The sequence below is a fragment of the Solanum dulcamara genome, chromosome 11 (genome assembly GCF_947179165.1).
Source record: "Solanum dulcamara chromosome 11, daSolDulc1.2, whole genome shotgun sequence".
Lineage (NCBI taxonomy): Eukaryota > Viridiplantae > Streptophyta > Magnoliopsida > Solanales > Solanaceae > Solanum > Solanum dulcamara.
The window spans coordinates 56673495-56745583 of record NC_077247.1 but is presented as its reverse complement, the minus strand read 5'-3'; the positions used below and the strand labels follow the sequence as shown (position 1 = coordinate 56745583).

At 32.7% G+C, this 72089-nt stretch overlaps 4 protein-coding genes and 2 long non-coding RNA genes across 8 annotated transcripts in view; 3 read left to right on the top strand and 3 right to left on the bottom strand.

Moving 5' to 3' along the window:
* Nucleotides 1-3747, top strand: part of LOC129872868 (BTB/POZ domain-containing protein SR1IP1-like) — a 3969-nt gene extending 222 nt beyond the window's left edge. Inside the window, exons 1-5 of the mRNA XM_055947811.1 lie at nucleotides 1-81; nucleotides 158-227; nucleotides 601-1215; nucleotides 1297-1830; nucleotides 2996-3747. The exon at nucleotides 1-81 is cut by the window's left edge and continues 222 nt beyond it. Coding sequence (XP_055803786.1) covers nucleotides 26-81; nucleotides 158-227; nucleotides 601-1215; nucleotides 1297-1830; nucleotides 2996-3523 — 1803 coding nt within the window. The 5' untranslated portion in view covers nucleotides 1-25 and the 3' untranslated portion in view covers nucleotides 3524-3747. The remainder of the gene's footprint in view (nucleotides 82-157; nucleotides 228-600; nucleotides 1216-1296; nucleotides 1831-2995) is intronic.
* Nucleotides 3748-22994: 19247 nt separating this feature from the next.
* On the bottom strand, nucleotides 22995-24265 carry LOC129873125 (LOB domain-containing protein 37-like). Its single transcript, XM_055948148.1, has 2 exons — nucleotides 23843-24265; nucleotides 22995-23737 (listed from the first exon to the last, which is right to left on the bottom strand). Exons 1-2 carry the CDS (start codon nucleotides 24024-24026, stop codon nucleotides 23256-23258), a joined length of 666 nt encoding a protein of 221 aa, XP_055804123.1. The 5' UTR covers nucleotides 24027-24265; the 3' UTR covers nucleotides 22995-23255.
* A 6834-nt stretch (nucleotides 24266-31099) lies between these two features.
* LOC129875096 (uncharacterized) lies at nucleotides 31100-36848 on the top strand. 2 transcript variants are annotated; one of them, XM_055950530.1, is made up of 7 exons: nucleotides 31100-31321; nucleotides 32250-32487; nucleotides 32571-32761; nucleotides 32992-33227; nucleotides 34239-34482; nucleotides 34626-34733; nucleotides 36505-36848. In XM_055950530.1, the coding sequence occupies exons 1-7, from the start codon at nucleotides 31103-31105 to the stop codon at nucleotides 36658-36660; spliced, it is 1392 nt and encodes a 463-aa protein (XP_055806505.1). In that variant the 5' UTR covers nucleotides 31100-31102; the 3' UTR covers nucleotides 36661-36848. The 2 variants fall into 2 exon arrangements, with proteins under 2 accessions (XP_055806505.1, XP_055806504.1); XM_055950529.1 differs by lacking the exon at nucleotides 31100-31321 and adding an exon at nucleotides 31808-32143.
* Nucleotides 31917-32996, bottom strand: LOC129875098 (uncharacterized). The gene is made up of 2 exons (XR_008763072.1): nucleotides 32939-32996; nucleotides 31917-32810 (listed from the first exon to the last, which is right to left on the bottom strand). It is a non-coding gene; the product is annotated as an uncharacterized LOC129875098 (long non-coding RNA).
* Nucleotides 36849-37050: 202 nt separating the features above from the next.
* On the bottom strand, nucleotides 37051-41694 carry LOC129875097 (uncharacterized). Of its 2 annotated transcripts, XM_055950531.1 has the most exons (8): nucleotides 41506-41694; nucleotides 41184-41327; nucleotides 40168-40266; nucleotides 39260-39336; nucleotides 38966-39074; nucleotides 38534-38862; nucleotides 37668-37748; nucleotides 37051-37321 (listed from the first exon to the last, which is right to left on the bottom strand). In XM_055950531.1, the coding sequence occupies exons 1-8, from the start codon at nucleotides 41573-41575 to the stop codon at nucleotides 37229-37231; spliced, it is 1002 nt and encodes a 333-aa protein (XP_055806506.1). In that variant the 5' UTR covers nucleotides 41576-41694; the 3' UTR covers nucleotides 37051-37228. The 2 variants fall into 2 exon arrangements, with proteins under 2 accessions (XP_055806506.1, XP_055806507.1); XM_055950532.1 differs by lacking the exon at nucleotides 37668-37748 and having other exon boundaries at nucleotides 41506-41685.
* A 12628-nt stretch (nucleotides 41695-54322) lies between these two features.
* Nucleotides 54323-57734, top strand: LOC129873815 (uncharacterized). Its single transcript, XR_008762780.1, has 3 exons — nucleotides 54323-54733; nucleotides 55753-55796; nucleotides 56789-57734. It is a non-coding gene; the product is annotated as an uncharacterized LOC129873815 (long non-coding RNA).
* Nucleotides 57735-72089: the final 14355 nt, after the last annotated feature.

The following is a 72089-nucleotide window of genomic DNA, read 5'->3' as shown; positions in this document are numbered from 1 at the left end:
ATAACCCAATACTGTTAACAATAATATGTCCACTAAAAAGGATGACCTTCTTTCCTCTGCTATGAAGAGGACCTCTGAATGGTATGCTCTATTTTGTGCTTTCTAAAAGTAGCCTCTTTCCTTGTAATATTATTGAACTATTATTCTATTATAATAGGATTTTCTCCCAAGAGATCCCAAGTGATGTTACTGTAAATGCAGGAGGAACCTCCTTTACACTGCACAAGGTGAGTTCTTCTCTCTGCTTTTGTCATAACAAGTTAGTATAACTAAACTCTGCGCACAATCAAAATTGTTGTTGCTTTTTAGTTTAAAATTCCTAATTGTATTGAAATTATCGGCCTTGTTCACATCTTACAACAATAACAAATTCTGTAATCGGGTAAGATGTATGTGGCCTTATTTTAACTTTTATGGGGTAGAGAGAATGTTTTTAATTGACCCCCCCCGACGACAACCCTCCTCCTTATCCGATCTTGGGACCAATAAAGTGAACAAGGTCACATGGGCGTAGTAGTTAAGGCCTTGGTCACACCTTTGATGATCTTTTTTGATGATTGATCAGTAGGTTCAATAATGTATTAATGGTGTTCCATGCAGTTCCCATTAGTTTCGAAGAGTGGATACATAAGAAAGTTGGTCTCAGAATCCAATGATGCTGATGTTTCTACGATCGAAATCCCTGATATACCCGGTGGAGGAGAGGCATTTGAACTTGCAGCAAAGTTTTGTTATGGAATAAATTTTGAGATAAGCACAGAAAACATAGCCGTGCTGAGGTGCGCTGCGGAATATCTTGAGATGACAGAAGACTATGCAGTTGGAAATTTGGTGGAAAGAACTGAGGCCTATTTTAATGTAGTAGCTAGTAAGAGCCTTGCTGGTGCAGTTACGATTTTGCATTCATCAGAAAACCTTCTTCCTATTGCAGAGAAAGTAAAATTGGTGAGCCGATGCATAGACACAATTGCATATATAGCCTGCAAGGATAACCAATTCTCCACATCAGGTAGAGCAGAAGCTGGTATCCACGGATTGACCTCCTCCACATTTTCAAACCCGAAGCCTATAGTTGACTGTTGGTCTGAAGATTTAACCGCCCTTAGAATTGATTTTTTCCAAAGGGTTCTGATTGCAATGATGGGAAGGGGATTCAAGCAGTATGCACTTGGACCAATATTAATGCTCTATGCACAGAAGTCTCTTCGAGGTTTGGTGAGGCCTTGTACTATAAAATCTTGATGAATTGGTTAAAATGAAATCTTTATGCATATAGTAAATTTTTTTTTGTTACAGGAAATATTTGGAAAGGGAAAGAAAAAGATTGAACCAAAACAAGAACATGAAAAGAGGGTTGTTTTAGAAACCATCGTTAGTCTTCTGCCAAGGGAGAAAAATGCATTGTCGGTTAGCTTTCTGTCAATGCTGCTCCGAGCTGCAATATATCTGGAAACCACAATTGCTTGCAGGCTTGACTTGGAGAAGAGGATGGCATTGCAGCTTGGACAGGCTGTATTGGATGATCTGTTAATTCCTTCATGTTCCTTCACAGGGGACACCTTATATGATGTTGAAACCTTGCAGCGTATCATGATGAATTTTCTTGACAATGAAATGGAGGGAAATCGATTGGGAGATGAAGAGTATCACGTCTCTCCTTCATTAAGTGACATGGAGCGGGTTGGGAAACTTATGGAAAATTACCTTGCTGAAATATCCTCTGACCGTAATCTATCTGTCACAAACTTCATTAATCTTGCTGAAGTCATCCCAGAGCAAGCAAGGGTCACTGAAGATGGGATGTACAGGGCCATTGACATTTATTTGAAGGTATTCACAATGAACTTACCTGATTAATTCTAAGTTTATTTGTGCATATTTACGCATACAAGCAGCATTTCATGTTTAGTAATGGAAAAAAACTTTTGGTCCTGATTGCTACATGGTAATTCCATACTAAATTTAATAAACTTGATTTAGATAATTTCCTTAACAATGTACCTTTTGGTGCTAGCACGGAAATGCACCTGGACCTCTGAAGCAAGGGATATTTATACCCTTCTGTGTTCTCTGATCACTGGAGTTATATATGGGCCTAATTCAGACTGATAAGCTTTTTGTGAATAAACAAAATCAGACAATATGTCACCAATGAAAAACCGATCATCTTTACAATCATAACTCTCCAAAGATACATTTTGCAAGCATTGCTCGACCAGCCTCACAATTTTGACCCAATCACCCATGTCTTGTACCCCTTTATCCTACAACAATCTTTAACTCCCCTAAGATCATGGGCCATCTCTTCTGCCTGCAGAGGATCATCTCTACAATATGGCAGCTTTGTTTTGTCCTATATATTGCAGCCTTAGTGTGCACGTGTTCATACTTGAGGTCTTTCTCTATCATTTCATACCTGAGTGTTAACCAGGGAAAAATAACTTCCTATATAATTTGGCTTGCCTATACATACTTTACACTCAATACCATGTGTATAAGCATGGTATATAAGAATTTGGCATGCCTATACACATGGTATTGAGTTGTTAAAACTATGCACTAACGGATATTATGAAGAATCTTGTGTATGTGCTCATAGATGTGCAACCTGCACCTCCCCTGTTATTCTTTCTAAAGATGAGGGTGGAATCAATAGGCTTTCAGCCGAGTTACGTAATAACTAGATATCAACCATGTACTCTGTTTGACGGTCTTCACATATCATGTCGTCAGTACAACAACTATAGTCGTGAGCAATGAATTGAACTTAATCAGAAAGTTTAAGCTTTTCAAAACGCAGAATAAAAAGTTTGGAACCCTTGATCCAGGCTTAACATGATCTTCTTTTTGTTGAATTGTGTGACTATCTTATCGATAAGCTTGAACTAGTAGAGAGCACATGAGCACACTTTTATTTGCTTAATTATGTCTTTTACCAAATATCAATCAAACTATGTAGGCGTGTTTAATACGTTATTGTTGTTGCAATTTGAAGGCACATCCAGCCCTAAGCGACATAGAAAGAAAAAAGGTTTGCGGTGTTATGGACTGTCAAAAACTATCTCGAGAAGCTTGTGCTCATGCTGCTCAAAATGATAGGCTCCCTGTTCAAACAGTTGTACAAGTACTTTACTACGAGCAGCAACGTCTTCACGATGGGAGCCAGCTTGTAGCAACTGAACCTCCTGCTCTTGTTCCTTCCAAAATGAATCATCAATTCTCTACTACCCCTGTTTCAGACGAGGTCTCGATTCTAAAACGAGAAAATCAGGAGCTGAAATTTGAGCTGCTGAAAATGAAGGCGAGGTTGACAGAAATTGAAAAACCGAGTTCAAACAGATCAGCTACAAGCAGCCCTTTGGTCATCACTCATCCATCTGCTGCTAAACCTCCTTTGCCAAGAAAATCTAACTTCATGAGCTCAGTATCGAAAAAGCTCGGAAGATTTATTAGAGCTGATGGACTAACGCAAGGCAAAGCCCGAAATAAACCAAGTAAAGATAGACGTCATTCCATATCGTGATTTGAGCTAGCTATATTTGTATTATTGTCTAAATATGGTACATATTGGATTCAAAATGTATTTTTAAAATTTAATCATGCAAGTTTGTACGGTAAAGTATATATTTTGTCGTGCTTTAATCCAGAAATGTTACTCATGAAAGATTTGTAATCTTTGATTTCTCTTATGTGCCAAAGAAAGATTTGCAGTCTTGAGATGTACAAGCAATAAAATACCGAGGTTGTAATTTTTGTACCTCTTGAGGTTAGTCATCCAAATTACAGGATTCTTATGTGCTGAATGTTGAGAATGTTTTCCATGGAAAATGTTCTCGAAAACAAATTGGTTTCTTACTTATTTTCTAGTGTTTGGTAAATAAGCATTTTTTTTTATCTCAAGAGCATTTATATGTAATATAGCAAAATACTATAGAGGTGAGAGGGGTGTTGGGTTTAATTGATAGGTTGAATGGGAAATTGAGGGAAAAAGAAGTGGAGAGGAAATGATATGTTCTCTCTTATTTTATTAAATAAGCTTTGGTCCCACATAGGTGGTGGAAATGAAAAGTCTCCTATTTAAAAATAGAAGCACTCCTTCATGTTGCTAAAGGATCAAGAAGAGGGTCTCCCCTCGCGCCGTCGTCGTCGCTCGCTCGGCTCGGATTCGGATTCGGATTCGGATTCGGATTCGGTCAATTGATATGATTGATAATCTTTTTGGACCAAATTTTCTTTAAATTTTTAATTAATTAATATTATTTATTTAATTAATTAATTAAGTGGAAAAAATCCTGACCCGCGACCCGTTTCTTCCCGGATTAATTTAAAATTTCCCTCCGTTTTTTCCAATCGATTTTTGAATGGTTGCAACCTTGTCCGAAAAGTTGCAAACCTTCTCAACAGGCAAACCTTTTCCCAACAGGTGCCTTTTCTGAAAAGGTATAAACAGTCTATATATATCTGTAAATCTTCAGAATGTTCCATACGAAATTCTGAATATACAATCTTCTTCTTCTTTCTGCACTTCCTAAACTCGTGCGAAATACAGCCATCAAGTGGTTCGAAGTCATCAAAGATTTGTAGTACCTCTACTTTGGTGAGTAAAATCGTTCTATCCTGGGAGGAAAAATTCCAAAACCTCGGGTACTTTGAGGGGAATAATTTCCTTAAGGACACACTGTGCATTCAGTGGGCTCGATTCTGTTTCTGCATTAACTTTTCCAGATTCTGTATTTTATTATCTTTACTTGTTGTTACTGGTTTTAATATTTACAATACAGTTTAGTAACAATCTTAAGGAAATTATATTATTATTGTTTTCTAACCAAACTGTATTCTGTCTTTGGAGAGTAAAACCTGTGTGGTTTTCTACTCCGTATGAAATAAATATTCTGATTTGAAGAGTATAAAAACTTCATTGGAATATTAAAGTTCATACTTGTACAACGATTTGAAGAGTATAAAAACTTCGTCGTTGTTTTTGTAAAAGGTCTGATATTCTGAAATATTAAGACAATTTGTCTATTTTGACAGTGAAAGAAATGACAAGTGATACTGCTACTACTTCTGCGACTGTTGCTGCAACAAGCCGCACTTGTGTGCCACCGACAGAAAAACCAGGAAAATTTTCTGGAGCCAACTTCAAAGGATGGCAGCAAAGGGTGTTCTTTTAGCTTACCACTCTTGGTATGCAGAAGTTCACTAACGAAGATCCTCCTGTGCCCGCTGTTGATATGCCGGCCAATGAAAAATTTATGATTACTGAGGCATGGACACAGGCAGATTTTCTATGCAAGGGCTACATCCTAAGTGCTTTGGATGATGATTTGTACAATGTCTATATTGCTGTGAAAACTTCTAAAGAATTATGGGATGCACTTGAGAAGAAGTACAAGACTGAAGACGCATGCTTGAAAAAATTTGTGGTTGCTAAGTTCCTAGACTATAAAATGATAGATAGCAGAACTGTTGGAACCCAAGTTCAAGAACTACAACTTATTTTTCATGACCTTATTGCTGAAGGCATGGTAGTTAATGAAGCATTTCAAGTGGCTGCGATGATAGAAAAATTGCCTCCTTCGTGGAGAGATTTCAAAATTTATCTAAAGCACAAGCGTAAGGAAATGAAGTTGGAAGATCTTGTGATTCGTCTCAAGATTGAGGAAAATAACAAAACAGCAGAAAAGAAGCTGCGTGGAAATTCAGCAATTATGGGAGTGAACATCGTTGAAGATGCTGCTCCAAAGAATAAGAAAAGGAAGCAACCTTTTGAAAAGAATCAGGAGCAGAACAAGAAAAAGTTCAAGGGCAATTGTTATAATTGTGGGAAAGTTGGACACAAAGCTCCAGATTGTCGTCTTCCAAAAAAGGACAAGAGAAAGGGACAAGCCAATATGGTGGAAAATAAAGAAGCTATTGATGATCTGTGTGCAATGCTATCAGAATGCAACCTAGTAGGTAATCCCAAAGAATGGTGGCTCGATTCAGGAGCTACTTCGCATGTGTGTGCAGTCCGAGAAGCATTCTCTACTTATTCCCCTGCAGCACCTGATGCGACGATCTATATGGGAAATTCTGCAACTGCAAAGATTGAAGGATATGGGAGAGTTTTTCTGAAAATGACATCCGGCAAGGTGGTGACGCTGAACAAAGTGTATCATGTTCCAGAAATGCGAAAGAATTTGGTGTCTGCCGGCCTTCTTATCAAGAATGGATTCAAGTGTGTTCTAGTTTCAGACAAAGTAGTTGTCAGTAAGAATGAAATGTATCTAGGAAAAGGCTACCTCACTGAGGGTCTTTTCAAACTAAATATAATGGTTGTTGATGATAATAAAGTTCAAGCTTCTTCTTACTTACTTGAGTCAAATAATTTATGGCATTCACGTTTAGGACATGTCAATCATAAAACCTTGCGAAAACTGATTAATTTAAATATATTGCCTAACTTTGATTGCAATAAATCAAAATGTCAAGTATGTGTTGAATCTAAGTATGCTAAGCATCCTTATAAATCTATTGAACGGAATTCTAGTCCCTTAGAATTGATTCACACAGACATTTGTGATATGAAGTCTACACCAACTCGTGGTGGAAAGAAGTATTTTATAACTTTTATTGACGATTGCACTCGATATTGTTATGTATATTTGCTTAATAGTAAGGATGAAGCAATTGATGCATTTAAGCAATACAAGAACGAAGTAGAAAATCAATTGAATAAAAAGATAAAAATGATTAGAAGTGATAGGGGTAGAGAATACGAATCTCCTTTTGAAAAGATATGTTTAGAATATGGAATTATTCATCAAACTACTGCCCCCTACACACCTCAATCAAATGGAGTTGCGGAAAGGAAAAACCGAACATTAAAAGAAATGATGAATGCTTTATTAATAAGTTCCGGTTTACCGCAGAACTTGTGGGGGGAAGCTATCCTTACAGCTAATCGAATACTCAACAGAGTACCCCACAGCAAAACACAAACTATTCCATATGAACTATGGAAAGGAAGAAAACCCAACTTGAAATACTTCAAAGTGTGGGGGTGTTTAGCAAAGGTCCACGTTCCTTTGCCCAAAAGGGTAAAAATCGGACCAAAGACCGTGGATTGTGTTTTTATTGGCTATGCTACAAATAGCAAAGCTTGTCGATTTTTGGTTCACAAATCGGACAATCCTGAAATTAATGTTAATACGGTAATTGAATCAGACAATGCTGAATTTTTTGAAAATATTTATCCGTATAAAACTAAAAGTGAATCCTCAAGTGAAAGATCTAAACGACCAAGAGAAGTTCAAAAGGAAAGTAAACCATCCGAAGAGGATCCAAGGCGTAGCAAACGTCAAAAGATATCTACTTCTTTTGGACCAGATTTTGTGATATTCTTGCTTGAAAATGAGCCTCAAACATTGAAAGCTGCAGTGTCTTCTTCTGATTCAGCATTTTGGAAAGAGGCAATCAATAGTGAGATTCAATCAATTTTGAATAACCATACATGGGAATTGGTTGATCTTCCTCCTGGAAATAAACCTTTAGGATCAAAATGGATATTTAAAAGGAAAATGAAAGCTGATGGCACTATTGATAAATATAAGGCAAGACTTGTGGTCAAAGGTTATAGACAAAAAGAAGGTCTTGATTACTTTGACACATACTCGCCGGTAACAAGAATAACATCTATTCGGGTGTTAGTGGCACTTGCAGCTGTATATGGTCTTGAAATTCATCAAATGGATGTTAAAACGCCTTTCTTAAATGGAGAATTGGAGGAAGAAATTTACATGGAACAACCTGAGGGTTTCATAGTTCCAGGTAAAGAAAGGAAAGTGTGCAAACTTGTTAAGTCACTTTATGGACTTAAACAAGCACCTAAACAATGGCATGTAAAATTTGACCAAACAATGTTGGCAAATGGATTTAAGATTAATGAGTGTGACAAATGTGTTTACATTAAAAATACTCCAAATCATGAAGTCATTGTTTATTTATATGTTGATGACATATTGATAATGAGTAAAGACATTGCCAATATAAATGCTACGAAGCGTATGCTTGCTAGCAAATTTGACATGAAAGACTTAGGGGTTGCTGACTTAATCTTAGGAATTAGGATCCATAAAACTCCACAAGGTCTAGCATTATCACAATCACATTATATAGAAAATATACTTGATAAGTTTAAATATTTAAATTTCAATGTTGCAAAAACTCCAATTGATGTAAGTTTTGCACTTCAAAAGAATGAAGGTAAAAGTGACTCACAATTGGACTATGCACGAGTTTTGGGAAGTTTGATGTATATTATGAATTGTACACGACCAGATATAGCATGTGCTATTAGCAAGTTGAGTCGATTCACGAATAATCCTAATCAAACTCATTGGATGGCAATGAAACGAGTCTTGGGGTATTTGAAACACACCCAAAACTATGCTTTGCATTATAATAAATATCCCGCAGTAATTGAGGGATATAGTGATGCAAACTGGATCACCGGATCATCTGAAGTTAAATCCACAAGTGGATATGTTTTCACCGTTGGTGGAGGAGCAGTGTCTTGGAAATCATCAAAACAGACATGCATCGCCCGCTCTACAATGGAGTCTGAATTTATAGCTTTAGACAAGGCTGGTGAAGAAGCTGAATGGCTTCGAAATTTTTTGGAAGATATTCCATTTTGGCCCAAACCTTTGGCACCCATATGTATACATTGTGATAGCCAAGCGGCAATAGGGAGGGCAGGAAATGTTATGTATAATGGAAAATCGCGTCATATTCGACGGCGACACAATACTGTTAGACAACTACTCTCTAGTGGTGTTATCACTATTGACTACGTAAAGTCAAGAGATAATATATCGGATCCACTAACAAAAGGCTTATCTAGAGAGGCTGTTGAAAGATCATCGAGGGGAATGGGGTTAAGGCCAAGGACAAGTCAACATGGCGGTAACTCTACCTAGTAGACTGGAGATCCCAAGAACTAGGTTCAAAGAGATCAAACAAAGTTATGATTGACGGTTCAACATTGTCAAATAACTCAACCCATTCTCGTGATGATGACAATGTTCAGAAACAAAGGATAAAACCTTAAGGCTTTTAATGAGTTAATAAAGCTTTAAAGGTTTTTTAATGATTATCTAAATCTGACGGAAAATAACTAGATAGTGTGTCTATAGGACTACACGTTTAGAAATCACCTATGTGAATGTGAAGTATAAGCCGCTTCAAGGGGAATGACAGTAAAGGCCAATTCTCTATGCATTCACGAAACCAGGCGGTGTTCATGGCTGAAACGAACACAACCGTGAGAACCATAGATGGTTGATGATTGATTGTGTGACTTATGTTGTCTAGTTATACAACAAAGTTCGACGGTTCAAAGATATCGCATCTACCGATTGATCGAGTATATCCTATATAAGTTCACTATGGAAAGTTCAAAGGGAAACCTACTTATCCAGATGCAATTAATTTTCGCTTGTATATCACACACTTATTCGTGCATTCCTTTATCTTGTAGACATTCCCCATTCATGTGGGGGATTGTTGGGTTTAATTGATAGGTTGAATGGGAAATTGAGGGAAAAAGAAGTGGAGAGGAAATGATATGTTCTCTCTTATTTTATTAAATAAGCTTTGGTCCCACATAGGTGGTGGAAATGAAAAGTCTCCTATTTAAAAATAGAAGCACTCCTTCATGTTGCTAAAGAGTCAAGAAGAGGGTCTCCCCTCGCGCCGTCGTCGTCGCTCGCTCGGCTCGGATTCGGATTCGGATTCGGATTCGGATTCGGATTCGGATTTGGTCAATTGATATGATTGATAATCTTTTTGGACCAAATTTTCTTTAAATTTTTAATTAATTAATATTATTTATTTAATTAATTAATTAAGTGGAAAAAATCCTGACCCGCGACCCATTTCTTCCCGGATTAATTTAAAATTTCCCTCCGTTTTTTCCAATCGATTTTTGAATGGTTGCAATCTTGTCCGAAAAGTTGCAAACCTTCTCAACAGGCAAACCTTTTCCCAACAGGTGCCTTTTCTGAAAAGGTATAAACAGTCTATATATATCTGTAAATCTTCAGAATGTTCCATACGAAATTCTGAATATACAATCTTCTTCTTCTTTCTGCACTTCCTAAACTCGTGCGAAATACAGCCATCAAGTGGTTCGAAGTCATCAAAGATTTGCAGTACCTCTACTTTGGTGAGTAAATCGTTCTATCCTGGGAGGAAAAATTCCAAAACCTCGGGTACTTTGAGGGGAATAATTTCCTTAAGGACACACTGTGCATTCAGTGGGCTCGATTCTGTTTCTGCATTAACTTTTCCAGATTCTGTATTTTATTACCTTTACTTGTTGTTACTGGTTTTAATATTTACAATACAGTTTAGTAACAAGGGGGTGGGAAGTGGGGCGTCGGGGGTGACGGGAATGGGATGGTCAAGGTGTAGGTTTCTCATTTTTAAGGAACTTATTTTAAGAGAAAATATTTTTCAAAAATTTGTTCAACCAAATGAGAAAATAAGAATTCCTCACCAAAGACACTTGTAATATTTGGAAATTACTATAGCTATATACAATACTATATGTTTGCCATATAAGCTTATAGATTAAAACAAATATTCATTATATTTTCACATCAATATTCTTTGCCACTTGACCATAGTAATCTAATTTGATCGAGTGAAAATTTATTTTGCCGTGTTACTTTCATTTTCCTTTTTCGATTTCCTACTTTGGACTAAATAATTGTTGCAACTTGCCAGTATTGTTCAGTATAAGTGATGTAAAAGACACTAAAAAAAAGGAAAACAAATGACTCTGAAGAACAAGGATGAACAAATCCATGTTGCGAGCAATGTTGTATTGGTATATATTTAAATTATACATTAAGGTGAAAATATATACTTCTTCGGTCTCAATTTATGTGATATCTTTTTGATTTCATGATTCAAATCAGTCTTTCTTTGTTTGTATTTTATTTAATATATCTTTTGAATATTTTGAATTGTCATTTATTATGACTTATAGTACTTTTAATTGGTTTTACTTCAAAATACTTAAAGATCAGGATGTCCCAATTCACAGTTAAAATTAATTAGATTTGACTTTCGAAATTTGAATTGTACCATATAAATTGACATGGAGAGTATTAATAAATACGTGAAAGACACATGCATATTGTATGGGTCCTAAATTGGAGCATAGTTGCCATCTAAGGGACATGATGGTACTTATTCTCCTGAAACAAAGGGTTCCTTGCAGGCTCCTGTAACACATAGTCAAATTAATCTCTATTCACTTTGCATGTTCCCTCCTAGTTGTGGATGACATAAGCTCAAAGAAAGGAATCCAACACATCAACTTTAAATCCAAAAGAAAAAGAAAAGGGAAGTGTACTACTAAAGTATACAATATGGGGATAGATAATTGAAGAGAGAGATGAGGAACTAAATGAAGAAATATAAATAACAATATGACCTTAAAATCACTTGAAGAGGCAGGTCATGTCTATATTAATTATAGCAAGAGCCAACAGTATTAGTACTCAAATAGTTTCCAAGGGTCCTTTGTAATTTCAATAATCTGTAACCATTCATTAGTTTGAAAAGTGAAATTGGACAGATGTGGTGTTTTTGTTAGATAATAATTTGGATTTAGCAACATTCGGAATATCAAAAGCCACTAGAATTTAAGATTGGGCGCACCCCATTTTCCAGGGATGTGGGACTTAAAATCATAATTTTGTGAGGGCAACAACGTCAAATCAAATGAACCAATCTTCCACTTATTAATTAGAGCTGGCCTAGACCAGTAGCTACTTGACAACTTGCTTAGCCAACTTGTACATAAAAATTTAATCAAACAAAATTGAAAACAGACTAGTTGGAACGGCCCTACTTCTTTTTCCCATCTTATCCCTGCCACGGTCTCGGAGAACAAATATTGCACGTTGAAAATAATAGAATGGGTGGTTATTTTGGTCCATGATTTAAGATAATTAATCTCCATATAAAATTTATCATAAGTTAATAAAATGTTTAATTGATTCAGCGTTTGATTAAGTGATATTAATTAAATAATGCATTCCTTATTTGTCATTGTATGCATGATGAAATGTGAAATAAAAATGGTGTACTATTATCTACTTCGAGTTCATATCTACACGTTTTTCACCTAAAAGATTCATATCATTAATATATCTTATACTTTATATGTAATTACTTGATTTTTTTCAACTATGAAACTTACATCATTAATATATCTTATACTTTATATGTAATTACTTGATTTTTTCAACTATGAAACGTTATTCGCATGCCAAATACAATCAAATTAAAATAGGAGGGCGGCCATCCTCCTAGAGGAAAAGAAAAAAAAGTAAAGGTTCTTAATGTACATATGTACAAGCTACAGTATCAGAATAAGAAACTCAATTAATGTGGTTACCTATATTGGGTCTAGTTTTATGACGATGTAAAGAATGATAATTGCTTAGGTGACAACGTCGTAGAGAATGATCAAATCAAATTATAAAAATCTTCATTTCCTGTTTATTTATCTTTCTGGTAATAAGTGCAAGAAACATCCCAAACATACAAGAAAAATGACCTTATACTATTTTATATCCCCTGTCTCTATTTATTTGACATATTCTCTTTTTGAATTTATCATAAACAGAATATTATTTTTCTTATATTTTAAAAAAATCATAAAATATTAATTTTACCCTTATGATTTATAATCAGTATAATGTCTAAAAATTATTTTAAGTGACAAGTTTTTTAAGAAAAATTTCATATCTAGTCATGAAACTGTTGGATTTTTGTCTTGATTTTCCTAGTATAATTGATTTTCCATTTCCTAAAAGGAAAACACAAATTCTCAATATTTGGCTAGTTCTTTTTCTTATAGGAAAGAGTTTATAACTATATAAATAGAAACTCATTCCTTCTAACATAGTAGTATTCACAATGTAGTCATAGGAGACTTTGAGAGTTCTATGTAGGGGGAGAAAAGGTGACACACAAGTGTTACACTAACACTTGTGTGAACCTCTTTGTATTTCGAGTGAATTATGTTAAGTTATTTCTCTCGATATTTTGTACTCTCATATTTATATAGTGGATTGCTCATCTCCTCTTGTGGATGTGGGTCGATTGACCGAACCACGTTAAGTATTTATATCTCTTTTGGTATATTTTTTATTTATCTTTTTACTTATGATCTTTCAAGATTTGCTTTACTAGCTTTCACATGACATCTAGTTATTTTCCTCTCTAACAGAAACAGCGGGGTAAGTTTCATACGGTCGAGTCGATGACATATTTAAATATTTGGACAAACATGAGTACTAAGTATTTAATGTATGTTTAGTTAAATAATATTTAGAAGTAAAAAAATAATACTAGTCCGTAGTATCTTTCTTTTATGATATCTGCGTATCAGCGTATGCACCAAGAAGCTTGGAATTTGTCGTGGTTGGCCATAAATATATAATAGAAATATGTCTCTCTCTAGACTATATTCAATGAAATGAGAAGAAAGTGTGGTGATATCCTCGTCACAAATATTTCTCTTGCCTCTTTATTTGGATAGTATGTATTGACTTTATCATATAATTAATAACTACAAAGTAGTATTTAATTCCTGCCCCCACCCCCCACCTAATTTTTCATCCCATATTCCCAGCTCTTTCAAGCCCATGTGGTTTTGTTTGTTGCCCTTGGAACACAAATCCGTACCACCCATAACAATATCTTTGCATTTCTGTTTAATTATCCAAATTCCAAACAATGTTTATTTTCGCAGTCTTCATTTAAGGTTATTTGGATTTTTATAGCTAATTTCTAAGTTTTGCATAATTAATAGGCTGCAAGTTCGGAGAGTAGTAACACTCTACGTAATTTGTTTAACCGACTACTATAACAATTGTTTTAGATTATGGAGGTGCTTATGGAGAGATAAATGATAAACTTATGATTAAGGTTATTACTATTATTGTTAAGTAATATACAAAAAATCTTAATATAAAGTGGAGGTAATAATTGATGGGTGATTGATCGATTCAGAATTTGCTGTTACATAATTTTTTATTCTCTTTCCAAGAGGAAGGGAGCCAAAACTAAAAATGAAAGGATTATCGAGTTCACACTTGGTTGGTGGAAACGGTCATCATGAGAGAGAAGAGCTTGAATTGGAAGCAGCGTGAGAAAGCTCCAAACTTATATATATAAATTTAATGTACTATGCTAAAATGATAAACACAAAACAAATTGAGTTAAGGGACATGATTTTTTTTTGATTTTTTTTTGATTTTTTTTTGATTTTTCACTTTGATAACCCCATTGAAGTCTGATTAAGGTGGATTCGTGCCGTCTAGAATTTCATTAGAAAAAAGCACTCCTTATTAAGGATTTTTTTTGTACGCAATGTTCAAATCCGAAACTTCTAATTAAGGAAAAATCAATTGCATCCATTACACCACATCCTTCCGTGATTCTAGGCACATGACTTGGTCAACAAATTTGATCATCATTCAATCTTTTTCATTTTTCTTTAATCATTAAGGTATATTTTTTTGTAACCAAAAAAATTGCTCAATATTATCTAATTATACAAAAAAAAAAAGAAACTACACTTTACTATGTGCAAGTTGAATAATCATTCGCGAAGAAAACTCCCCGCTAAGTAGGAAGATTCCTCACGCATTAATTAATCATGAGAAATGGTGGGTAGCATGCATAAATGTCTATTATGAATTAATTTATTAAAGAGATTAGATTCCTTTTATACCTTTGTTACTTTATTTTTATTATTTAAGTTTTTTTTTACTTAATTCACATTAACTTAACATTCTCTTTAAACAAGTACAGTGTTTATTAAGGATTCATTTTATTAAATTAATTTTTATTTTGAAATTATAAGTTTAACTACTAGTATCTTATGCAAATATTGAATAACAAGGACTATTAATACATAAATAAGTATATATAAGATTAAAAATATAATTACCTTTAATAAATAAAATCAAATAGTAAATAAAAATTAATTTTAATAATATTATCATTATTATAATTTATTTTATATTATTCTTAATGATGTGATATTATGCTTTGCTTGGAGCAGCATGAATTGTAACATAGCCCAAAAATAAGGCTCGGTGGGGCCATTGCAACTGCGGCGAGGCGCAGGCAGCTTTTTAACATTACTAATTAGTCTTCAGATTCATGAACCTCCTCTTCCACATTTTCAATATTATTATATATGTCGTAAAATAAGTCAAAAAAGTAGATATTTATGTGATCCATTTTTATTGCAGTGAATAGAATTTTTATCATAGATGAATGATTTATTTTATAACACATTATCTGCATCAACTTTCAGCATTTTGAGCTATTTTAAAAAGGTAATAAAAGGGTAATAATTTTATTTTCTTAAAATATCGAATACCTCTAAACTTGAATTTGTTGCTCTTGATATATCTGGAAAAGGCTACTCATCACTAGATGCCGAAATACAGGTAGAATCGATGGTCTGGCAGACACCATCAAAGATGACAATATGACATCTAGTCAAGACTGTGCCAAAGCCATGATATTTCTCCGTCACCATCTTGACGAGGGGTTAAAATTACAGTACCTCACATTAAAAGACCCCCTTAAACTGTGGAAGAATCTAAAAGAAAGATATGACCACCTGAAGTTGGTCATCATTCCACAGGCACGTCATGATTGACTCAATTTGAGATTAATGAATTTTAAAAATATAAATGAATATAATGTTGCCTTGTTTAGAATTATAGCACAATTAAATGTATGCGGAGAAGCTATCACTGAGCAAGACAAACTTGAAAAAACGTACTCCACATTTTCACCCGCGAATATGCTCCTACAGCAGTAATATCGCGAAAAAGGTTTTAAAAAATATTTTGAATTACTTTCTCACCTTCTTATTGCTAAACGTCATAACAAACTGTTGATGAAAAATCATGATAGACGGCCCGTTGATTATTTGACACTCCCTGGAGTGAATCAGGCAAACTATAACCAACGAGAAAAAGGTTATAGCCCCAGTCGTGATCGCGGTTGAAGAAGAAGTTATAATCATAATGCTCGGCTGACACTGAGAAATGATCAGCAATATAAAAAAAAGAGTGAGAAGCAAAAAGGTATACCAAAGAAAAATTCAGAAATTATATGTCATAGGTGTGGAGGTATTAGGTTCTAGTCACGTATCTGCCGGTCATCAAAACGTCTGTTTCAGCTATGTCACACATCCTTGAAGAGAGCAGAAAATAATTCAGAGACAAACTTTATCTCTGAAGATAATATTGAGCCTATGTATCTCGATGTAGCTGATTTTTTTAATTTTTCAGAAGTAAAATATAAATACTGATAAGCCTGATAATAATTAAATAATTTTCTTTTCATTTGTTTGTACTAAATAATATGTTTATATTTTTCTAATTCATGTAAATAAATAAAATTTGTATAATGAGCCATGTTTTAATTATAACGTTTACCTTATTTTTTTTGAAGAAAAATATATGAATAAACCTCAAATTTTGTTTGGATCAATAATCAATCAGGTGGATATTTGTATAATTGATAATGGAATGACTCATGCCATTTTTAAAGACGAGAAATATTTTTTCTAATGTTACTACAATTTTTGATAATTCGAAAATGATTGAAGGATCTGAATGAACTACTATATTTCTGCCTAAGGAGACAAAGATTGTTTTAAATTCTCTTCTAAATCCCCAAGAAACATGTTAAGTTTTAAAGATATCCGCAGAAATGGATATCGTGTTGAAACACTAAATGAAATGAATATTGACTACCTTGGTATAACCTAGAGTGTCTCAAGCCAGAAATATATTTTGAAAAAATTATCAACTTTATCGTCTGACCTATATTTTGCAGAAATTAGTACAATTGAAGCTCATTTGATCGTAAACCAGAAGTACTGATATAAATACATTTGTGTTATGGCATGATCGAATAGGTCATCCTAGATTAATAATGATGAGACGAATTCTTGAAAATTCAACTGGACATTCATTAAATAACTTGAAGATTCTTACGAATAATGAATTTTCATATGCTGCTTATTATCAAGGCAAATTAATTTCCAGACCATCAACTGTGAAGGTTGATATCGAATCTCCTGGCTTTTTATAGCGTTAATATGAGGATATATGTGGACCTATTCATCCACCTAGTAGATTGCTTATATATTTTTATAGTCTTAATAGATGCATCATCAAGATGGTCTAATGTGTGTCTCTTATTATCTCGCAACCTAGCGTTTGCGAAGTTATTAGCACAAATAATAAGATTAAGGGCATAATTCTCAAATTATCCAATTAAAGGTATTCACATTGATAATGCTGGAAAATTTACATCTCAAGCTTTTGATGATTATTGCTTATCAATAGAGATAAAAATTAAATATTTTGTTGCTCACGTTCATACTCAAAATGGCCTTGCAGAGTAATTTATTAAGTGCCTCAATTGATAGAAAAACCTTTACTTATGAAAACAAAATTGTCGATTACTATTTTGGGTCATGCTATCTTAAGTGCAACAGTACTTGTACGTCTAAGACCGATAAATTATAATAAATAATCTCCATCATAATTATTATTTGGTCATGAGTCAACTATAGCCCATCTATAAATTTTTGATTGTGCGGTATACATACCTGTAGCATCACCATAATGTACAAATATGGGCCCTCAACAAAGATTGGGCATATATGTAAGGTTTGACTCACCCTCCATATTTCGCTACCTGAAACTGTTGACTTACTGCTCGATTTGCAGATTGACGATTTGATGAAATAACTTTTTCGCAATCAGGGAAAGAAAAAAAAACTCGAAAGAGAAATTGGATGAAAAGTTTCATCACTATCTCATTTTGATCAACGTACCCGTACATGTGAGCAGGAGGTCCAGAAGATTATCCACTTATAGAAAATAGCAAATAAAATGCCAGATACATTTACTGATTTGAAACGGATAACTAAGTCACATATCTCTACAATGAATGTGCATATCCGGATTGATGTCCTAAGAGGACCATCTAGTAGTATCATAGCTTTTGAATCTAAAACACGCCTAAAACGTGGTAGACCATTGGGTTCAAAAGATAAAAATCCTAGAAAGAGAAGCGTGAAAAATAATAAAGACGATACTACAAAAAAAACTCCTTAAGAAAGCCAAAATTTGAGTAATCCTAAAGAAATCAGTGAAATCAAAACTCAAGTGAACAAAGAACTTTTAATAAATTCTATCGGTGATGAGATAAATTTAGATCGATCAAAAAAAATGATGGATAATATTTTTGTATATAATGTTGCACTTAACCTCATGCAAAATAGTGAAAGTCTTGAGTCTAAATCCGTCGAAGAATGTCGACGTAGATGTAATTGGTCAGAATGGCAAAAGGCATTTCAATGAGAATTAGACTCACTTGCTAAACATGAGGTTTTTAGACCTGTAGTCCAAAACCCTGAAGGTGTAAAACCTGTTGTCTATAAATGGATTTTTGTGCTAAACCGAAATGAGAGAAATAAATTTGTAAGATACAAGACACGTCTTGTACAAGGATTCTCTCAAAGACCTGGGGTTAACTATGAAGAAACATATTCACCTCTTATGGGTGAAATAAATTTTCGATATCTCATTAGTTTAGCTGTACATAAAAATCTTGAAATATATCTAATGGATGTAGTTACAACTTACCTTTATGATTCACTTGATAATGAAATTTACATGAAAATTCAGAAGAATTAAAATTGCCTGAAGAATGTACTAAGTCTCGGGAAATGCACTCCATCAAATTACCAAGATCATTATATAGTCTGAAATAATTAGGGCGTATGTGGTATAATCGTCTTAGTGAGTGCTTTATAAATAAAAGTTATATAAATGATGTCATTTGTCCATGTATTTTTATTAAAAAACAGAATCAGAGTTTGTTATACTCGTTATTTATGTTGATGACATAAAATCTCATTGGAACCCTTGAAGAGGTCCAAAAGGCGATTGAATATCTAAAGAAAGAATTTGAGATGAAAGATCTTGAAAAGATAAAACTTTGTCTAGGTCTGCAAATTGAACATTTAGCAGACGGGGTCTTTGTCCACCAATCTGCCTACACTGAAAAAATCTTAAAATGATTTTATATGGACAAAACACATTCATTAAGTACTCCAATGGTTGTTCGATCACTTGAAGTGGACAAAGATCCATTTCGACCTCCAGAAGAGAAAGAAGAACATTTTGGTCATGAAGTACCATATCTCAATGCTATTGGTGCATTTATGTATCTTGCTAACACAATCAGACCTGATATAACATTTTATGTTAATTTGATAGCAAGGTATAATTTATCTCCAACGTGAAGACATTGAAATAGTATCAAACATATTTTGCGATACCTACAAGGTACCATTGATATGAGTTTGTTTTATACTAACAAAGGTTGTGCAGACCTTATTGGTCATGCAGATACAAGTTATTTATCAGACCCACATAAAGATCGATCTCAAACAGGCTATCTATTTACATACAGAGGAACTGTTATATTATGGTGATCTACAAACATTCTATTGTTGCTACTTCTTCAAATCACGTTGAAATAATTACAATTTATGAAGCAAGTAGAGAATGTGTGGAGTTGATATGGATGATACAATTCATCAAAGAAAGATGCCGCCTGAAAAATGATGTCAAAGTGCTCACAGTTATATTCGAAGACAATGCCGCGTGCATAGCTCAATTGAAAGGTGGCTTCATAGAAGGAGACAGAATGAAACATATTTCACCAAAATTATTCTTATACATGATCTACAGAAGAATGGTGATATTGATGTACAACAAGTTCGTTTGACTGATAATCTTGCAGATTTATTCACAAAGGCATTACCAACATCAACTTTTGAGAAGCTAAGATTTAAGATTGTAATGCGTCGTCTCCAAAATATCAAATGAAGTTTTCATCAGAGGGAGTAAAATACGCGATATACTCTTTTTCCCTTAACCAAGATTTTTTCCTACTGGGTTTTTCTGATAAAGTTATTAATGAGGCAGCACTCAAGGCGTATTATGATATATGTGTAGTCTTTTTCCTTCATTAGGCTTTTTCCCACTGGATTTTTCCTAATAAGGATTTAATGAAGCACATTATCTCAACTCTCTCTTTTTCTCTTACTATCCCTTCTTCTTATTAATTTGTTAAGTTAGTTTGTTTTATAACAATATACATAATAATCTTCTTTTTCAATGAACAGCTGCGTAAAGATTTCTCCAACGTTTTTTTTTTTTGTTTTGTTTTTTTTATAATACGTAGTACAATAGAGAATAAGCCTATATAAATTATATATTACTTAAATCTTCTTTCTTTAGATACACAGATATGCAATTTCTCTTTTCCAAACAACATAGTTAGTAATCTATGATGTGTTTGCGTACTGAATATAATTAATTATTAGTAAAAGTTAAATATTTATGTGTATCAGAAGTTATATGCGTCTTTTTCTGAACTCCTTATATCTTAAATTTTAAATCAATGGATCAAAACATACTAGACCTAAAGTTTTTTGGCATCAAATATATGAAATTTATAAGTTCCCTGGCTCCTATCTCACATACGGCTGGTTTAATTTACACCATCCAATTTTCTAAAAAAAAAATTGTTTTACAATATAAAGATATTTTATAAGAAGTCGCAAGCACAATATGGTTTCATGGACACAACCGTCGTAGACCCCTCAAAACTGGAACGGACGGATGGAGAATGAGAAATGAAAAATTGGCGGACCTCATTTTCATCAAGTTACTAAATTAATGTTATTATAGAAATTTATTTAAAATATTTTAATACTCCCTCTATTTCATTTTACTACCAATCTAAGCTAAAAATAAATGTTTTATTTTATTTATTTATTTTAGTAAATCAAAAGAGTTTTTTTTTTCATACTACCTTAGAATTTAATAACTATATAAAATAATATTAGTCAAATTTAGTATTTTAAAATAACATTAATAAGCTTAATTTAGTAAAATATTTCTCTAATTAAAAAAATTTTAAAAATATATTAGGTTAAACAGAGTCTAAGTAATATAATAGGAGGGAGTAATTTTTGACAAAAAGGAGCTTCTTACACTATAAAAAACCTACCTTAAAACGGATCATTCCCTTAAATTAATAAGAAAGAAAGACAAATGAAAAAGAGAAAGGACAATGCCAACACGAAGCTGACACGGACCGTACTCCTTCATTTCAATTGGCTGATAAAGACAGGAAGAAACTGCAAATTTCTTGCTTCCTTTCTTCCCGGGCCATGTCCCACTCTTTTAGGGTTCTAAATTTTAAAATAAAATAAAGAGAAATAGTTTATATATGTTGAATAATTTTCTTAAAATATAAATTAGAGTTTGGATCATACTATTGAATTTGAAAGATTTGATTTTGTAGATCATTACAAAGTTTTTATTTTTTAATTAAAAAACATTCTCATTTTTATCTATAAATAATTTTTAATTTTTAATTCAATTTGTATGTTTCATTTGAATTGTACATTTGACTCCAGGCTTCGGTGGTAACAATAACAACAATATATCTAGTAGAGTTTGAAAAGAGTAAAGTATACGTAGAATTTATCACCATCTCGTGAAGATAAAGAGATTGTTTTCGAAATATTTTCGGCTTAAGTATAGCACGTAGGAGTAATAAAGCAGTGAGGGAAAAAAATATAGCACGTGCAAAGCTTGCAAGAAAGGAACAAGAACAACAAAATCGAGCGACAATCAAAACACACTATACAACCAACTATAATATTACAATTAGTACAACAACAATTATCTAAACTTTCGAAAAGCAAGACAACACTCAACTGCCTATTAACCTTCTATCCTAATATCCATCATTCACACTCTCATATCTGAAGTCTGTTTCTCTTGTTATTAATCCTTAAGGAGAAACATGCACACACTATATATTTAAAGTCTTGTTCTCTTGTATATTTGATTCTTCTTTTTCAATCTCATGTAAGTAGTTGTATACGTCCTTCGTTTTCTTTTAATTGATATATTTTTAAAAATGTATAAATTTTGATTAATATTTTGTCATCATAATAATATAAAAATGATTTATAAATTATTATAATTTTATTTATCTTTGAAATTAGTAAAAAAAAAAAAGTATTAGTACTATGGCTCTTAACGCACTCCAAAAGCCGCTTCTGTCTCTCTCTTGGATTCGCAAAATCCAACCCCCTTTTGTCCATTTGCAGGTTTTCACGGCCCACAATAACATACCCACTTGCTTGTCCCTTTCGCTTTACAATAATAATAGCAACTCCATTTCTATGTTTTGCTTACCTCAACTTTGGATAACTACGGATTACTCCAATCAAAAATACAAATGTTCCGATGGACAACCTACTTTTTTTCTTGGACATATGTATCTCTCTACTATAAAATAAATTTACGTGGGCAAGTCAATTATGTTGACTCCTTCCCTTCCCCCCTAGCTACTTGGAACTCCCCCTCCCACAAAGTGTTACCTCTTTTTATTCTCTCTAAAAATTCTTATCCTAATTAGCATTACCAATGATCACAACCTTTTACCTTGTCAGCTAAGGCCTAATAAAACATATTTTTAGGATTATCTTGAACATGACCTGAGAATATGATGGTGACTAAATGTTATTTTAGTCCAAAATCTTATCTAATCGAGGACTTTGGCAACCTCTTATAAACCATAAAAGATGATCAAGCATCTTCACCTTCATAGCACACCGTCCATTTTTCTTTCATAATAATTAACTGCATAAGACGAATTTGTATGAAATAACACAGGCCATGACAAATTAAGATTCATAGAGCCGATCTCTAAGTGTAATTATAAGTTATTATGACGTACCAATAATGATAGATCTAAAAGTGAAACTAGTGAATTCTGATCTAAAAATGTAGTAAAGGAAGATTAACAATAAGTTTATTCAATGTCCAACATTCATAAAGACTCGTTATGGAACACGAAAACAAAAAAAAAACAATAAGAAAAAAAGGAAGGAATCACCAGCAAACTTTCACTTTCCCCTCCTTTCTACTGTTCGTATTAAAGAAGCCTGAAAGAAAGGAAATCCAGTGCCAATGATTTACAAAAACTCGCCGGAATTTACTTCCGGGTAAAACCCTTCCCCATAGTAAAAAAGAAAATATTAGTACAAACTAATTGAACAAGCTGAGTAATTTGGGTTCTTTTCCTTGATGATCTCCAATAACACCAGTACTCTCAAAACAAGTAGTAGTTCCAGATTCTTCTGAATTCATCGACGGAGTTCCTGGTCGCCGATGATTCTCCGGCAAAGTGTGGCTATTATACACCTTCTGATTAAACCTTGGTGTTAAACTGAGATCGAGATCCGCTAACATTGAATTTTCCTCAGGGAAACGACGCCGTTTTTGCATCTTCGGCCGCATGTTTAGACTAGGATCCTGAAGCTTAAACACATCGGTGCAATCAGACACTTCATCAATCTCTACCGACGCGCCGAGAAATTCGGAGATCGGCCGTAACGCGCCGCCGCGGAGGACGGTTTCCACCGCCGCTTGACAGACGTGCCAATTGCCTGTCCATAATAAGCCTACGGCGCCGTTCACTGGGTTCACTGTTCTCCCAGCAGCTTCGTATAATAAGGACTGGAACAAAGCTGCAAGCAAATAGACAAAAAAAAATATCAGTTTATAAACGAAAAAAAAATAATTAAAAATCTATCAAATTAATGAACAAGAGAGGTGTAGATAACTATATATACCAGGTCGTTGATTTTCTGGAACGGCGGAAATGAAGGACATGAGTCCAGCACGGCCAAAAAACTTAGCTACAAATACAGTAGCGTGTCCTTGGGCTTCAGGGGTTTCGATCCATTGCAAACAAGGTCTCAGAATACAGTTATCACTGCATCCTTTTCGAAGGACTCGACAGCCATTGCAACTCATTTTTTCTTTGATATTTATGTGTATGTATATATATATATATATAATGGTTATCGGGGCATGAAGAAAAACAATACAAGGAGGAGACCATATACTTTTGCAACAAGAAACAGAAACTTGGGTAGAAAGAGGGAGAGAAAATATAGAAGTAAGGAGTATATAGGCAAGACGAAAGAGAATGAAATATGTCTATATATAAACAATGAGGTGAGAGAGAGAGAGAGTCGGCTTCAAGTTTTTTCTTTCATTCTCCCTTTCAAAATTCTTAATTACCGAGAGTTATATAAGTGACTTTTTAGGGTATGTTTGGAAAGCCGCTAATTGATTTTGGTGTAATTATTATGGTATTAATTATATAGTATAATTATGATAATTTATTTATTTTCCACAGTATAATTTCATTTGATTATATAAGTGTAATTATAAAATTATATTAAATTTTAAAAATAAAAGTTAATCTTTTAAATTTAAAATTTATATTAGACAAATAAAAATATTTATAAATGATATTAAATTAAATATTAATTAATAAACATACGTTCTTAACTAAAATTATAAAAAATAATTTATTTCTATTTTTTAAATTAGTATATTTTAAATAATTTAATCAAATAAACTAAAAGTATAAGATTTTTATAAACATCATGAAATGTATGCTTGAAAAAAATGTTAATATTATAAATATAATGTCATAAAATTATTAAAATATTTGACAAAAAAATAACCCTTCAAGTTTAATTAAAAAATAAATATTTTGCAATGTGAAATATCAAGTCAATAGTACTAAAACAAATGAAATTAAAAATATGACATAAATCTTAAATTCAAAACAAAAAATTTAACATAATGCTCTTATGTCAAATTTTAACACAACGTACATAAATATGATTTTAAAAATTAGAATACTAAAAAAGTTATTTTAAAAAAGAAATAGAATAATAAATAAATAATATAAAAAATTACATGGTATGAAAAAGTAAAGGTTGAGAATGAAATGAAACACAAATAAATAAAATAAAATATATATATTTAGAAAATATTAGAATAATAAAAATATTTTTAAAAAAAATAATAGAAATAAAAAATAAATTTAAATGAAAAAATATAAATATAAATAAAAGAAGAATTTTAAAAAGTTTCATGTAATTAAATGATGTAATTACATCAATTCTTTACCCACCCTTGAAAATTGAAGAGTGTAATTACTTTCCTTCAATTACATTTAATTCATCTCTTACCAAGTAATTACTTGATCTACGAAATATGACAAAGAGTGTAATTACACTCACTTACACTAAATCTCAATTACATTGTAACTTTCCAAACATGCTCTTAATATAATTTAACCTAATATTTCTTATTTATTAGTATCATTTTTATCAAATTACTAATTTATGCAAATATTTTTTGAGTTTAACTTATCACCCTGTTAATGAAAAAAAATTATACTGTGAAATCACTTTTATATGATGTAACAAGTAATATTTGTCCTTTTCTTTAGATTAAAAATCCTACTACATATAAAAAAAAAATGAATGATTTGATAACATAAAATATATTTTTTTTAGATTTGTTTTGCAATATTAGTGGCTAACTTTAAACACATAAATAATTGAAGTTTAAGTTATATATACTAATAAAAAAAATTAAGCTGGCCATTCAAATGGTATAGAGAGAGAGAGAGAGAGGGGGGGGGGGGTAAGCATCGTTAAAATTAACCCATAACTTGAATCTTTTCTTTTTCTTTTAAATTTAAATGAGCTTTTTTAATTTGTTGGAGACGAGAGTTAAATAGAGTCAAGTTGGGTTGTGTGGTTGTGTTAGATTCCAAAAGTATTGGGGGCGAAAGCGGCTCCGGGTCTCCGCGGATGGCTGTCTATCAACCGTTGGATTGTTTTGTTTTGTTTTTTTCCCCTTATCTCTCTGTTTTTGGGGATGTTGATATGATAGCCTATCGCTTTCATAATTTTAATTTTTCCATAAGAGCACTCAAATATACTATTGCTATGTAACCAATTTCTATATATTTTTAGCAAATGAACATGTCGATGGATCATAGGTTCAAGGGACAAGTCCTCTTCAATCACGAAAAGAAAAAAAACTAAATAGATAAGCAAGTGGTCAAAGGTGATGAGAATTCATTTGACCCATCGAGGGACACACACCATGGGCATGGTGGGGACAATCAAAAGACTATTTTTGTAATAGTGTATCGAAGACTAAAGTGTACATGATAAAATATATAGAATTTGACATAATTTTTTAAAAAATATATAGTCTAAAATAATTTTTAATCATTTGAATGGCTGAAAAATTATTTCATTACGCATAAAGAAGGAAAATTTTAAATTAAAATGTTTTCAATTATAAAAATATAATATTTTATATGGTATAAACTAAATAAAAAAAATGTATTATATAAATTGAGATAGATGAAATAACGCAGACGAATGGATAAGGTTAATTTAGTCTGCTGGTGAAATGATTTCACTAGGCTCCCCTTAATTAATCGTAAGAAGAAAAAAAAGTTTCTAGCCAAATTGGTGATATCATCTTTTCGATGATTAGGTTGGAGATAAATATGGTTTTTGTCTACCTTTCAAGGAGAAAAAAGAAGGGTGTTTAGAGCATGTCCAATCCACTCTTTATTTTACTCTCTAAATATAGATAATAGAGAATATTTAGAGACAATCAATTTAAATTCAATTCTCTATTTTACTTTTTAAAAAGAAATTATTTTTTCTCTATATTATATTATTATTTCTATTTTATTTTTATTTTCTTATTTCATAATATAAATTATTATTTTTTCAAATAATCACCATATTTAATTTTCATGTAATATAAAATTTATTTTTTATTTTAAATTTCTAAATAACATAAATTGCAAGTAAATATTAAATAATATACATATTTGGACAATTTAAATAAAAGTGATATCATTAATGAAATATAATTACGTAAATATTACATAAATACTCAACTTTCAAAATTATTATGTTACTCCCATAAATGCTCTATTAATTCATTACGGAGTTCAAAATGAGCATTTTTATCCTTAATTTTTTATGTCTAGCTAAAAATTGTTCAAACCAGAATTAAAAATAATATATTTGAAATATTTGACGAAAATTAAAGTGAAAAAAAATTAAAAATATTATTAATCCGGAATGATAGTAGTATATATTAAATAATATATTTTTTTAAATGTTGTGTTACATTAAAAAAGAATTACGAATATTAGAGATTTAATTAATGACATTTTATGATTTATAATATGCTAATTACAAATATTGTATAATAGAAAGTAGAAAGGTAATATAATAATAAAAAAATATTCAAAAAATGAAATAGAGAGTATGAATAGTAGTTCTCCAAAAATAGAGAGTGTGAATAGTAGTTCTCCAAATTTAGAGATATTTAGAGTGTAGAAAATAAAATAAAAAAATAATTAAAATGTCCATTTTCGATTTTACTCTCCATAAAATGGAGGTGGGTTGAAGATGGCGTAGGATATCTATGGGCAAGCTTTCTTGAAAGATAGGATATGAAATTTTTAAAATAAGATATGTCGGTTCGCTTTATCATATAAATATATTTAGACTTGGAACTTGTACGCTGGCGCAATTTGATAGGTGGAGTAATTCTAATTGCGTCACAACTAGTAATGATTGCCTGAAAATTACGAAAAATAATACACGTAGTTGGGATTTTTTGTTATGCTACACTAACTTTTTAAAGTTGATTCAGGTTAATTAATTCGATCCAATTACTCGAGCAAGTCCACTTCGACTTTAAAACTATATATTCATAAATCAGTATATTAAAAACAGGATTATGTACAATGTCTGTAAGCACATGCAATTATTAGAATGCTCGATTGACATGTTCGCTGGTTCATTATTCTTGAAAATATATACTTTAAATTTTATGAGAAAAACAAAAGATTTAAGAATCAATGAGAAAAGGTTGTGGTATGAAAATAGCACCTAACAATCTAATCAAATATAAACTATGGATCTTTCTATTTTTTAAAAATCTTTACCGGAATAACCGGCAGATTACTAATATTTTTTTTTAGCAGGTATACATAAATTATACATTTATTATATACGATAATACACATATTCTACTTGAATTATATACATATATAATATATCTATCAATTATTTTTAGTTTAATCAGTTCGACGGACGACTATTCAAGTTAATTCACCTATTTTCTTAAAAAAGAAATCAGGACGGACCTTGCTGAAATTTCTATGTACACAAATACAAATATACAGATATGCTTGACTGTTACAAAATTTAACGAAACATTATCACATGGTTCACATATGCTGCAGCCTCGGCCCATCCCTTTTTCATCACCTATATCGTTGGGTTTCTGAGATCATCCCTTTTATGGACAGTTTTTTTTTTTAGAGACCAGGTTAATTTTAAGATATATATATAGCAAATTAATTAAATGTCTTATTGTTTCTATGTTAGAAATTAAGGAAGTCTGTGTAACCTAAAATCTTATTTCCTTGTAATTGGGTTCTTTACAAAAATAGCTGGCAGGATTCATGTCTTACATTTTCAAATCCACATACATAAAATATAGACGGATTATACAAATATTTTATATCCACCAACTATTCTTAGTTTAAGCGGTTGGGTAAGTCGTTATACAAGTAAATTCTACTGTAATATTTTTTCTCCTTGGAGGGAAAGGATGGTGCAAATTGACACCAAGCATATCATAAAATCGAATTCTCAATCGCAAATCTATCAGCTGATTAGAAAGAAGGAATCACCTATTTTTTGGAATGATTCCCAACAGGTGGACATGCGTAGTAGTTGATGAACACTGTTGCAACTTCTTGAAAATTTCTCAAGTGGATATAACCTTAATCTACACAAAGAGGAATCACTACTCAACTAATTGTGTGGAAGCAATATATGAAAATATTTCTCCCGACTTTTCCATCTAGTGGTATGACTAATTCTTAAATACTAAGTCTTTCCTGAATCTATAGACTTGTTAAATTTGAACATTAATATTATGTGGAAATTTTGGAAAGATAGAAATATTTGGTTGTTTAATCAGGAAAGGTTAGAACCAAGAGATAGTGTTTCTAAAACTCTGTTTGAGTACAAAGAACATAAAGATTTATTCACTAAAAGTCTTTGGAAGATCAAAGTGATGTACGAAGACATTTGGAAGCTCTCAACCGTATTGAATCATATTGATTTTATGTATATTTCTAGATGTTTGAACAAAATAGTTCATAGTTTAGCTTGATTTTCTATTTCTTTGTTGAAAGGGATCTCTCGGGAGAAGTTTTTTCCAAGTTGGATCATAGATGATACTAAGGGTACCTTTGAACTATTTAGTTCGTTGATGCAATAATAAACAAATTGATAAGTTTTGGAGAAAAAAAAAAGTTAAGTAGAAGTCTAAAAAAGTCTAGCTTTGGCGTCACTTAATCTTTGCTTGGACATGAGTGCCCTAGTTTTGGAGCTTTGATGGCCGCTAGTGCCTGGTCCATACATTAACTGATTGGCTTCAAGGGCACACAATAACTAGTGTGACTCGATCATCTGTCGGCAGAGGATTCAAATATATAATAAGTACCTAGTTTTTCGCATGGGTACCACCAGGGTAGAAAGTATCTAACATTTTTTAAAGTGAAGATGTCACAATCAGGATGCAATTAATAACCAAACTTACTAAGGAACATGGTGAGGTTGTTTCCTTGTTGATTAAAGAGATTGCAATCACATATGTGATATGTAGTCCTGGAAAAAAAGTATTCTCTCAGATAAGTACTAGACGACTACGTTCAGCCGATAGGCCTTGAGGGACCATCCTTGTGGGCAGACAAAAAACCAAGCACTTGCAGCGAAGTGAAGCCATCAAAAGATATTGGCAAATCCTAAAGATTTTGATTTGTGGGGTCCTCTACAATAGGCAACTGGGGATAGGACCATTGTTTCTGTTCTCAAAATGATCATGATACTTGTGAAAAATAAGCACTTTTTTTTCTCCGTTTCATGGAGAATGCAAGTGCTGTATCTCTGTTAATCCTAAACAGCAGGTACTCTAACAAAAAAAAGATTGATATGTACTCTCATATATGATAAATGAAAGGTAAAACTTTTCCCGTTATTCCCTGATGAGTGGCTAATGTTGCTTGCAGACGGATTAAGGTAGCCTTTATCTGCTAACAAACAAGACTTGATTTGTACTGATTTTTCCTTTTTGGAAGAAACTGTGTTAAAAGGACACCAAAAGACAGATAGTCCAATTGGAGGGAAAATCCTAACCATATGCTAACCTATCATGAACTTTGAACAAATATCATATAGCTTGAACATAGGTGAAAGAATAAGTTATGCACCAAAAAGCAAATAAGAAAGCTTAAATATAGCTTTTCGACCTTTTTCAGGTGAATCCGAGCTTGAGAATCTAGCTAGGGCTATTTGATTTTGATCTCTCCCTAATTCTGTTTTCAGTGACTTTTAGCCTGTTTGGATTGACTTATTTTTAAGCAATTTATAAATTGAAAACTGATTATAAGTTTTTTTTAAAAAAATAGGTGGAAGCCAACTTTTTTTTTAACTTATAAACTGTTTTCAACTTATAAACTGCTTAAAATAAGTTCATCCAAATAAACTCAACTATTTATTGGGCCTTATTTTAAGCACAAAATAACTTTAAATTGCTCAGTCAAATACTTTAAAAAAGCTGAAAACAGCTTATAAGCCAATTCAAACGGCCACTTAATCTGTTCGACAAAAGAGAGAAGCTAAGAAGAAGTCGAGTGAAGATGGCATATTATTGGACTGATTTGTTCTTTGGGTTTCAGAAACAGAAACATTAGAGGTCCAGTCCTTGTAAATACATACACTTCAAATACATATATATGTACAGATATTTTAGAGTAGAATATTCTGGAAATAGTACAGGTGATATTTTTCTTATTACTGTTCAATCCCTTAGGAAGTTTCTATATATTTTCTTGTACAGTAGCTTTGTAATACTTAGTTGAAGAAACACAAATCCAGAAAATTTTCTCACATAGAATAAAAAGTATGAATTCAATAGGTCCAAGGTTAGTAGTGCAGGTAGATATAAAGAAGAAGCCAAGTGAACAAAATCTACCTCTTCACAACCGGTGGCATCCGGAGATACCTCCCGTAGCAGAGGTGCAAGTTGGGGAGGTGTTCAGGGTTGAGATGGTGGATTTTAGTGGTGGTGGTATAACGAAACACTATACTGCGGTGGACATCAAGCATGCTGATCAGTCTGTTGTGGGTTCTTCACACCACTCTCTTATGTCATTCTTTCCAACCTTTATTACTTCTATTGAACTGAACCCTCCCTCTTCCGAACTAATAGTAATTTCGTGAAAGAAAATGGTTAGACGCCAAGTTAACAGTGAAGATTATCATCCTGAGATTCCAACAATAACCATAAAGAAATAATTAATTCAATACATAAGGCGTAGCATGTAAACTTGAGAAGATCCATGTTTTTAAGAGAAGTTGCCATTCAAGCTAGAAAAAGTTATTTCTTGCTCTAATGATTGAGCTATTTGGTTTCATAGGAAGATTAATCTTTTCTTGCCTCAGGTAAAATTACTTTATATATCATGAATCCTTTGGTCACTCTTCTTACCAGTGTTGCGGAGTTCTCCAAGATGAATATACTTCCTTAGGGACGAATACTGATGTCAGTTTGTCCATTGTCCAATATCTCTTGTCATTTTCAACAAGGCAAACCGTGACCATTACAGAGATGTGACTCCCATTTGTCAGCTAGCAACCTTGTCCTAATCAGTCACCTCCTTCCCATAGAGTGCCATGTAATGGAAGTAAACATGCTCAGTGATTCATAGAAAACACCAAGTCACCATGGCTCCTCCTACTCCAAGACTAGTAATCCCCATAGACCTAAAGAAAAAGCCATGGGAACAAAAGTTGCCACTCCACAACCGTTGGCACCCAGAGATACCACATGTAACAGAGATTAAAACAGGGGAGATGTTCCGAATTGAGATGGTTGATTGGACAGCAGGCGCTATCCAAGATAATAACTCTGCAATGGATGTAAAAACTATTGATTTATCTACTGTAAGTGTGCATAAACTAACATATCCAGCCAACAAAGTGTCCTAGATCCTAAGTCATATGATGTTCGAAATCATTTCAGGCTGAATCATATAACTCTCCTATGTAGGTCCATTATCTCAGTGGGCCAATAAGAGTCGTAGATACAGATGGAAATCCCGCTGAACCAGGTGACCTTCTTGCTGTTGAAATATGCAACTTAGGGCCTCTCCCCGGAGATGAATGGGGTTTTACAGCAATATTCGACAGAGAGAATGGTGGAGGATTTCTAACAGATCATTTTCCCCATGCAACTAAAGCTATTTGGTACTTCGAAGGCATATATGCCTACTCACCACATATACCAGGTAAAGCTGCATATCTTCTAATATATCCTAGTCAAATATGCGTATCAAGTCCTAATAAGATCTACTGGAAATCTCTCAAACAGGTGTAAGATTTCCTGGTTTAGTTCATCCTGGAATCATTGGAACAGCGCCTTCAAAAGAACTACTCAATATATGGAATGAGAGGGAAAGAAAGCTTGAAGAAACTGGTCCCCAATCTCTCAAATTATGTGAGGTCTTGCATTCTAGACCATTGGCTAACCTACCTTCAACAAAAGGGTGCATTCTTGGCAAGGTATGATGGCTTGCAATAGTTAAATATTCTGTCACTTTGAGAACCAAATCTACAAAATAATAAGAAGACAAACTCCTTGTCAACAAGCGGCAGCCTGACATTATTGTAACCAGTAAACAGAATATGATTGAGTCATAACAATATGTAAAACTGAAGAGAGAAGGAGAATGAACAAACAAGCTTCACTGCCAAGCACATCAATTTTTTTGACAATTCGTGATTATATGTAGATTCAAGATGGAACTCCTGAGTGGAATAGAATTGCCAAAGAGGCTGCAAGAACAATACCAGGACGTGAAAATGGAGGAAATTGTGACATCAAAAATCTCAGCAGAGGTTCAAAAATATACCTTCCAGTATTTGTAGAAGGAGCAAACCTCAGTACTGGTGATATGCATTTTTCTCAAGGTGATGGTGAAGTATCATTTTGTGGAGCAATCGAGATGAGTGGCTTCTTAGAGCTCAAGTACGTTCCACATCTCATTTAGCACTAAATGGTCATATGATTAAATAATAGCCCTAAATGATCATGATTAAATAAACTTGTGCAATCCCTTACATTAACCAGCAAAGAGGAAATGAAGTCATATGCACCATTTGATTACATGCTAATATCAAGTAACTTCAAAACTGGGCTCCATTAATAACTTTGTGTTATTTTTCCTCTGCCACACTTTTTCACATCACTGCTATTTTGCTACATCAATATTAGCCATCTTAAGTTACTTGCAAATATATTATAAGAGTTGCAAAGGTATACATATTGGCATAGAGAAACTGGTTCCCAGGGTTTAGTCAAGAATTTGAATACAACAGTCACCAAGTTGGATGGTCATTTATGCCTAGTTCCGCTAATTCTTTATCAATTAATTGCTGGAGCATAGCCATAAAGAGTCCACAATATGTACAATTCAATTGGGCTACGTGTATATATATATATTTTAAAAAAACTGATAGCTACATACACTGAAAGTAGAGGGATTAAGAGATACTAAACTTAGATTTCTCTGAAGCAACCAATTCCCTCTTTAGCTATCAGTAAGACATTTTAACTTTCTCCAACCGAGAGGTATTCTCGTTCATCCGCTAGTTACCACAGAGAGAGACAAGGCCAACCTAGTAACTGGAAGTAGAAATCCAAGCAGGGAAAGTAAAGTCAATAACATAACACAATAAACTTGAGAAACAGATAATTAAACCAATCTTCACAGGGAGAAACTACATACTCCTAAATCTTATTTACATTCTAACATCCTAGAACTTTTTTATATACGAACCTGAACTATGAAGTAAAACCTGAAAAACAACACCAGCTATTAACTTTTCATTTCATCAGCAAGAACACAAGACAGACCTCCTTAAGCATCACTCTTTTTGCATCAAGTATTTTTCTTTCTGTGCGCTACATCTCTGCATTTATAAGCTAACAATAGGCCTGTACCAGAAATTAGATATACATCTTTTTGCTTGTAAACAGATGTGAAATTATAAGAAAGGGAATGAAAGAATATCTCACTCCAATGGGACCCACACCACTACATGTGAACCCAATTTTTGAGATAGGACCCATGGAGCCAAGATTCTCAGAGTGGTTGGTGTTTGAAGGCATCAGTGTAGATGAAAGTGGACAACAGCACTATCTTGATGCCAGTGTTGCATACAAGCGTGCAGTACTAAATGCAATTGATTACCTCTCAAAATTTGGCTACTCAAAGGAACAGGTATTAAAAATCTCTCCCTGAAAATTCTCTTGTAACAGAATACTCTCGGGAATAGATAACATCATCATCCAGGAGAGTGAGGATATACGACTAAATATGAACAATAATAATTGCTATGACCACCATGATGTTGGTGCTATCAGGTTTATCTTCTACTTTCGTGCTGTCCCTGCGAAGGAAGGATTTCAGGAATTGTTGATGCCCCCAATGCTGTTGCCACCCTTGCCATTCCAACTGCTATTTTTGACCAGGTACTAGAAGTTCTCAGAGTTCAATCATGGTAAATTATAAGACTTACAACCTACAAAGTCCAATAAATGTAGCCATCATCTAGCGACTCCAATCTCTGAAATTGCTATAACTTCTGAGGCCCTGGGATATTAAGCATGGAGTAATACATGGCAAGATCATACTAAGTCAAGGTATCTCATAGGAACATCCTCTCTGATAGCAATGGCAACCTACAATTCTATGCAATGACTGAAATCCGGGCTATTTTAGGATATAGAACTACAATCCATAGCATAGTATCAGTAATCAGTACGTGAATACCTAAAAATAACGTGACAGTATTCTGGAAATGCTAAGTAGTATAAGTAGGTAACTTCAGAGAAGCCAGCTATGACGAGATAACATAAAACATGAGTAGAATTTTTTTTCCAGTTCATTGACAACAGATGGGCTAGACAAGCAAATGGCAGAAGTATAATTGGTACAGTTGTTCAGTTATCTGAAATAGATCAACCACTATAATATCTTTCACCAAATTAAGCTAGAGGCAATAAATGTCCGCAAGAACAATTCTAAGAAAGCTCATGGAAGTCAATAGGAAACACACATACATAGGAAGAGACCAAAGAAGAAAGAGATAAGCAAAGTCAATGATCCTGTGCAATCTTATGTCCAACGTTCTTCTAAAAGAAATATTGTGCACATACAAACTCTGGAGATAACCAAGTTTTGGACGTGTCTCTAGGCCTGTTATGTTTCTTCTCTCAGAAATACCTAAGTTTGGATGTGGCTCAGCACCTGTTATGTTGCATCTCTCGAAACAACTACCAAGCAATGAACTTGTTTTGTCCGGTATCCTAATCTGAAACCAAAATAACTAATTGTGTATCCAAGGAGTCTCGTCTATTACTAAATACCTTGGAGTTAACACTAGCAAAAAATATATATATATATATATATTCTGGTACAGTTTATAGCCTATAGCTGAATCCGTAAGTTCATGGTCACGCATTTCCTGCTGATTTCTGAATCTTGTTGTGCTGGGGACAAATTGTTTGGTGGGAGGAAGCACCACAACTAAAGTTTGATATGATAATAAATAATGAAAATAAATTGGACACGAGAATTTTACGTGGAAACCCCTCTAACAGATAGAGGGGAAAATCCACGGGGTAGAAGGATTTTACTATTCAAACATGAGAGTACACTGCTCTCAAATACAAGGAGAAAACAACAATTAACACTCCTCTCTTGTAAAAGGAACAACTCACTAAGGAGAACACTCAAAACTACAATATTTGTCTTGGTGTATAACTCTCTTTTTGTTTTTACTCTCTCTCTTTCTGAATTGTGGATGAACTAAATGAGGGCAAAAGACTCTCTATTTATAGGAAACAATAACGCGTAAAAAAAAATTACGCGTTGCAATTTTTCAAAGGAAGAACGCATTTTCTACGCGTTAACAAAATTAGGCAACAACTTATCCTCAAAAGTCAAAAGTTGTTGCCAACTGTCTTGCTGCCTTTTACTTTTTCCTCCTTGCAATTGTTTTGCAACAATTGTTGTTTTTTCCTTTTCTTCCTTGCAATTGACTTTTGCTTTGCTGTCTGTCTTTTCTTTGCACAAATAACTATGAAGACGAGATTTTGTTAAATGGCCATCACACATGTGTAATGAGACCACATTAGGTGGGTAAATAAAAATGCCTGATTCTAAGAAATGAGCCTCTATTGCTGGTTTCATGAGCGGGAAGATCTGGTTTATTCCAACAGAATCAGTTGTTTGATGCAGGATATTCGCCCAAAGATCAATAAAGTGCCTGTTGGGCCAAGACTTGTGAGGAATCCAGGAATCCCGCAATGTACTTATGATGGAAGCCTGCCAATCACCAAAAACCCCTTGCTCCATCAACAAGGGAGCAGCTGCAACATGGATGCTCGTTCTTGAGCGGGGGATGTGCATGTACAAATTCTGCTATATGACCAATTTGAAAGAAGAAACACTGAGATGCATATAGCGTAACTAGACCTTATAAACATCTAAAGATGTAGACATGTTCCTCAAATGTAATAGCTTAGTATCACCAGTGAGACCATAAATTATTTTTAAATCGCAACATAGAAAACTTCATACTAGGACTAATCATCCCAATGTTGCTGCCTTAAGTGATTGTTAAGAGTTAATAAATATTTCTCAAGCCCTATAAATGGGAAAGAGTAACGTGTCTTCCAGAGTCCATGAAGCGAATGAGGTTAAAAGTTCTCGTTGAAATGTCTCCATTAAAAAAATCATTAAAACAGTCGAAGGCAATAAAAAACACGGGACAAAGAAGACCAATTTAAGCAAAAAGTGAGGCATTTCTCCAGCCAACATTTATCATTAAATAAAATAAAATATGTTGGTCAATTTACAGAAATCTAACAAGATTGAAAGAGGTTAAATAACTCATATTCAACCTCTGTACTCCTTAAAGAAAGTAAATTCGAGCAATGGAGATGGAGCTTAATTTCTATAGTCAATAATAGATAGAGAGTGTCCGATGGTGTTGAAGAGATGGGCATTGTATGCCAAAAGCCCATAACCAAAGATCTAGTTCCACACTCAACACCTGGAAAGCAAAACGAGATGTCACATTTTAGTGAAAATGACATTCAAACAAAGGAAATTGGAAAATTGGGAACTCACTTTGGAATACATAAAAAACAGGAATAACCAACAACAACAACAAAAACATACCCAGTGAAATCCCACAAGTGGAAAAAAACAGGAATAACCACGTTAATAAATTCTAGAAAGGAAAATATTCTACCAAATATCTTGCAAGGAACACAGCTTACATGTCAGACTAACTGTAACCACACTAGCAGCCTTTATTTATTGCTTGTACAATGAAATCAGGTATATAGATCTTAGTTCATATATAACTTACCTTAACCATTGGACATGTAACTCACCTTTTTATTTTTTTCTTGTATTTTACCTTGAGACGTCAACCTGATATAAGGAAAAACCTTCGCTGGACTGCAGGAGCTTGCCTAGGTTACAAGCTTAAAATCAAAAAGTCTTGAACAATGAGAAAAACAAGTGCACCACTGAGGGAAATTGTTTTCCATTTTCCCTCTAGCTCTTCTAGCAACGTGATACAAAAATCGGCACCTAAGCTGTATGCTACTGTTTACTGGACCATACACAGTTCCCAATATCAGATGTATCAAGCGAAATAGACAAAGGTATTGCCAAGGATGACAGACATTGTTTGATAAAGCTTTTTATTTTTATATTTTATAAAGGCTCTAGGATGACAGATATACAAAAGACAATAACTGAAGTATCAAAAAAGATGCCAACTTTTCTTATATTGATGATTTCTTGTTCCAATAGGCAATAAGTATATATTAGAAAGTAAAAAGTAAAACATAAAAATGGAAAATGGAAAATTCCCTACTCCACTTTGTACATTTTTAAATCAAAGAGTAGGCATCAAAGATATAACACCAACACTTTAGATGGCTAGGATTTCAATTAATATCAGTCGCTCAACTGTTAAAGCTAAAAAATAATTTTCTATATTGTAGATTAGTCTATTTCATGAAGTCATCTATCTGCAAATTCAGGAAATAATTGTTCTAGGTGAAGTATATGGAATATACTTAAACTAAGTATTGCATGTTTCCTCACAGCCCTGTCAATAAGAGACACCAAGCTTTTACACATGCAAGAAAATACATATTCATTCTATAAAATTGGCCAAGAATTAAGTTAGGAATAGCCAAACCTAACCACGAAGAACAGCAAAACAATAGCAATGAGCAAGACCAACCTGCTTCCCCGTCTTTTTACTGATCAACTCCTTCATTTTCTCCACAGCATAAACAGAGCAGGCTCGGAGTTCTACCTCCTCTTCACTGCCTGAGACAATTTCAGTATTTTTCTTGATAATATTATCCAGGGATGTACGATATCTCAGCACTCCAAGTTGCTGAAGGACAGCTGGAATAATATAATCAGCAAATATGGTTATTGAGCTTATGTCTTCAAAATCACCGTATCCTTGACCCTTAAATGCACCCCACAAATCAGCAGCAAAAATTTGGGCTCTTTTATACAAGAAAATCTGGTGGCCTTTGTACACTGTGTGATCACGGAAGCCTGTAACAGTAACATAAACAAGATACATATTCCATTGCATCTCATTGTTGGAAATAATGATCAAATGTAACATGTAAAAGAAAACTATCATAAACAATGATACCAGGGAAGTGGCATGTCATAAGAGCTACAAGCTTTGCAGCAGAGTTGTCACAGGACTCCACAAGTTTAGATGCCTTTCCCTCAAAGCTCCTCTCAAGCTCAAGCCCAACCTTAACCATGATTTCACAGAGCTATTAGCTCACTAACAAGCTTAAGAGATCACATTATTTTAATTCACAGCAAATGACGAGTTCTGGAACATTAGGAGAATGCACATAATTCAAAAAAAATTATGACCTACTGGAAAACGGAAAAAGAGTGCATATAACACCAAATCAAGAATTTAGAAGTGTACCTCATGCAATAAGCGCACCCGTTCATCCTCCAAAGGCAATGGTCTTGACCAGTTCAACATTTTCCTTAATTGAGGTCCTAAAAATTAGAGTTTGCAATGAGATTACCTTCAAAAAAAAGCATGCAGGGAAAGACTACAAGATTTCAGAACTTAAAGACATTTGCAAAAAAATATATATAGAAACTGTGAGTTGCTTAACATAAAGACTTGCTGAACACAAACATAACCAATGAAGATACTTTCTAGGTAATTACTTCTGTTCTAAGCTCTAATATTTAATTAATCTTATAGGTGTTTATTGCTACATCAGTTATGATCCCTTTTATATTTTATTAATCTTATGTGTCTCTATTGTTGCATCAACGATAATCCTCTTCCGTTTCCTGATTTAATCTTGAGGATGTGGAATAAATTTGCAATAGGAGTTTAATTCTAAAGATTTAAGAGAGTGAATGTCATTTTAGAAATTTTAAACTAGGATTTCTCACAATTCTTTTGTAGAAATGATGAGCTACTCCAACAAGAAAAGAAGATTTCAACTAAAGACTCAAATATTATACACATGTTTTGGATCTTGGATTACCTCACTTGTAATAGTTATGTGAGGACCTTAAACTTAATGATCACAAAGGCACTCCCCTTAGATGGTAGTTAGTTGGATTGAAAGGGATTGGATTGTCAGTTCGGTATTCAAAAGAAAGAGTGAACTCATCTGCATTCTTAAGGGGCCACCTTGGTAACAAATTGAGAAACTGTTCAGTGAACATCCTATACAGAACCCTCGAGTGCATCAGTACACACCAAGAGTTTCATACCACTACTAGAAGGCTATCCTCGCGCGATGGGTGGAGTACAGAGACATAGTGAAAAGGAATCCAAAAGGCAGAGTCTCAAGGAAACCTGCTTACCAGTATATTTCTGTAGACGATCAGCATCAAATGCAGATTTGTCACTTTCAAGAGTAACCTTTAATCCAGATGCCAGATGATCATAACTCATCTCCTCGTCTGCAATTAGTTGCAAGTAAAAAGTCAATAGGCAGAGGGAATATTTTCAAACAACTAAAATGAAAACAGAGAAATCAAGCATCATAAAAACTGCTATAAGAACATTTAATGAAGGCCCAGTATCAAGCATCATGAATAGGGTTGGTTCTGCATTACAAACTTTCTTAATCAACATAAATGTGCAAGTTCAAGGATAAAAAGTTAGAAGACACTACTGATTTTGCCTTAGTACAACACTGAAGTTTCCCAGCACTTATGTCTATCATGCACCCAGCCCCCAGAAATTGAGAGCAAACTATTTCTTTCATTAGTGATTTTGTCTGAATATCAACAGATAAATTCTTTGATTGGTCCTCATGGAATTATTACAGGAAGGGAACAAGCTTATTTCCAGATAACCAACAAACATGGTCAAAGATATGGCACCATCATGAGGTATGGAAGAAGACAGATAACAGAAATATGAACCACATACCAGGTAAGTTGAATATAGTGGAATTAATGAAAACAAGTGAATGTAGGAGCACCAAATGAAAAACTAATAGAATAAAGACCAATAATTTCGCAAGAGTATTATACCTTGTTCTTTACACGCGGGAAAGTTAGCATAGAAAGGTAGATGATGTTTTTGGAAAAGCATAACACTTTGTGTAAGTAGACAACTTCTTTGGAATTACATTCTTTTAACAAACCAAAGCTCAATGGAGTCTCAAACTCGGATAGAACCAGAAGAGATTTCAGACTATACTACTATAGGTAAAAAGAAAAAGAAAACTTATTTGCATAAAATCCAGAAAGAGTCATTTATAAGGAATATTGCTTAAAGACAAATATTGTTAAAGCAATTTCACAAGTTTAGCATCTGAATAATTTACAAGGCAGTTTATGCTTCCTTATTGGTAAACTTATTAATGTACCTGGCCAGAAACAGAAATTCAACGTATCCAAGACCAGCAAGTACTGAACAGTGAGTGGCCCGTTATCAAAATAGTGAATCCCTTCAAAATCCCACTCCACTTTTGGTAATGAGTTCTTCATATTTTCAGCGACCTTCTCAATGCCTGCACATAACACATACCAAAACGTAATTTTATATTAAATACAAGTCACTTTAAACTTGAAATAGAGCATTGCAGATATTTCTAGGCACGCCCTCCTGGACAAAGCGTAATTTGAGATTAAAACAAAATCAATTCAATACAGAACGGAAATGCATTGGAGTAAAGAATGCTGAGGGACCTGAGAAATCAACGGTAACATGAGAGGAATGAGTAGCGACCCAAGCTGTGGTAGACCTAACTTCTTCCATGGCGGCCACCGCACAAGATTAAAACCCTAGTAGTAGCTAAACAAATGGAGATGGAGATAAGAAAAGAGGACTGTTTTTGCGCCTTCTCCTTCCAACCGAAATTTCGCGCTCACGTTTCAAGCGCTACTATTTAGTAGTGCTTGCCCGAAAATTTGACTGGTCAGGCCTCCCACGTGAAGGCCGAAAAGTCTGGCTAATAATCTGGATGTGGTTGGATTGACTTATAAGTTATTTTTAAAAAAAAATTTGAGTGTTTGATTCATCAATTTAAAGTTATTTTGTGTTTAAAATAAATCTCAATAATAAATTAAAAACAGCTTATAAGTAAGTCAATCCAAACAGGCTACTAGTCTCATCTATTTCACTCCCCTATTTTTTATCACAATTTTCTTACATTACTTTATTCTAAAAATATAGAAAATTATCCCTTGTCCCAAATGTGAAGTTTCTGTCCGAACTAAAATTATTCCATTTATTTTGGATTTTAAAATATAATTTAAATATTTTTAATTCCTTAACTTTGCCAAAATTAAATACTTTTAATCTTCGTGTTAAAAATTTGTGCATGGACAAATTTTCTCATGGTGTTAATTTTGACTGACATCTTAGGCATATTTTATTTTTTCTTTCCTTCTTCATTTTCTTCATTTCTTAAGATTAATACAGTACTTAATAACTATTTATATCATAAAACAATATTATAGAATGCAATGATCTATTTCACTCAAAAATAATAATCATTTTTTCTAAAAGACAATAATAAAATCGTCTTAAGGTGCGACAATAGATTAGAAAAGTAATCATAATGAACCAAAACATGCGACAAAAAATTCTTTAGTGTTAGGGGTAGCAATTGAGTAGATTAAGTTAAATTTGAGCGGGTCATAATGGTCAATATAACAGGGAAAAATTACTTAACTATACTTCATTACTTACTATATTTATTATTATTTCCTACCATTTTAAAATATTTCAAAAATTCTTATTTATATTCAAAACCCACCTTCATCTAGATACATCACTCTTGAAACCCAAGACACGATTTTCTTTCCTATTTTCACTCCATCTCTTCCTAAATTCACTCCCTCAAATCACTGCAGTTAATTACCATTTTGAATTTCAAATTTTGTTCTCTCTCCACTCAATCTCAACTTCCTTTTACTCTATAGGTAATTTTCGTTCTTCTTCATCTTCAGTTATTCTATTTCAATTTTTTTTTTTGTATCTTCTTACTTCTGATACATATGGATGATGCACCTTCATTTAATATTAGTATTACCCAATTAGACATGCATAATACTGATTGTCTTCATAATGTTGTTGAAAATGCTTTGACACAAACCAGATCCGAACCAATAAAGGATCAATTAAATATGGCGAAGCAGAATTCTAAGAAGGAGAAGTCGAAGAATGACGCATCTTCGTCTTTCAAAAGCAATGTGAAAAAAAAACCAAAAAATGGTAGAAAAATTGAATCCCAGATTTCTCGACCTACATTACCCAAGGTATAGATTTTCATTGTAAATTTCTTAATTTTAATTTTTGATTCTAGAATTGTAGTTCATTGAATGTTGATAATTTATTTTTTATGTATCATGTTCTAAATGGTGTTTGTTGATACATAAAAACCCTAATTCTGTTATTAATGTTGGTTCTTATTAGAAGTCGAACAACATAAGGATACAAAGTTTAAAGTTTTAAAGTGCATCTCGATATGTTTGTAATCAAATTTATGTACTTTATACAAAAAATAATACATGATACATTTGTTTAATTAAGGTCTTAAGGAGTATCAGCTATATTTTTTGGTTTGATGTGTATCTCATACATTGGAATCATCATTATGTATCAAATTTATAAACTGGTTATGATACATGTTTTAGCTCTGTTTATCTGATATAGTTTGATCTATTTTTTGATAAACAATTTGGACTAGTGTTTATGTATCATGAACATTACTTTTGTATCATTGCAGGAGGTTTTGTAGAAAAATTCTCAAATCCTGATATATCTTGTTGTTGCACTAGCTTGAGCTTAGCAGATGATGTGGAAGGCTCTGAATGTAAAACAAGTATATTACCATGTATACACCTAAATTAAAGGTGGCTGAAGAGAAACAATCTGAAACATTGTCTGAGCCAACTAAACTTTCAGTCCCAAGTTCTGTTTTACCAACTTTTTCATCTTAATGTTCATGGGTTTCAAGAAAATAGGTCCATTATGAGGAATAATTTATTAGGGACAATGAATCTGCAAATGGCGAAGAGAAAGAATGTTCAATCTTCGAATTCTGGGTCGGAAGTTGTTGAGCCTTCTGAAAAAGCTTTAAGAAAAAAGAGAAAAAAGTTATTTCTGTAACTACACGCTCAAAGTTTATGTATCAGAAATCTTAAATTATTTTTTTTGAATTTTGTAGTAGTAGAATGTACAATTTTGTTTTTGTACCAATAGTAAATATTTTTTTTTGGATATTCAATAATTTAGTAGGCTATTATCAGATTCTCATGTATCAGATTTGAATTTAAGATGAAAGTTTATGTATTAGATTATCATGTATCAAGTTTTACCGTTTCTAATACATCTACAACCTATATCAATACCATATGTTATGTATCAACCACAATTCAGTTGAAAACTAATATAACAATCTATCGAATGTATCAGCTATGGCTATGTATCAACTATTCTTATGTGTCAACTATTCTCATGTATCAGTTTATGTATCAGATTCTCATGTATCAAGCTTTACTGCTTCTGATACATCTACAACCTATATCAATACAAGATGTTTTGTATCAACTACAATTCAGTTGAAAACTAATATAACAATCTTCAATATATCAACCCTTAATCTATCGAATGTATCAGATATGGTTATGTCTCAGCTATTCTTATATATTAGATTCTCATATATCAGAAGCTTTACTTCTTCTGATACATCTACAACCTATATCAATACAAGATGTTACGTATCAACCACAATTCAATTGAAAACTAATACAACAATCTTCAATGTATCAATCCTTAATCTGTCGAATGTATCAGATATGGTCATGTATCAGCTATTCTTATGTATCAGATTCTCATATTTCAGAAGCTTTACTGCTTCTGAAATATCTACAACCTATATCAATATAAGATGTTATGAATCAACCACAATTCAGTTGAAAACTAATACAACAATCTTCAATGTATCAACCCTTAATATGTCGAATCTGTCGAATGGTCATATATCAGTTACTCTCATGTATCAAACTTGAATATAAGATGAAAGTTTATCTATCAGATTCTCATGTATCAAACTTTACTACTTCTGATACATCTACAACTTATATCAATACAAGATGTTATGTATCAACCACAAATCAGTTGAAAACTAATATAACAATCTTCAATGTATCAATAATAAAGCTGTTGAATATGTCAAATAGAGCAATACAAGTGTCAAATAGAGTAATGGTGGATAAAGAAGAGAGTACACTGGACGGATGAACCTATTCATAACTACTATTTACCGTCGACGATGATGGTGGCCTAGGAGGATATTTCAGCTTCATTACTTCATCTTCTCCAAAAATGCTCTGTTTTGGTAATGATACTCCGATACTTGAAAATTGTTCTATACAAACACCAGAAGCAAAAACCCAAAAATCTGGACTCACATGCAGTGGAGATTCACAATCTGCTTGTTCAAGTAGCAACATCAGCAAGCCCAATATATGTAAAGAATTTTAATTTTCCTTATTTTTATACTAAATCTGTCGAATGGTCATGTATCAATTACTCTCATGTATCAAACTCAAAAATAAGATGAAAGTTTATGTATCAGATTCTCATGTATCAAACTTTAATGCATCTATATCTACAACTTATATCAATACAAGATGTTATGTATCAACCACAAATCTGTTGAAAACTAATCCAACAATCTTCAATGTATCAACACTAAATCTGTCGAATGGTCATGTATCAGTTATCAATGTATCAAACTTTACTGCTGATTTTAGATTCACGTAACATATATTGTCGTCTACTACGATTCCATCACTTTGTATCGTTCATAACTCACCTCGGATAGCCAAACTCCAGAATGTCTCAGAAAAATCGAGATATTCATCTCGAATGGCTTGATGAATTTTGAATTTTGGATTGAAGTTTTGGTACGATCCTATGCTTTGCTTATGATCTGTTTTTTTTACCTTTTCAAGTCCCTTATAACTATTACGCTTTGTATGAGTTAATTCTCTTATTTAATTAAATAATTGATTGAAACAAGGAATCTTACCTTAATTTACGTTACTATCCATAAATAACTCAACAACATTAATTATTCTACAACAAAACATGATGTATCAACAAAATAAGTAATGTATCAGAAATATGAAAAAAGAAGAGAAATCGGGTAATTTAAGAAAAATGAGGAATATATTGTAATTGAGTTTTTTCATTATGGAATTTAGGTAAAGTTTACATATAACAAACACGTCAAGATTCAACCCAACATTCAAATTTGTTTGTGGGCTAGATAAAAATGTGTTGGGTACTGGTTATAGAATAAGTCAAGATTTGACCCAACCAGTTTCTTACTAGTTTTAATTATTTTATTTATTCTTTTATAATATTTTAGTATCTAATAAAATTACTTTTATATTTATTATGACTATATATAACATGTCAATTTTTTTTAAAAAAAAATTGACAAGATTTCTCTTGAGTTAGTTTGGGTTACATATCAATCTAATTTCTAATGAGTTGAAATTGATTGAATTAAAATGAATTAAGCTAATAAATGGACAGATCAATAACTCGTCTAAAATTAAATGGATCAAATAGATTGGATAGATTAAGTTTGATTTTGTCGCCACTATTTAATGTGTTGCAAGTAAATGCAACATTGTAACAAAAATTGGCCTCAAAGAACTTCATGTTCTTGCCTCAAATGTATTGATTTTTCATGGAAGCAGTTCAAGACGAGAAGTTCAATAAATCAGCCTTGAAATAAAGCTATTAAATACTCCCTCCTTCAGCAATATTTTTCATTATTAATTTTGCATAATTCTTAAGAAACTATAAATAAAAGAATAATTTATCATATTATCATTTGAATATAATAAATACAATATCTTAAAAAATATAATAGAAAAATAACTACTAATTAATGATAATAATAAATTATGAATTAAATTAAAATTATTTTTTTAATTTCATATATTGAATAAGTATTAATAGACATTTCAAAATAGCATAATAAACGAGTAAAGACGGAGGAAGTATTAGGAATATGACTTCCGGATATCTATCAAAAGGAAGAATGATTGTTGGATGAATTTTATATTTTATAGATTAAGTGGTACCATATGGGTTTAACACAATTATTTTTAATTTGTTTTTGTTGAAAAAGACCAGAGTGCTCTATTTTAGCAAAGCTAAAAAAATTAAAAATGCTCAGTTATATTTGTAGGACCAAACTAAACGTAATAATTTTAGCCCTAAACTAGTCCTTACGGCGTTGTTCCTTTTCCCGCTTCCTCAACTGATCATCTCTTTCATCCCTATGTAATCGTTTCAGTTCTCGCGTCGTCGGGCACATTGTTTAAACGATAGCATACAATAGAATTTAAGTAAACAATCAAAATAAACATTGTATTTAAGCAAATAATACAATATAATAAAATAGGTAACAACCATCCAAACAAGGTGCAAACGTTTATGTGTATTTGCTGATTGGTTGTTTAGGGAGCAGGGATGATAAAAAGGTGGTAAAAGTGTTCGGAGGGGAAAGTACATTGAGCTGTTGAAGCCTTTGAGGGATTTCACGCTGCGGATAATGCAAAATGCGTAATCAAAATTCTTTGAAGCTGTAAAGAAGAAAAAAGGTTGGTTGTTCGATTGTCTATTTTACCGTTTTACTACTTTGTGATAAACCTCCATTTTATTCATTAACATTAGGTATCACGCTTCAAAATGAAAGCCAATGCCATGTTAGTTTTATTCTTACTAGACAGCATCCAATCTAAAATGAAAACATTGGATATTTTTCTTAGAAGGAGATGAACTACCTTTGGATTTGTATCCAAGTGCCCGATTAGACTAAGTTTCCTCCCTTGTCTCTCTGCTATAGCTAATGACGAAGCAAATCTCTTAAGTTATATTAGTCCATGGAAACATCTTATCTTTACCGTTCAATAAATTGCTTATGTAAGAAGGACTAGCTACTTTGGTGGAACTGATGTTTTTGCGAAATATTAATTTTTTTTAGCGCGGAAATCTGTATAGGAGATTCACACCTTGTTTAGATTATTGCTACCAGATTGTCGTTTTCTCTTTCCGAACCACAGCTAACAATGGAAGTTTGGTTCATTTTCAGGTGCTTTTTGGTAGTGTCAACTAGTAGGGGATCATTTGCTAAGAGATTCGATGAGCTTGATACTCAGCGAACTTGCTATGGTTTCAAAGGTCATGAAAAAAGCTGAAGTAAGGAAAAAACTAAACTATGTCTTGTGCTTCAGAATAACTTGACTCCATTCATCTCTTTGGACTTTAGACTAGCTCAAAAAGCTAATTAATGGATAAAGAATAGTAAAGGTGCTTTTCCGGTGGAAATTATGTTGCCCTGTAACATTGCTTTCCTAAATAACTCCCATGAACCTAACTCATATTCTAAAGTAAAACCACTTCTACTCCTCTGTGATAGAAATCTCATATTACTGGCAATTAACTTCATTCACCATTTACTTTTAGAATTATGGCCATTGACTCGTCCCTTGCTTAATCTAAGGAAATGGAGAGATCAATGATGAGGTCACACAACGTATTGGTGCAGAGTGGATGATATGGAGGCTCGCCTCTTTAGTCTTGTGCGATAAAATGTACCACAAAAACATAAATGCAACTTCTACAGAGTAGCTATTAGGCCGACTATGTTTTATAAGACAGAGTGTTGGCTAGTTAGGAACTCTCATGTTCAGAAAATGAGAGTTGTGGAAACGAAGTTGCTGAGGTAGATGTGTGAGCATACTAATAAAGGTTAGATTATGAATGAAGATCTCCAGGACAAGGTGAGAGTGGTCTCCATGGTGGATAAAATAAGGGAAACGAGGCTGAGATGGTTCGTACATGTGAAAAGAAGATGTTCAAATGCCAAGTGAGGAGGTGTGATAGGTTGACATTGGGGGGTTTAAGGAGAGATAGAGTTAGGCCGAAGAAATAATGGAGATAGGTAATTAGACTAGACATCATGCATTAAATATGAGGATATGAAGGTTTAGTTTAAGGTAGAAAGTTAGTAGATAGTTGAGTATTGTCTCGCTTTACTGCGAGATAGGCTTGGTGCACCTTACATGTTCTCCTTACTTAGCAGTAGCGTTAGTACTAGTGTAGTGGTTTCTTGTCCTTCAATTTATGTTACTGTTTGTTGTTTCTTTGTTTAGGTTGTCACAACATTTTGTTTGTTTTTATTGTGTTTTATGAATGCAATGTAATGATTTCTCTATTATTTGATGTCTCCTTTACTTATGTATTTCATTTCTTTTTTAAAAACTGCTTTGATATGCGTTACTTAAATTGAGGGTCTTTTGGTAATGATCTCTCTACCTCCCCCGGGTAGGAATATGGTCTGCGTACGTTCTACACTCCCCAGATCCTACCTGTGGAATTACACTGGGTATGGTGGTGGTGTTTTTGGCTCGTCCCTTGCTTTTGAAAAGTTATGCTAAGGCATATCTTTGTTACCCTCTGAGAGATGTTAAATAGGTGTAGATGGAAAAGAGTCTCTTCTATTGATTACAATTTGGTTCATATGTTTTACTTTTGATTTGATAAAAATGTGTACTGAACATGATACTGTGACTGTCTTTCAACAATGAATTATGATGTTGATAAATGAAAAGGCAAAAGGTAATCATGATCAGTTGTGTAAGTTTACTTGGTTTGAATCCACATATGTGAGGTGAGTTTGACTTAAAATAGAAGATACCTAAGATAACAAGCTACTCTCTTTCTCTACAATTAAGTAGATTCTCCAACTGGAATACAAAATGAATGTCCAATTGATGACCGCAATATACTCCTTCAACCCCAAGAATGTCACGAAAAACAAAAGGAAGTCGAAAGTAATCTTAATCTCCTGGAATAATTTTGTAAAATAAGTTCTTGAAACTGTTTCCAGCTTCCTGGAGACTTTTCTTTTCCCTTCTTATCAAACCTAACAAAGAGCATGACTGAATTTAAAAAGAGAGAATCGCTAAGGTAGTGATATAGGAACAACGAAGATAGAAATAATCGTGAAGAAGCACGGGAGGCAGAAGAAAGAGCAAGATAAAATCCAATTTATCTAACTTGGGGATCTTGACCGTTGACATCACATGCTCACTTTCATGCATCAAACCCCTAACCTAAAAGTTTGTAAAATCTTATATTTGCTGAATAAAATCAGGAGTTCCAGCATGTAAAACAAGATATATGGGTGTCAACGTTACCATTGTCACTAAAGGTATGAAGATATAGAGTCAAGGGAGGTATAGCCTAGTAGAAAAAACCCCTCTACCTTGAACAATGAAGTCAGGGATTTTAGGTAAAAAGCTTTTCACTGGCATCAAACGAGCATTAAGTGGGTGCTGGGCTATTTACATATCTTGTAGGTTTATCCATAAATTGTTGATGTGTAATATTATCTAACGATGGAAAACGATCCAGTCTATCCAAATGTTGTATTCATTAAAACAATATAGTACGATACAATATAGTACGATACATTATGAAACAATACGTAACAACTATCCAAGCAGAGATGCAGGGTTGGTATTCATCTGATGCTTACTTGCTCACTCCCGGGGGAAACTACTCACTCACGCAGAGTTACAATACATTATTGGGGCAACATGCTAGACTTAGAGAGTATAACCTAAGCATAGGTTCATATTGTGTCTAGCTATGCAAGACAGATTACTAACCAAAGAGAAGCTCAAGAGATTAAATATTCCAGTGGAAGATGACACATGCTGCTTGTGTGATAAATCAATGGAGGATACTCATATCCATCTGTTTTCCTACTTGTGAATGGATAGTGAGGGTCCAAACTGAAATGCAAAAATGGTTTGGGACACTTATTCCTACTGGAACAGCCAAATGTATCGTAAACAACTCAGAAGGAAGCAATGGCAGCAATTTCACAAGGAACTTATTGCTGCATTGTGTGGAGCAGTGATATACCAAGTTTGGAAAGCAAGGAACTGGAAACTGTTTAAAGGCATCCCTGTAAATACAGATACACAATTTTTAGATAGACTTGAGGTAGTAAAACTGTCTAGAAAGGCAAATAGGTGTAGTTGGTTGTTGCAAAGATTTAACTAGAGCTCTATCGAAGGCTTAACTCTCTTAGTACCCTTATTAATAAGGGTGATTAGGAGATTGAGTGCTCTTTACGTGTATTGCTTTTCGTTTTTCAATAGTAATTTACATTGGTTACCAGGAAAAAATAAAACAATCCAAACAAAGTGTTAAGTCTATCTGGGGTTTCAAGATCTTTGAACTCAAATAAGAATAAAAACTTGAAGGATCTCTTTGATCAGTCAAGTTCTCGGAGCCCCGTCTTTCATTATAGTGATCTTCCCTGCAAAATGGAAGTCAACCTCAATTACAACAACAACATACCTAGTGTAATTTCACAAGTGGTCGGGTTTTGGAACGATCGAGTGTACGCAGATTTTAACCTATCTCGTAGAAATAAAGAGCTTGTTTCCGATAGACCCTTGGCTTCAATAAAGCATTTCCAAACAGTTCGAAAAAGGCAACCTCAATTATTTTGTCAATTTGGCTGCTCAGTTATTTACTGTAGTAAGCTTACGCATATGACACAGGTGCTTGTGCATGAGAGATTTCTGATTCTATTAGTCAATGAAAGGACCAACGAGATCAGATTACAAGGGTAGATGCATGGGCTGTATGTTTGCATTTACATGTCACGCTTTTGTCTCAGGTTATTCCCGGATAAAAGAAATCAATACTTAGTATCACACCCTTTAAAATATCTCTCTGGTAATGGATAACAGGTTGAAGAGACTGATCAATTTTAGTGTTTACATAAATTAGTATCAATTGGAATTAGATTCTCATCTTGCTGGTTTGTTGTGGAATCTCATGATGAATTAGAACAACTTTGTTTTCCTAAGATTGGTCCTTCTCAATAAACAATTAAATGTTTCTTTTTCTTGCATTTAGACATAGCAGGAAACCATAGTCAGTTTATTTTGATTTCATTAAGAGGTATGCAAATAATTTCCTTTGATAGTTGACTCCCATTTTTTTCCATGTGCGCATTTTTGCAACAAATTTTAATCTGATGAAAAATAAACTCCCTGTTGGGAATCTCATATAGACCTCCTCTTGTAATTCACCATGTAAAAAGACATTATTGACATCAAGTTGAGACACTTTCCATACCTTCTTTACAGCAACTGTGAGTAGACACCTAATAGTAGTCATTTTGACCACTGGGGAAAAAGTTTCAGTAAAATCTACTCCTTCTTGCTGAATATCCCCCTTACGACCAGCCTGGCTTTTAGTCTTTCTATGGAACCATTTGATTTATGTTTCACTTTAAAAATTCATTTACATGGCAAAGGTTTCTTCCCTGCTGGTAATTCCATTACTGATCATGTGTTATTCTCTTGTAGGGCTTGAATTTCAGCTTTCATTGCTTTGATCCAACCTGCGTGTTGGCTTGCCTCAACATAACTTGTAGGCTCTGAAATTTGTGAAAAAGATTGGAGAAGAGTCTGGTTGGAGAATGATAGAGATGCAAAAGAGAAAGAGGTTGGTGTTGTGGGATGAATGAAGCAAGAACTTGTAACATCAGTTAACTGGATGTTGTTGTATATGAAGTCTTGAAGGTAAGCTGGTGTCTGTTTAACTCTGGTTGATTGTCTAGTGGAGATAGGAAGAATTTTTGCATTGGAGTGTTGAAGGTTAGGAATAGGAGTAGGAGAGCCAGGAGGTGTATTATGAGGAGAGAATTGAGAAGCAGATGGTGAGCCTAAGGAAAATCTTGGAGTGTTAGATGAGTGTGTGGGTGAGAGAAGAGGTGTATCAAGTGAGTTAAAAGGTGGTGAGATAGGGATAGGTTGTGTAGGTTCAGTAGAAAGATCAAATGGTGGGAAAAGGGTGGAATCTGAATTAGGAACTTTGGCAAAAGGGTAGTGTTTTTCATGAAACTTGACATTTCTAGAAACAAACACTTTTCTAGTTTTCATATCCAGAATTTTATACCCCTTTTGAGTCTGAGAATATCCCAAAAAACAAAGGTTTTAGCTCTAGGTTGAAATTTGTCTCTATTTTGTGTTAGACTGAAAACAAAACATAAACATCCAAAACTCCTAAAACTGTTGTAGGATGGTGATTTTCTGAAAAGAACTTGATATGGTGATTTGTTCGACAAGACCTTAGTAGGCAGTCTGTTAATAATGTGAGTGGCAGTGAGTATACACTCACCCCAGTATTGAATAGGAACTTTAAACTGGAAATATAGTCCTCTTGCTATTTCCAAAAGATGTCTATGCTTCCTTTCAACAATTTCATTTTGTTGAGGGGTAGCAACACAAGATGTCTCATGAATGATCCCTGTTGATTTGAGATAAGCGGCCTCTAGTGATCCTTTTCCAAGCTCTAAGGCATTATCTGACCTTATTTTCTTAACCTTTACTTCAAATTGTCTCTCCACCATTGACAAGAAATCTTTAAGGACTGGATAGTTTTCAGAAGAAAAGTCCATGTCCTCCTGCTATAGTCATCCACTATGGTTAAAAAATAAGAATAACCATTATAAGTAGCTACCTTAAATGGACCCCAAGTGTCAATGTGGATTAATTCAAATATTCTCTGTCTTTTAATAAAACTCAATGGGAAAGATAACCTACTTTGTCTTGCTTGAGGACATATAGGACACACATAATTTGAGCAAGAAGGAAATTGAATGAAACTTAAATTTTTCATTGCTGGAAAAGGTAGGTGTCCTAGTCTGATGTGCCATAATCTTACATTAGAAATAGTATTTGCATGCACATCAACAGAAGAAGTATTACATTCTGTATTGGACACTAAATGGAACTAGGAACAATTTTGGAGTCCACTTCTTTTGAAATTGAAACTACTTCCCTAGGAACTATGGAGTTTCTCCTTTTTTGGATAGAAAAGACTTCCTTGACTTGGCTTGGCTCTATTTTAGTAGGCTTGATTAGATAGAGTCTGTTACACCCCAAAAAAAATATTGTTTTACTATGGCTATAGATGGCTTAACCGTGAGCTGAGGTGGAGGCCACTTAATATATTTTTATAAAAAGGACATATGATAATTTATCTGGATAATGTATGTGAAGTTAAACACAACTCAAGGAGGACCCTTGAGCCAAATCCAAGTGTGAGCCCTCCAAAAAGATGTTTTTAAGTTATGTTTTTGGGCAATCTGACTTGGGGAGACCATAACGCCATCATGGCTCAGGAATTTGGGAAACCTTATAAAATAAAAGTTGTAGATAATTGGATTATCTTTCCAACCATAGGTTGTGGTAATTTATTCGATATCGGTATCAAGAGATATGACAGTTTTACTGAACAAATGTGCTGGCTGCGAATTTTAATTCCGAATTTTAAAAATGGCTCGACCGGTTTTCAAATTTCTACTGATATAGAAATATTAATTGAGATTAGGGATTAATTAACCATGGTTGAATTATTAAGTGGAAATTTGAGATTAATTGAGATGAATTAAATTAAATAGTGGGATGAAAAGTGATCCCACTGCCACATGGCCAATTCTAATTGGCCCATGCTTTAGTAGGGGACATCTAGTCACCTTGGGCAGCACACATGGTCTTCATTTTGACCAAAATAGCAGCCAAAAACGTGTCCCAACTCCATAATGTTCAAGAAAGAGAGAGAATTCCTCATCTTCTCCAAATTTCCTAAACTTTTGAGAAAGAAAGAATAGAGAGAAGTAACGAGATAGAGAGGCGGACAAGCTTGAGAGTGAGGGAGAAATTGAGGGATTAAGTGTGGTGATTATTCAAGGTTATGGAAGCAAGGATGGATCCATTAGAGAAGCAAAAAAAACGTTTTTGACCAAGCCCTCAAATTTTCAAGCAAATTGTTTCATAAAAGCCTAAGGTAAGATTTCATCTCCTTTTTCGTTTTTCCCTCATCTTGAAGGTAATTGAAGCTTGTGTGAGTTGATGAATGTATGAAATTATGGGTGTTGATGTTGAGGCATGGTAGGAGACGTTTGGGGCTGTTTTGGTGTGGAAAATAATGAATTAATTTTGCTTAGTATTTGATTGTTATTGTTATGGATTTTGGGATGAGAATGAAGGGATTAAATGGTTAAAGTTGAGGTTGAAATTCGTTTGTGGGCTATGGTAGGACTTGTGGTGATATTAACATGGCTTTCTTGAATTTAAATGAGTGATGTTTATGTTGAGGGGCTGCTGCAATAGGTCACGAAAATTATTGAAAAATAGTATGAAATAAGGTGTAAAAATTATAGGTGTTTTGCTTGGCTTGTGGTAGGTGTTCATGAGGTTTTTGAACATCTTTATGTTGTTAGTTAAGGGCTATTTTGATAGGTTGTTATTGTTCTTGTTGAGATTGGAATATTAATGATAATTAAGGTTATAATGAAGATATTAACTTGTATTAAATGGACTTGGAAGCAAGAAAATCCATGATTAGTGTTGGTATTAAAATGGACAGATTTGGAGTATTTTTGAATATCGTCTTGGCTTGTCTTGACATGGAATTTGAAGGTGTGATTATTGATGTTGCTTGGGGATTTTATGACTAATTTGAAAGTGGAAAAAAAGTGAGCAATATAAGGGAGTTGCTACCCAGAATTTTGTGTTTTGCAAACCCGTTTTTGGATGGGACTGCTGTTAGTAAATTTAGCACAACTCCTTGTGTAAATCTCCGTTTTGGTTGATTAAAGATGTTTTGGAAAGCTATTTGATAGAGCTAAAACTTTCATTTAGACTCTAAAACCCAGTTTTACTTTTATATACTCGAAAAAGGGTGATGAAGTTAAGGGGAGGTGCTGTCCAGTTTTTTTTTGTTTGTTAGAAATAATCTACTAACGATAAAAACGTTTTATGCCTTTCCATATATTAACCATAACGCTTAACCTATTAATATAGGTATGAGGCAGCATATACATGTTGTGTGTGAATAAACACTAAAGGTATGTAAAGCTAACCTTCTTTCTTTTGGCATGATTTATATGAAACAAACGGACGAAGGTATAAATTCCAAAGAAACTCCTATTCTTAGAGACACTAGGATGGCTAATGTTCGTAAATTCCTAAAAATTATATCTTTATATTTTGATACATGAGTTTGATTCCAGCCATCCTATTTTGGTATAATTCATCTTTTGATATAATTCATGCTTTAGTATAATTCATAATGACAATCGAAAGTTACTTGAAATAACTATTATCTGGATTTTTAAATGATAGTTATTTCAATTATTCAATTGATCCCCATATTATGTTTCGAAATATGGAAAATGATTTCTGAAAGACTGTTTTGACATAGACCATCGTGACATAGGAAAGAAGTACACTATGATTATAGCTCAGTTTCTTTTATATGACTTGTCATCAGGATTACGCTATTAAGTCTCTATAAATGTTTTTATATTTTAAATTGCATTTAGTTTCTCACTACTCTACTCGTGAATACTGTAACCATTCTTTCACTGAGCCTGGGCCAGGATATGTTATCAAGCGTACTTCTCTGCATTTTTCGCCGTGCCCCGACGTGAGGGGGCAGGTATGACATGTACATGGGTTGTGGTGTATGTTATGCCACGGAGTTATGCTGTGCCATGTACATATATGATTTGATATGATTTGATATGGCCATCTGATATGATATGATCTGTTACGGAGATATTCCCTACTCTGGTGTTATGATGTGTTGTGGCGCCAATGACAGGAGGGCGACCACGTTTTGTTCACCGAGTCCCATGACATGGGGCCGGATATGGCATATGTCTTTGCATATATGATTTGTGATTATGATAAGCATTTTGAAATTTTGAACATTTATTTCGTTTTCTGCACCTACTATTCAGATTATGGTTTTACTTATTACAGTTCATGTTTTACATATTCGGTACATTTTTCGTACTGACCCCCTTTCTTCGGGGGCTGCGTTACATGCCCGCAGGTACCAAAATTTGATTTGCTGATCCGCCGGTTTAGGACATCTGCTGTGTTATTGACAGTGCTCCCTTGTTCGGAGCTTGTATTTTGGTACTGACTTTATCTCTGTATATTTGAATATGTTGGTCAGGGGTACGACGGGGCCCTGTCCCATCATATGGCTATGCTATCATCTGTAGAGGTCTGTAGACAGAGTTATGTTGTGGGTTTTGTATATATGGTTTGGGTTTTGTGTATTTTGTGACGGTCTATCAACCCTCGTGCCTATATCTACTTTTATGATATATTTAGTAATTTCTTCTAATCACTACATATGTTTATTCGATTAAAAAGGCTAATTTGGGATTAGGGTATGTTTGGGTGCCCAACTCGGGCACCAGTCGCGGCCTACGGGGTTGGGTCGTGACAAAAGTGGTATCAGAGCGGTTTGGTCCTCGGAATGTCTACAGACCGTGTCTAGTAGAGTCTTGTTTATCGGTGTGTTGTGCACCACATCTATAAACAGGAGGTTACAGGACATTTAGGATGTTTCATTTCTTTCATATCTAAGATCGTGTGATAGAGCCCAACAATAGGACATGCAATTCTTTTTCTAACCTTTAATATCAGTTGAAAAATGGCATCGATAAAAGAAAGTGACTGATGATATTGGAAGCTACACAGTATACAGGTAAGTAATGGTGCGAAGGAGGCATGCTGGATAAGGTAAGAATATTGTAACATGATTGATATGTAAAGTTAAAAATTGATAGGAAAAGTAGATAGGAAAGTGTAACGGATGCAGTTCGAGTTGGACATACGAGGTAAGTCCATCATTTTCATACTGTTGTTGATATTGGGCGCCCTGTGTGGTTGAGATATGATATGATATGAATATATATATGTTGGCCCTGTGAGGCATTGTTGGTATTTTATGCGTGCAGATTTTGGGATAGTATGAAATACAGAGGAAACTCTGCCCAATTTTTTTTCTAGAAATAAAAAGAATAAGAATTCAGTAGCAATAATGTGATTGCAATATTTTAGATACATCAAAGAAAAGTATAAGATGGTTTGAGGCACAACTAAAGAGATATAATTAGTATTGAGGGCAAAAGCCATAGTTGAGCCCTGATATCAACTGAAAGAGGTAAGAGAAAATATAAGGTCTGCATACAGACTAGTATGGCAACGTTAAGATAATTGTGGGTTGATTTACGCACCTACACATATTCGTGTGAAGATTACAATAGGATGCGTGGCAAGAGAGCTAAGAGCAAATTTGAGTAAAGGGGCAATGGAAAAGTTTGAGTCACAAATAGAGAAACGAATCAAGATAATATGCCTAAAGTATTGCAAATTAAGGTAAAGAAAATTATGAAATGATTTACCCAAGACAATCAGAACAAGTGGTTTACCTCTTCCATCAAACATAGAATGGATGAGATTCATCCCAGGAGAATCTGAAGGATTGAGATGATATGAATGACCTACATCATAAGTCACCATTGTGTTATTGGCAGTATCAGCTGATGCAGCATTGTCACCCATTTTTGTCTAGCCTTTGTTGAGTAAAGGAATCTGAGACAACAGTGTTGAAGATGATGTTACAGAAATTCTGATATGGATCGAAATTATTGCTCTGATACCATGTTAGAAAGCCAAGATAAAATGAATGAATTTTGGAAATTTCTGTATATCTCTTCAATATTGTCTCTGTACATCTTATATACAAATACCTAATTAATAATCTATTAAAGAAAACAAAAAATCCTACATATTTGTGCTATTCTCATTGATTAAGTAAATAACAAACTAACTAAATTTATTTTTATATACAGGTATTATATGCTGAGATGTATGGTCCAGATTTGATCCATCAAAATTACTTTCAATGGCTGTGATATTATCTTGAGCATCAATGGCTGTGATGCAATATTGAGAATCAATGGCTGTGATGCAATCTTGGAATCAACGGCTGTGATGTCTTTTGTCCATTATCTTGGACACATAAATATCTTCTGCTACTTCTGGAGACTTCTGTGTCCGTTCGCTTTCTTCTCCTTCTTCTTTGTTTTCTCTTCATCTTTCTCTTGAAGCTTTAGATTCAGAGATGGCTTCTTGCCAACAATATTTGATGCCTTAATATCTTTATGAATATCCTATTAGTTTATGAGATTTCGATGTGCCTCCCAGGAGTAGGCAAAAAAAGACGGGCTTTCCTACAACTGGCACGATTAAAATAGACGGTTAGGAAGCTACGAAGTGCCTCTTCAAGAGAATATGTTACCTTTTATATCTGCAATTCAGAGTAGAGTAACCTTCACGGACCCTAACAGAGATTGGGCTCATATTGTAGAGTCCCACAAAATTTCCATCTTAATTTTGTGTTTTGCTAAATTGGAACTACAAGAGAATTTAGTGTTACCACGGTGCTACATTTCTTGATTTGGGATCTGTCATATTCCTAATTAAATAAACAAGAAATTGATCCCTTTATGTAAATGAAAACACTCTAGCGTCATGACCTTCCTTGATTGGACTTGTTTTAAAGGATCATGTGATTGTATCCTTGAGATCTAAGAAACCAAGTTTTGTGGATGAATCATGGCCAAGTGACCAGTAAAAATAGAAAAATTGGATTATCTCATGCAAGAAACTCTTTCAGTATTCCAATCAATATTTGGAATTACTTGTTCGACCATAAATGTTCGTAAATATTATATATAGGTCAGCTATTTGTGTACTTACACCAAGTATTTCTGTTCAGTTTTGGTTGCTGCATTGGTTGGCAACATGGTTTGCTTCTTGCATTTGTGAAAATAAGAGGGCTATTAGTTTTCGGGCCGAAAGTAAGTTAGTCTAGATGTTCTGTTTTGGTTGCTCCATTTGCATTTTGAACAGGTCCAAATCTAATGAAGGCAAATGGGCCAAGAAACTTGGATGAGCTGTTGTGTAAATCACTGGAGCTATGCTAATGTTAGGCTAAGAAGTAGACCTGCCTATTGATAGACTATTAGGTTTCTAGTCTGTAGCTGGTGCTTTTCCAGTGCATGTGATGCAGCCCACAATTCTGGGGTCATTTGTTGCTTTGGGCAGTGTTCCAACTTCTCATGGCTCAATGAAAGAGATACTACTATAGATAGAGACAATGGTTTCTGTTGAATGGAGTGGTCACAGATCATAATCCACGCCCTAAAAGCAGGGTCAGTTTCCTAAAAAAGGATAGACTATGCAAATTGGTCTCTCTTTATATCACTATATTTTTGTTAGTAGGCACCTTTTTTAGTGCAGCCACTGACGGAAAATGCAACCATAGTCTATTACCTTTGTTCTATTCTCAGCTTTGATTCAATAGTGTTATCAATATCCAACTTATCCAAAGAAATATCTTTGTCAGTAGGCTCCGAATTACTGCGAGAAGACTTCATGACTGAATTTCTTTTAGTTATAGAATTTGATGTCTGCAGTCACCGCGCAAGTTTCAATGTTTTTTTTAATTCTTAGTCCAATCCAGATAATTGTGCTAGATCAATTACATGAAGTGCAACGAGTGGTTATTTTTGTTACTTTTAGGGCAACAAACTTACGAAAATATAAGTCATTCAACTATTGTATTTTTGACTTGAAAATACAAGACACATATTCAACTTACTATATCATATTGAAAGTTTATTCTTTTGGTTATTAAATTTATTTAACTCGTACCACAATAATTCATTGTGATCAGTGCATTGATAAAGAAATTCAGAGAGTAATGGTACTACAATAGGGGCAATATGCTAAGAAACTTTTAAAGAATTCTTTTTATTCTATTGGATAAATTAAATGGACATTATTATGGCCTATGGGTTATATGTATTATCTTAATAAAAAAAAGCAATTTAATATGATATGACATGTAAAATATAATGTAGTTGGATAACTTTACTATCCTTAAAGAAATAACTTTTAATAAATTTAATGACTTCATTATCATAAAAAGAACAAAAATATCTTTAATAAAGTATTTTGATAAATTGAGTGAGGTATGAATTGTCTGGGTGAGCCCCAAAAAAATATACATCCAGCAGTTGATGTGTGGAAGTAGCAAAAGGACTCAATATTTCTTGTTTCGAAGGGGAGAATACTGTTTGATAAGACATGGCCGAATTTGTTGACAATTTAGGTGAGTTTGCCAACAGAATCATTGGCTAAGAGAACGTCACACATCGGCTGTTATCGGTATCTGGCATTCTGTTCGAGTCTTCTGATATCAACATACAGAATATTTATAAATCTCAATATATATCTTTGAATAATAGTAGCATTCCTATTTATAAAATTTATTTAGATATGCGTTGTCTTCAACATTATTGTTCGACTACACATTAAGGCAAAGTAGAGTGGTATTGACGAAATAAATTTTGATTTAATTCTCATTGTTTTTTATATTAGTTGAAACAAAACGGTTAAAAGTTACTATTGCTTTTATTACTATTCTGTCTCATTTAATGTGATATATTTTTTTTTTAATCATTCTCAAAAAAATAATTATTTTATTATAATTAAAAATAATTTAATTATATAATAATTTCTTTATTTTTAATTAAATAAATCACTGTCACACAAATATACAAGGATTATTTTAGATCATAAATTTCAAAAGTCTTTATTTTTTTTTAAAATATCGTGTCAAATCAAAGAGTGTCACATTATCCAAGAAAGTATATATATATATATATATATAAGGGTGGCAATATCAACTCATGAATCCATTAAGTTCGTATTTGTTTAAATGGATCACTCATATTTTTTAAATGTTAAATATAGATTGACCTATCTTAAAAGTTCGTACAAATATGGACAAAGTAGATAAAATATGGGTATCCATATAGACCCTTAGATCACCTAAAATTTTTAATTATATTAAAAATATTTTTTTAAAAAAAGAAATTTTGGGTGGAGTGGGGGTAGGGTAAAGGGTGGGAGGCGCAAATTTATTTTTAATTTTAGCTTTTTAAAAAACTTTAAAATAAATAAATTGGGGGTGTGGGTAGGGGATCCAGCTTGGGGTGGGTGGAGGGGGCCGGAAAAAAAAATTGTTTCTTTCAAAGTTTTTGAATTTTTTTTAAAAAAATTGGGGGTGGTAAGATAGCGGCTCTCATGGGGGATAAGATAGAGAAAGACTGGCAACGGAATCGGAACTTACTAATAACGGTATCAATCCATTTTGATCCGGATCCAGTAAGTTCCGGTAGGGGTAGGGCTATGGGGGGACCAGTAGGGGTAACGGGACGTGTGGGTGGTGGTTTACCGATCCATCCCGATTTGATTTGTACCGGTACGGATTCGGTTCTGTCCAATTTTTACCGTTAGAATTTTTTTTAAAAAAAGTTAATATATTTTAGCCTTAAATATAGCCATTGGTGGGGCCCACCCCAACGGCTATATCACCACATCATCCCCCTAAACACCCCCTATCCCCCAATTTTTTATAATACCCTAAAGTTTATAAAAAATACAATTAAGTTCTATTTTTTAACTATAAAAACCCATTTCCCTTTACAATTTTTTTTCACCCTACTTTCTACTCTCTCAACTCTTCCAAATTTTATTATTTCTAAAATGATTTATTAAGTGTTTTAAATTATATTAGTTGAAAAATTTTGGTGGATTATTTTGGAACATCTTCAAACTTCAAGTTCATCAATTTTCGGCTTTTACTTTTGCTTTTACGCAGACGTTCGGTACATTCGTTCTAACTTACAATTTTCATATATTTAGACTTTATTAGTTTACTTATTTATTTATTTGTGTTTAATTTACGTAGTATATTTAATTTGCGTATTTGTAAAATTTTAATAGTTCGCTTATTTAGTCTTCACTAGTTACTTATTTATTTATTTATGTTTAATTTTTGTATTATATTTAATTTGCATATTTGTAAAATTTAAATATGGTTTTCGGAGAAAAAAATATTTCTAGAACGGGTAAAAAATCAATTTTTAGTAGTGTTGCTAATGTTTTAATCGAAAAATTTAAATTTGGTGGTAGTTCTTCTAAATTAAAAACAAGACAACCACAATTACGTATTGACACGGATGATTATACGCATATAAATGATACTTGTTTTGATATTGATAGTAATACTCAATTAGACCATTAATATTTAGATTAAAAAAATTGATAATTTTGATGAATCACTAGATGATGATAATGTAGATAATGATGATATTGATATTTTTGATGACGATGAAACTGAGTCACCTACGGCTACTAGTCCTTTTCGTGTTGCCGCTCCCACTCCCTCTGTACATCCTAATATAGTTAAGCGTAAGCCTGAATGTAAAAAAAAATTCGTTGTTTGACAATTTATTACTCAGAGTGAAGATAAAACAAAAATAATTTGTAATAAATGTAAGCATGTCATAAATCATAAAATAGCGGAAAAAGTTGGTTGTACAGGGCATTTACGAAATCATTTACTGGATTGTTGTAAAAGAGAATTTTGAAAAGCTAACGCGATAATGGATGCAATAAAAAATGGTACGCTCCTCCTGATGCTTCTGTTGGAGTAGTAGGCTCTAACATGGTGCAATCGACATTAAACCATTCTAATATTTCTTGCCCTAGTACACAGCGTTCATATAGTAGAAAAAAAAGATTTTAGAAGAATTGGCTAAAATGATCATTGTTACTGGATTGCCTTTTAATTTTGGTGAAAAAATTTTGATTTATTCATTATATTAGATTAGTGTATAGTCCATCGTTTAATGTTTTTTTCAAAAAACACTATTAAAAAGACTATTTTTGATTATCAAGGACAATATTTTCATTATCTTCCTTGTTTATTTAATTATAATACTTGTAGATTAGCTATAACTTCTTATATGTGCCGTAGTGTAAATGGTAATGATTATTTTACAATTATCGATAATTGGATTGATGAAAATTTAAATTTACAAAAACGTATTTTGGGTTACAAAAAATGTGAAGTTTCAAAAATCGGTGATTATATTGCTCAAATTATTTTAGAAGTTACTTTAGACAATACTTCTAATAATACATTTGATGTTTTTTCATATTAAATTTGTTGCACATTTATATAATTTAATAGCTAGATATGGTATAGCAATGTATAATAATGATTGCATTAAATGTGAAATTGCATGTCATTTTATTTTTAAATATCAATTAAAATCTAGACGTAAAGAATTTGAAAACAGATGTCATGAATTTAATATCCCTTATAGAAAAAAAATTCAAAAACTGTTGTTACTAGGTGAAATTCTTTATATGAAATGCTTAGGGTAGCTTATGAATATAGAAAACCTTTGCAAATTATTTAGAATACAGATATAAATTATAGACTTTCAAAAACAGATTGGAATGACATAAAATAACTTGTGGAGTTTTAAAATGATTTTTTCTTAGCTATATAATAATTTTTTGGACTTTATTACTCTACGATTTGTTCCGTTTTATCAAATATTTGTGCAACTTCGACTAAATTTTATGATTATTGAAATAAACAAAAAATTAGAGGTTCTATTACTAAGATGATTGAAAAATTTTAAAAATATTTTTTTTCTAATACTCAAATTTATTTAACTGCTTGTTTATTAAATCTATCATACAAAGAAGTTGATGCATCACTAATGGTTAAATATAGTTTTAGAAATGAAGCTAGAAAATTATACGACTTGTATAATTCTACTATTTTAAATAAAGTAGTACATCAAGAAGAACTCCAAACATTTAAGTGTAATATTCTGAAAATAATATTTGATGATATGTTAGAAAGTTAAGTACGAGTTACTTGTAACGAAAAAAATAATTTTGATGAATCTCTTAATCAGGAAACGAAAAGCATTAACGATGTAGAAGGCAAACCCAACCTTTTGAATTGGTGGAGGACCAGCGGCAAGGAATTTTCAAAGCTTCAACGAGTTGTTTGAGATTTGTTTGCTATTCAGACATTTTCAGTAGCTTCAGAGGGAGTTTTTAGTGCAGCTAGATTTCAAATAGGAGAACATAGGTATTTGTTAGCATCTGATAACTTAGTGATATCAGTATTATTTAGGGATTGAATTAATGCTGAGCGTAGAAATTTTGGGCGTCCGACAGTACCTGTCCAATTTGAATATGATGTTGACAATATTTTGGTAGATTCAAGTGAAAAACGAAATGGATGCATTGGATGAACAAGCTATACAACCGCTTCCGGAACAAGTAACTAGAGAAATGTTAGAAGAATTAAGGCAAAAATATTTTGGAGAGTACAAATATCAGATCATTCAAGGCCTAATTAAAACAGAACCCTTCCTAGAAGGTGGGTGCGTCGATTAATAACTCTTCTAATATTTGTAAATTGTAATATAAATTGCACTAATTACTTTTTTATAAATAAAATAATAGGCTATTCGCCTTAATTTTTTGATTAATGTCTTCAATTTAATTCAAATATTTTTAACGTATTTTAATTTTCAAAACTTTAAAACTTTAAAACTTTAAAAATTTAAAAATTTAAAAATTTAAACTTCTATTTTCAAATTTGAAATTTAAACTTCAAAATTTTTAAATTTTCAAAGTTTACATTTCAACTTTTGAACTTTGAAAATTTTTAAATTTCAAATTTTAAACTTTAATTTTTTTAAATTTTCAAAGTTTAAAAATTGAAATGTAAACATTAAAAGTTTAAACTTCGAAATTTAAACTTTGAAAATTTTATATTTTTAAAGTTTAAAATTTGAAATTTAAACTTTGAAAATTTTAAATTTTTATAGTTTAAAATTTGAAATTTAAACTTTAAAAATGTATTTTGCAAGAAATATTAAATTAATAATGTATTTTTAATTTTTTTTATTCATTATTTAAGTTAATTTAACTAAAAAAATAAAATTTGAAATATCGGTCCGATCCGTCCCAGTATGTACCGGATCGGAACGGAAATTATAGGGAATACCATTAAAATTCGGTACCGATCCGGTGCGATTCCGGACGAAAACACCATTTTCGTGGTTTATTCCGATTCGATTTCGATAAATACCAGTCCGGTTGTCTTGGTATCGCTGCCACACTTAGGATGGGGAGAGGGTCAAAAGGTTTAATTTTTTTTAGAAATTATTTTATGTTTTTCCTAAAAAAAAGTTTGTAGTGGGGGTAGGGGTAGGTGGTCCGAGTGGGCGTGGCGTGGGCAATTTTTTTTTTAAAATAGGGGTGATGGAGATAGGTGGTGGGAGAATTTTCTGTTTTAGTATTTTTTATATATAATTTTTTAATTTTAACAAAAAATTAATTATTTAAAAAATAATAATTTAGGGATGCATTGGAGGTTGTAAGGATTAGAGCATTAACAATTTTGATTTGATTTAATGTCTTTTGGCTTTAGAAAATTAAAGTGGATTAGAACCATTTTATCCAAACCATATTTAACTAAATTCATATTTATTTATATTTTATATGGATGACTTATAATCCAATCTATTTTAACTCAATCCATATTTAATTCATCCAAATAAGATCTAATCAAATGATTTGCTACCCCTATAAGTATCCACCAGAATTTATGTAGAGCGGCTCCAACCTTTCAACTTTTTTAACAACTTGTGCTAACAAACAAATTAAGCTAACGCAATAAGACAAAGCGGACACGACCCTTTTTCTATCAATTTTCATATAGTTATTTCAGTTGGTTTTAGCTGTATCCGTAGATTTAATCGTTGGTTCTTAATTAACATCTTTTTATCATTATTTTTTTGCTTCTATCATTAGTCATTTATGGAGATTTAAAATTCTTTTTCTCGTTGCTGGTCATATGTATAAAATCAATTTCGGGATTGTGCACAGTATGAACGCGTGCTTGCCTACTCGTATTTCACAGGGCGTTCAGTCACTTGACTGGTTGGAGAGGGGTATTGAATCAATATAACATTTCGACTCAAAAAGGGGCCAAATTAATCTTTTATTCTAATTTAATTCTATGACGTTATTACATTCACATGAATACCGTAGATAAAAAAAATCATGAATAGTCATTTGGCGGTCACTTTATCACACGAAAAATGATTGAACTATAAATAAAACCAAGTTAATATCACATGCACTCAACGAAAAATAAGGCTGATTCATTTCTAAATATAATAATTTATATTTTAATCATAAACATCGACGAATAAATTATTGGATTTTTTTTTTCTAATTTTAGGAATGAAATGATGGGAAAAAGAAAAGAGGCAGTTTAAGGACAGAAAAGAGTATCTAATCAGATTTTCTACTTCTCCTTTGGTTCCATGGGGTCTTTACAAACCCTACCCCAACTCCTATTATTAGCCTCTTCCAAATCCCACTTTGTCACTTCTCACTTTGCACGGTATATAGAGTCCGTTTAAATTGATTTATAAATTAGTCAAATTAACTTATAAGTCCTTTTTAGCTTAATATGTTTTTGGCTATCAATTTAAAATATTAAATTTAAGTCATAAAGTTTTTAAAGTCACAAAAAATGAAAAATTGGAAATCCTAACTTTTTTTTTGGAGGGCTTAAAGCCATTTTCTTTGACCATGAAAATTACTTTTATATCCCTTATATTTTATTTTAATTTTTAAAGTACCCTCTTTAGCCCTAAAATTCATATTTGTCAAACACATCAACAACTTATTTTCAGCATAAACACTTTTATCCAAACACTCAACTGCTTATTTATAAAAATAATTTGCAGCACTTAAAAGTTCTAAAATCACTTCATACATAAAAGTTACTTTTTTAATCACATCCCCTTTTTCTTCCTGTTTAAAGAATTATTTTAACTTTTAGTATAAATTGAACGATAAATTTAATTAAAAAATATTTGAAGTTTGAGACTGTTGTTGGCAATTAAACTTTACACTCGTATATTTAAATTTAGTAACTTCATATATATGTTGATTTTCAACTTCAATCTTATAATATAAGTCTGAAATTAATTTTGAAAGGTGTAAACTAATAAAAATTAATAAACTTTGAGCGGTCCTTAAATCAACTATATGTGTACTTATTTATCTGATCCGTCGCTTCGTTGCTTTAAACTTCAAATAATACATATGAAAAGTTAAAAGGAATGGCATATATGATGGAATCAGATATTCTAGGGAATAATGGTCAGTTGAATATAATTTTGGATATTTTGAAGGAATGATTCCACCATCTCCATCAAATCTTAATTAATATATCGTGGGAGAGGATACGTTGCATGATAGACAAGTAAAATGTTATTCTATCCGTTTTGAAAAAGAATAATTTTTTTTTAATATGTTTAAAAAAGAATGATTATTATTTTTTTTGGTAAAATTTTAATTTTAATTTTTTTACGTGACATGTTTAATACCACAAAATTAAAGGATATTTTGGTATATTTGACATATCTTTAATTTAGGACCACAAGATAAAAAAAAATTCTTTATTTTTTTTCTTAAACTCAAAAATAAATTAAACTAGGACATTCTTTTTTAAAACTGAGGGATAAATGAAATAGACATATCATTAAGATGAAAACGAAAAGAGACACAAGGGAAAGTGAGATTAAATGGGATCTCTCACTTTACTTGAATAGACATATCATTCACTACATATATTAATATTATGTGTATAAAATAAAATACGCCATTTTTTTTTTTTGACAATGATAGGTCAGTGCTCTCAAAGAAAGCTGATTCTGTAAGCTATGATATCCCTATTAATTATTATTTAATATTCTTAATTTATTCTACATCGTTTAATAAACTTTTTAACAACAAATGAGATTGTATGGGTCCCATGTATGCTTAAGATATACTTTCCTTTTTTCTAAATGCAAATTCCTTCAAATCAATTCTCCATCTCAAGATATTGTTCTAACGAGAAGTTGTCATGACGTTTTATTTGTATACAGTTCCGCAAAATAATTAACCTACATATTCAAAGTCAATAATGATTTGCCTTTTATCCAACAATGATTTGATATTTTGTAGCCGGAAATATTAGTTATGTAAAACAAATAAGGTCGTCATTTTCCTGATTTTATACAAATTTATTTTTATAAATAAAATATTTCAAAATAATTTGACCAAGTAGACAACATATATGAATATGACATGATGATATAAATATAAAATAGTATAATATAATATATTAAAGGAAGATAAAATGACAGATGAATGAGAGTTGTGAATTCTGTTTTTATCCTTGCAGAAAAAGTGTTTTAAGCCAAAAGAGAGTGAAGGGTATGGAGGACTAATTATCTACTATGCGGCCATGCTTTCTGTTTTCAGTAAACCTTCTTTCCTTTTTTTGTTCTTTTGCACGTTATCATCCCCCCCTTCCACAAATTTACGACATAATTAATGACTTATCTATATCCCAAGAGATGAGGTTTCATATAGATATACCTTATTTGTTTATTTGTTTTTGATGGAGGTCATTCAATGTACATTTAATTGGTAAAGAATAGTAAGAGTATTATGAATAGATTCATGATTTACCCTCTCTGTACATATATATAATAATATAAAGCATTATTATCACGGTTTGAAACTTACTGTTAACAACTTAACTAAGTAATCAAAAGTGCATTTTTATGCAATAGTCACACACTTTAACATGATATTAATATTAGGGCCCCATATAAGTTATATCTGTTGTTTACATTCTAGTTATCAGGTCTAGACGTGAGTGTCAAAATTTCTCACATTAGTTCTTAACAGGTGATGCAGTCTCTTCACATGGTCTTTGAAAATTTTTACTTCATGAATTGTCTTTTGAAATTGAGCTAGGAATCAGGTCCATTTCTAGTGCAAGCAAAGGTATATTTTTAAACAAGTTAAATAAAATAGTTTCCGCAGAGTCCTAGATGATAAAAGTCTAACAATCTTTTTGAACATGTTAAATAAAATATAGGACATAAATTCCTTAAGTTAAGAGGATCAGAAATCACAGCATGGTTCCGACGTAAAGGTTAATAGTTCACATCATTTCTAGTACTCAAGATTCACTTATAGATCATATATGTTACGTTACTATTTGATAACTCAAATGCTCAAGAATAAAAAAATGTTATACTTGGAACAAGTACGTCATTTGTATGAATTTAAGTTATATACATTGTTAATTAGCGTATGAATATTTTCACACTATTAGATGATATGTATAGTTAAACGTTCTTTAAAATATATGATTTGTAATCTTGATAATAAAATATGTTATCTGCTACAGTAACTTTATAGTGTAATTAAAAATTTGTTCTCTGGATATTAGTTAAACTAGGAACACATGTCACATGCAGTGGACCCTAAGCGATCATCCAAAATGCTCCCTTGTCTCCCCTTTAATCTGGTTTAAAATGTATAATCCTGCATTTATGCTAGGGTTTGTAGAATTCTCAAGGGACACATCCAGCACCTAAAACCTTGTTAATATATATTGTTTGTAGCTTCTAATTATTCAGGCAAAAACCAAAGTCAAACACTCAGATGCATGCATATGTATATAACTATGAAACACTCAAATCTTGTTCATTTAATGAGTCGCTAATTTTCACACAATTGTTCCTTCAAAACCACCTAGCTGGCAATTGAGCCTCACATGCATGTTTTAATTTTCTTGTAGTTCAACTTTTTATTTGTAAGGAAGTTTGATTAATTAGCTAGCGCGCTGTCATGTTTGTTTTACGTGTTTAATCACTCTATCAACAAAAATCTTTTGTATAATATTCGATCCCAATTTCAAGCCACAAGGATGTGACACGATTATAATTTTAGAGATATACAAGGAGAGACGAGACGGCCATGTAAAGTGTGTACATGGATTAAATCATGATAAATTAAATCAAAGGCCACATTGAGGATAGCTAGGAATATAGATGAAGTACAATGTACAAGAAATTAAACGAATGGTAGTGATCAATGTAACTATATATGCACATGTTGGAATTCGATTGCTCATCTGTCATTGTACACATGAATTGTCATTTTACTTGATGGATGATTGAGAGTTGCGAATATTAGAGCAAGCAGAAATTCTAAATTCGAATAATATTACTGTTATTCTTATCAAAAGTAAATGTTCACGCTTTTTGAATCATGAAAATCAATATAATCGCATCGCATGTGAGCTCGCTAGTAAAATGATGTTGTTCAAAACTAACACAACTCACAAAGTCATGTCAGGTTTAAGACTAAAAAATCACTTAAGGAGAATTCTTTCGCTTCACTCGACAAATGGATCTAGAAAATTCTTACAGGTTAGAAATATTTCTACTAAATAATTCACATTGTAAAATTAGATCTTAGGTCTAACACACATCCAAAAACTTAATTCAAAAGTAGAAGGATTGTCCAAACTTTGTAACAAAGATCACTCATCTCATAAACCAAATGAATCAATAATGACAAAATTAAGTAAACAAAAGTATATCATATTTATAATTTAAATTTTAGATGAAATGATTACACATTTTAAAAGGAAGTGAATAGATGGGTAAGGGTAAATGGGTGGATGCGGGGACGGCTCGACAAGCCTAAAAAAAAGGCATTAGCTCCTTTTTTAAGCAATAATAGGTTATAAGATGTATTTTTTAAAAAAATATTGAGTATTATTTATAAAAAAAAATATAAACTTTACATATAAGGGAGAAAGAATTATTAGAAGTTTGAAAAATCTATAATATTATATATTTCAAAAAAATAAAATAGATTAATTATAATAAACTTTATTAAAAAAATTAAAATCTAAAATATCGGTTCGAATTTGATTTTAGACACCCTGGTTGGATGTGGCGGGGAGGTGGACATGGTGCATAATCTTGGGGATTTGGCTAAGCCAAGCCCCTCACCCTAGTGTCGGAAACTAGGCGTACAACAGCCCAAAAGCAAACAAAAAGTGTAGTTGATATTTTTTTTTAAAAAACTATATATTATAAATGTAGAAGTGACAGGTCGTTCCTGTTACAAGTAATGTAATGTATATTCACTTTGATCTATAGCTTAATTCCAAAGTAGAAACCAAATCCTTACTATATCCATCTGTCTTATGTTTCCTCTAGCTTAGCTACCCCGACACAGTAAGTTGTACCGCACCTATCTTATAGACATTGCCTGCTCTATTTTTCCAACTTTCAAAATTTTATATTATATATACCTGATGTGCTATAATGAATCCGTTTGGATTGACTTATAAATTATTTTCAGCATTTTTGAGTATTCGAATGGTTAATTTAAAGTTCTTTTGTGCTTAAAATAAGCTTCAATAAATAATTAGGTTTGTTTAGATTGACTTATTTTAAGCAATTTATAAGTTGAAAACAGTTTATTAGTCAAAAAAAATAAGTTAG

Bases quoted from the DNA above. Each gene is read 5' to 3' on its own strand.
- LOC129873125 (XM_055948148.1), bottom strand. From the start codon at position 24,026: ATGAGTTGCAATGGCTGTCGAGTCCTTCGAAAAGGATGCAGTGATAAC. The intron at 23,738-23,842 runs GTATATATAGTT...ATTTGCTTGCAG, and splicing joins TCCAGAAAATCAACGACCTG to CTTTGTTCCAGTCCTTATTA.
- LOC129875096 (XM_055950530.1), top strand. From the start codon at position 31,103: ATGAATTCAATAGGTCCAAGGTTAGTAGTGCAGGTAGATATAAAGAAG. The intron at 32,762-32,991 runs GTATGATGGCTT...GATTATATGTAG, and splicing joins AAGGGTGCATTCTTGGCAAG to ATTCAAGATGGAACTCCTGA. The intron at 33,228-34,238 runs GTACGTTCCACA...GCTTGTAAACAG, and splicing joins AGTGGCTTCTTAGAGCTCAA to ATGTGAAATTATAAGAAAGG.
- LOC129875097 (XM_055950531.1), bottom strand. From the start codon at position 41,575: ATGGAAGAAGTTAGGTCTACCACAGCTTGGGTCGCTACTCATTCCTCT. The intron at 39,075-39,259 runs GTACACTTCTAA...ATCATGGTTAAG, and splicing joins GGGTGCGCTTATTGCATGAG to GTTGGGCTTGAGCTTGAGAG. The intron at 37,749-38,533 runs GTTGGTCTTGCT...CTTGTAACCTAG, and splicing joins GTAAAAAGACGGGGAAGCAG to GCAAGCTCCTGCAGTCCAGC.